We start from the raw sequence: 60948 nt of genomic DNA, 5'->3' as shown, positions 1-60948 counted from the left end.
AGTGGGTCTAGACACTGTGGGGTATGGGGAAGGATAGATGTATGCAATCTCACCCCTACATATATAGAGAGAGGCTATTGGAACCTGATCACATAGATTTCAATGAAGCAACCCAATTGTTGCGCCAAGGCCCGCCCTTCAAATACAAATACAGCGAGTGTGTGAAAAAAAAAATGTATAATGAGTGCATAGCCAAGGATTTGAAGATCTGTTAATTTTGTTGGCTAACTTCCATATTGAATATATCATGGAAGTCTGTTATGAAGTCGTAAGTAATCGATAGAAATTTGATAATGCCACCCGTACAATAGAACTTGCTGCATGCTGGGTTGCCCGATTTGAAGCAATAGCTCTGTTGAGTGTTGAGCCTCCCTGGTGAATCCGCACTCTCATTGTGGACTGCAGCTGAATGGCTTCAGTGCAAATTCCTCGATTCATGTTCTTGCTCAACCAAATTGTTTTGTTCATTCTTGTTTTACTTGGTCTTCATGTCCTGATTTTTTGGCTTCTACGTATCATTAATTAGGACTTATCACTAATTTTATTAAGGTTGAAGGAGTTCAGATTTTTTATTCACTTTTCCTATCCACTCTTTACCTGCTATCGTCCTGAATTTCAATCACACATCTCTTAATTCATAATAAAGATGTATGACTCCAATTTTCAGCAGATAGAAAATGAATGTGACTCCAATTTACCCCGGATAGAAAGTGAATAAGAAATCCAAGTGTTAAAAAAGTTCCATCAATTTAATTTGAAACACGGAGCTTCGACAAGAGTTTTAGGCCCATTGAAAATTTAACAAATGCTCAACCCAGCCCAAACAAAATAAGTTGGATTAGACCATTGATGGATTTGGAGCAAGATACACAAGATGGCCCCTCCCGAGCCCCCTTCTTTTAATAGTTGAAGCTTGGAATCTGTAAAGGAAGTACACGAATCTGTTGGCTTTCCTTGTATATGAAGTTATGAACATAAAGCAGCGTTTTCCTAGTTAATTATTGTGGTTGCAGATTTTTGGCCATCATCTTTCAACGACGTAGACCTTACACTATATTCATTAATTCGAGATTCCTTTCCCTCCTTAATATTGGGCTTAAGTTTCAACGACCAGAGGAGGTAGTTAATCAATCAATGGACTTTTCTTTCAGGTATCTTGGTTTTAAAAGTCATTACAGAATCTACGTATCGTAGGAGATTTCCAAACAACCAAAAAACTGCATGACCCATTGCTTATGGACTTGTCCATTTTATCTCTAGACTTAGACTTAGGGTCTTTGTCTTTCGTGCAGTTTTTCAATTATTTACAAGTTGTGAAAATCGATTTTTGGTCTATTTCTATTTGGTACACGGAAGATCTAGCCGTCAAAAGACAGAATATCAAAAAGATATGAGAAGTCCATTTTGGACTGATTTCGGAAAGCTCTAAATGAAGATTCTTGTGTCTTTTGTGTTTTAATCTCATGTGGAAAGACGCACGTCTGCCAAACATGCTTCGGGCTGTTCAGATCTTCATGCAAAAGTTCAATATGTCTTTTACATGTCAGAACTACCACAAGATCTTCTAAAAAAAACACACCAAACGGGCCCTTACTCTGGAACATGCATGGTAGATCTTTTAAGTTTTAACACTCCAAATCAGTAGGGTCGGTAGGGTCTCGGGAGAGGTCGCCCCTAATGCTGAGGTCCCTAGCTTGGCCAACTGAAGTAAGTCGACTCTTCTGCCGACCTAGTCCTATCAAGATTTTACGTCGTCAGGTCGGCGGAGGTAGGTCGCTAACTGAGTCTCTGTTAGATTGGCGGAGGTAGGTCGCTAGTTGGGTTTCTATCAGGTCGGTAGAGGTGTAGGTAGGTTGACCACCACGTCATGCAGGTTGCTACCTGGGCCTCAATCTGGTCGGTGAGACTTTAGTGGGAGGTCTCCCTTCATGCCGAGATCTCAAGCTTGGTCCTAAGGTGGTCATCCCAATCTTGATGAGATGTCTATAAATCAGCCATGGCGAGGTGGTGATGAAATACTCTCAAGGTGTGCCAGACACATCTAATGTGGTTCCAATAATTTTCCATCATTTTGACTAAAACAAGTCATCGTCTACATGGTATCGGAGTGTCATGCAACAATTCTGTATTCGCCACATGGGCGCGCTGTAACTAGAGGAAATAATCTGCCCTCATCACCCTTGATCATGAAACTGTAAAATAATTCAAGAGTTTGTCTTCTAACTTTATAGTATTAATTTATATTATAATATGGCGGGCGATTGAAATCACAATCCAAACTTTATAAAAGCAAATCCGTAGAATCGAGGTTGGAAGGCACTCAACACAGGAGCTCTGGCCTTCTGGGCACTGAGGTCAGTGCAGTACAAATAATTCCACTGTAACGTAATACAATCTCGCACTAACCACTAAGCTCCGTAGATCTCCACTTACAACTCAGTCCCGTTTAAAGCCATAAGCACTTTTAGAAACAATTACTTGAAAAAGGAAAGAACAAATTAATTAGACAAGAATCACCGTTTGGAAAATAAAAAAGAAGTTAGATAACGCACTGGTTTTGGTTTAGTGTATCTTGCTGGCGTGTCAACAAAACCATCTTTGCTAGCAACAAAATCAGAAAACAAAAAAGCAAAACAAAGTGAAATCCGCCTCAGCAAACCATCAAGACGGGGTCCATAGATCATATGCTGACATTTTCTGTTTCTTTTTCCGTGCTTGGAAGGACTATTTAATCTTCAGTACTGGATACCCTTTTCATTTTCTGGCAATCTGGTGGATGAAATGATCAAGGAAAAGAGGAAAAAGTAACTTGGGATAATGCCATTATGTTGTCAAGTTTATCTGTTTATGTATAACTACGCTACAAATTCAACGTACTTAAGACAAAACTAGAGTCAATTTAAGAGAAGACCGCACTCATTACGTCTATGTATATCCAGTTTTTCTATAGTTATTATACGTCGGTCTATTTTGCAAATCTTCACTGCCAATGACAAATTTGTTTCAGTTGAAGAGAAGCACCCATCTTTTTTGGAGCACTGATCGCAAATATTCTCATAAAGCAAACCACTTCTTTTTGGCTTTTTTGGGTAGATATTATGGAAAAGGTTTGTGTTGCCACCTTCATCAGAGCAAGCAACTATATACATATCACATAATGTGATCATACTCATCAACATAGCCTAATGTGTGTCTCCTCCCTCCTAACTAGGTGTAATTAAATGTATAAAGTGTCTTCCGATCAGTTAATTTAAAAGACAGACACAGACCCAGAAAAGAGTTTTCATGATGAAGGTGACAGAGATTAATTTCAGAAAATTATCGTCTTGACGCGATAGCGATAGCATGAAAGGAGGTGTCTAGCCTTTAATTTTGAATACTAGTTAAGATCTTCGTCCCCCCAAAAAAAATTTTGTTGATAACTAAGCACGTAGGTCTCTTTCTCATGGCCGGAGGTGTGGGATCCAGACGACTCAGAAAACAGTGTATTCTTCTCATAGGTAACAACTATATATATTTTATATAGTCTCTTGCTGCTAATATATATATATATATATATATATAAATATTCAGTGTCGACAACTCTGTTCGTTTTGCTGGATTGAAGAGTTGTTTTATTGATTACAGTGGTAGCTGGTTTGGAGAGGTTCGCCTTCAAGGGGGTGGCGTCAAACCTGGTAACTTACTTAACAGAAGTAGTGAAGTTGAGCAACTCGTCCGCGGCCAAGACCATTAACAGCTGGTGTGGGGTTACATCCATGCTGCCCCTCTTGGGCGCACTGCTTGCAGACTCATATTTGGATCGATATTCCACCATCCTGGTTTCTTCTTTCCTCTATGTTGTGGTGAGTTTCTTAATTATTGTACCCTTTTCATCTCTACTGATCAGTAGTACTACTTTGTAATCTCAATCCCATACTTAATTAGTACTACAAGATCGACCTCTTCTGCATCGCTAGCTCCGATTAACCATGTTTTCCCCTCCTTATTGCCTCTTCCTCATCAAGGGGCTTGTGGTTTTAACATCAACAGCACTCATTTCAGCATGGATACCCAGGAGCAAGACAAGCTCTTCTGCATCGCTCTATTGGTCTCTCTATTTGATTTCAGTTGGCCAAGGAGGATATAACCCATGCTTACAAGCCTTCGCAGCGGACCAACCGGAAAACGATGATGATGACTTGTCTTGTACAAGCGACGACGACCAGAGTTGTGACAGCAAGAAGAGCCCGTTCTTCCAATGGTGGTATTTTGGAATTTGTAGTGGCAGCCTGTTGGGTGTTTCTCTCATGTCCTACATTCAGGACACAATTGGTTGGGGGTTGGGATTCGCCATCCCTACAGTTGCAATGGTATTATCCATTGCGTGTTTCTCTACTGGAACTCGATTCTACATATATAAGCAGCAGCCAAATGGCGGAGACAAGAACAAACTTGAAACTATCATCCAATCCATCAAAGCAACTGTGTCAAAGATGGTGAATGGCAGCATCACTTTAACCAGCAAAGAATCTGATGCTGCCGAGCTTGAGTAAGTTTTAATTCTTCTATTTCTGGATCGAGGTTTTCAGTTTTCTACACCAAGTACACCTAGTTAGTAGGGGTGTGATCAATTATGGACCGGATTTGGTCCAATCCAATCCCGTCCAATATGAGTCTATTACAGATATTCTGGACCACTCCAATATGAGTCCAATCCAATCCCGTCCAATTGTCTGATCCATCTAATCTAATCTGTCAAATTGGTTTTAATTTAGATTGGTTCCAACCCACACCTACACCTGGTCGTTCTTATCTTCCATTAATGGACCGGATATTGGTTCAGTCCCATATAAATCCATCAAGGAAGGACCAGGTCCAATCCAATCTAAATAAATAAATAAATAGTTAGGACCATTGAGTCTCTACGGGTCCAATTCAATGTGTTTTATTGGTCTGTCCAACCTGTCCAAAAGGGCTTTGTATGACATGCTTGACCTATTAACGGTACAGGATGAACCCAACTAATCCACCCATTTATAATCTGCCCATTTTCTTAGCGGGTTACGTTGGAGATGGGATAGCCCATTGGATATGGTTAAATGGCTGGGTTTGGATAGGTTGTGGGTACTATTCAACCAGAATTAAACAAAACCTCATTCCTATTCAGGTGGTGAGTCAGATTCAACAGTTCAAGTCAAACGAGTCATAATATCATTAATTTAATAATATATAAAAATAGATAAAATACAGAAACTTTAGCAAAATTGTAAAAAAGGACACGTCTCTAATATTATACACTCATATGGGATGTAGCTAGGTAGGATCAATTAGGGGTGTCAATTGGACTGGATTTGGTCCAATCCGATCCAGTCCAATTTGAGTCCATTATAAATGGATTAGGTCCAATTCAATGTCTGGACCATTCAATCTGTTGGAATTCGTTTTGATTTAGATTGGTTTCAATCCAAACCTAGTCCATTGACACTTATATTCTAATGGACCAGATATTGGCTTAATCCAATCCAATCAATATAAATTTATTACGGACTAACCGGGTCTAATCCAATCTAATAAATATTTTAGACTGGATTGGTCCAATCTAATATGCGTTGTTGGCCCGTCTAATCCGTCCAAATTGATTTTGGACTGGACGGGGTCCAATCCAAAACCGGTCCACACTCTTAGGAGCAATACTGTGTATTAATTATATTAACACCATTTAACTCCTGTTTGTAGTTGTAGAGTGATAAAAAAGATTCCAAATTATAGGAGGAAGCTAATCCAACATTTGCTTGTCTTTAGGCTACAAGGGAAGCCGCTGTGCAACCAAGAGGTTGATAGCCCCGGAAGCTTTGATAAAAAAGAGGCGCATTTGATGGACGATGCAAGAGCAGTAGTGAGGCTCTTACCCATATGGGTGATGCTCCTAGCGTTTGCAGTTATATTCCAACTGCCATCCACATTCTTCACCAAACAAGGGATGACAATGAAGAGGAAAATCGGAAAAAGCTTCATAATCCCTCCTGCAACACTACAGAGCGCCATAACCATCTCTATAATTCTCCTAATGCCTTTATACGACAAGATGATCATCCCCATGATGCGGTTTGTCACTAGAGATGACAAAGGCATCACTGTGATGCAAAGGATGGGAATTGGAATGTTTCTCTCTGTCATCGCAATGGTCACAGCAGCAGTTGTCGAAGCGAAGAGGCTCGAGATTAGCAGATCGCCGGGGGTTCTTGAATCAGAAACAGTAGTAGTAGTAGTGCCATTAAGCATCTTCTGGTTGCTACCTCAGTACATACTCCTGGGCGTTTCAGACGTTTTCACGGTGGTCGGGATGCAAGAGTTCTTTTACACCCAAGTGCCTAGTAGAATCAGAACCATGGGGGTCGGTCTGTATTTTAGTGTTTTTGGAGTGGGAAGCTTCCTGAGCGCCCTTCTCATCTCCGTCATTGAGATAGTCACAAGTGCGAGAGGAGGGCATAGCTGGTTGTCAGATGACATGAGAGAAGCCCGGCTAGACAAGTACTATTGGCTTCTGGCCTCCTCTGGCACCATAAGTATGCTACTATTTACATGTTCAAGTAAATATTACGACAGTGGGAATAAGAATGATAATGCCTCTGTAAATGAAAACTGTAAATGATCAGCTCCTAGTTTTAACTTGGAGAAACCCTTTCTTTAGCTTTTGTACAAGAAATAAAAGACTCATAATTTAATGCTTGCCTCTATAAAGAGTTAAAGACCAGACACCAAACGAGGGGCAACTACTAATTAACTACATTAGGCTTATTTATCAAACAGGCCACTGAACTAATAATCCTACTAATGTAACCAGCTGGATATATATAATGCAGAGGCTCAAGTCATAGAGAAATAGATCATTCTATAGCTAATTAAGTTCACTGAATTCTTACTGCATCACTGGTTTTGTCTCCTTGAATCACACATTCAGACTCCTAGCTTGTTAATGGAGGGACCAGTCGCAGCACATAAATAAATCGGCTCGCTGTAATCAAGCACAAATTTGGTCATCTGCGCAAGTATCTCCAGATGGTATAATCATACAAAATCTGATTACGTATTAATGAATAGTTTCATGGCTTTCAGTAACTTGAAAAAATTGTATTAAAAACTTTGATCAGACTGGAAGAGTGGAACCATATCAGTCAGAACTGGCAGCCAACCAGATGCTTTCGACCCTTGACCTGGGTCAGATGTGAGCAACCGGATTGATCCAGGGAGAACAAAAGCAATCCCAAATCTTTTGGGTGGATGTCCTTATTCTTAAAGTGAGATTGGAACATAATATCCGCCTCTACCTGCTCAAATGGGGAGGGCTTTTTTTGTTTGGAAAATTAGATTAATTTTGAGATGGAGATCTGTTTTGGGATTTTACAACACATACCGGTATGGGTAGTGATGTAACCGTTTTTGGTCACGTACCATTTTTTGGGATGTGTAAAATTTTTTTGGCTAAGTACCTCGTGTTTGACCTGGTGGTGACGTGCCTTGGTGATGAGCTACTTGGTGGCGAACTTCCCGGGGGAGAATTGCCTGGTGGCGAACTGCCTGGTGATGCTCCCTGGTGGCGAACTGCCCGGTGGCGAACTGCCCGGTGGCGAACTGCCTGGTGGCGAACTGCCTGATGGCGAACTGCCTGGTGGCGTTGCCTGATGGCAAACAGCCTGGTGACGAACTGCCTGATGGCGAACTGCCTGGTGGTGAACTGCCCGGCAGTGCTCCCTAGTGGCGAACTGCCTGATGGCGAACTGCCTGGTGACGAACTGCCTGATGGCGAACTGCCTGGTGGCGAACTGCCCGGCAGTGCTCCCTGGTGGCGAACTGCTTGGTAGTGCTCCCTGATGGTGAACTCGTCACTTGACTTGCTCCTGGGCGGTCTGCAACTCTGAGGATGGTGGAGCTCCCTGGTGCAGCGCTACCCGACTACCCCCCGCGTGAGGTGATTTTCTCTCCTTTGTAGACGGCGGGAGCTGAGGGACCTGCGGGAACTGAATCAGAGGACCCGGGGGTATTTTCCCGACGGGGACTCTCCGATGCCTAAGTTAGCATTCTGATTACAGAGGGCTTGGAGAGAAATGAGAGAGCTAGAGAGCGGGGGTTACCATACTCTTTTTTCCCTCCTTTGGCTTTGGGGTTGGAGTCCTTATATAGTGGTGCCCTCGCGGGTTAGGTGGGTAAAAAGCCTTCAAATGGTAAGACGTCATATCCCGTCAGAATCGGGGTACGGTGATGAACTCCTCGAGGTTGTCAGGTCGGCGCCTGTCAGTCGACGGGTCGGTGTCCGGGCCAGGTTGCCAGGCCGGCGCCTGTCAGTCGACGGGTCGGTGTCCGGGCCAGGTTGCCAGGCCGGCGCCTGTGTCCGGGTCATGTTGTCAGGTCGGCGCCTGTGTCCGGGCCAGATTGCCAGGTCGGCGCCAGTGTTCGGGCCAGATTGCCTGGTCAGCGCCTGTGTCCGGGCAAGATTGCCAGGTCGGCGCCTGTGTCCGGGTCAGGTCATTAGGTCGACGCCTGTGTCGGGGTCATGTTGTCAGGTCGGCGCCTGTGTCCGAGCCAGATTGCCAGGTCGGCGCCTGTGTCCGGGCCAGATTGCTAGGTCGACGCCTGTGTCCGGGTCAGGTCATCAGGTCGGCGCCTGTGTCCGGGCCAGATTGCCAGGTCGGCGCCTGGGCCCGATTCGGCCAGGTCGCGCGCAATTCGCGCGGCGCCTGTGTCCGGGTCAGGTCTTCAGGTCGGCGCCTGTGTCCGGGCGAGATTGCCAGGTCGGCGCCTGGGCCCGATCCGGCCAGGTCGCACAGTTCGCGCGCAGGCCGCGCGCCGGCGCCTGTGTCCGGGCCAAATTGCCAGGTCGGTGCCTGGGCCCGATCCGGCCAGGTCGCGCAGGTCGCGAGCAGTTCGCGCGCAGGCCGCGCCAGGTTGCGCGCAGGCCGCGCCAGGTTGCGCGCAGGCCGCGCCAGGTTGCGCGCAGGCCGCGCCAGGTCACGCCAGGCCAGCTAGACCGGTGCCCGGGTGGGGGGGGGGACCAACTTGGTAAGTTGTTGCCTGGGGGCTTGCCTAGTTGTCACGAGGTGCCACGTGTCGCAATTTCACTGGAGGGCCAAATCTGCCCTCATCAGGTAGGGTATGGTACTAGGCTAAGTCGGACCCTCCCTAACCTGCATATTGTTGAAAAACATGTAAATAGGCATTGAATTTAATATTATTTTAAATTTATGCAAAGGAATCCATAGTTAATCAAATAATTGAAAATTTTGATATTTATTTCCATTACTTTACTTGTTTATTGGTTTTATATAATAGGAAATAATAGAAAATTAGATACAAATTCTAAACCCAATTCGTCTACCCTACCTGCCTCACCCTCAAATGTGGGAAGGTTTGTAGAGTCGGGGAGGGTTTTGCTTTTACATATGTGGGGAGGGTTTGAATGTTGAAAATCCAACCTGCTACATGTTTTGGAGAGAATACAAGTTGGGAGGTCTAGAGAGATGAATAAGGTCTAGAATTTACAAAAACCTCCCCAAACTCATATTTTTGCCATCCCTATGCCACCACAGATGACTCAAGGACTTTTATGTCAATACCAGGGGGAAAAAAACACAAACTTAGGCCCAACGGTCTAACTGGACTAGACTGGATTATTGAACCGGGTCCAGCCCTTTTTTATTTCAAAATATGAAACACATGGAATTGATAAAACCATTGATCTTGGTCAAACCATGGCTGAACCGCAAAAAATTTGAATCGATTACCAGGTTTCTAGAGTTCTGCAATCCTTTTTACCAGTGTCAGTTATGGTGTATGCCACAATCGAAGGCCTAGAAGTATTGGACCGAGGACTAGAAAATTGTGGGCCTTAGTAAAAGCCCGAGTTAGATAAGCCAGGCCTTTTAGGCTATGAAAGAATGCCCTCAATTACAGTTAAACCATGGTGCACAAATTCGTCGGCGGATCAACACTCCAGCATAGCGCTGGGCTTAAACCGTGAAATCATGGCCTTGGATGCATTGTTATGGTCCTTATGGATTCATCTTACGTCATTTCATCCAATTTAAGGTGGTGCGGTGGTGCCGCATCAATACATCTAGAGTCCGTGGGTTCACGGGAAGTGTGAACCCACCAACCAGAATTGATCACGTCTCCTCGTTGAATTAACAGAGATCTAACAAAATTGCTCTGTTAACTATGGTTGAACCGGCCACTAAATGACAAAAAAGCAATAAAACCCACACTTTTGGACTTCCTCTCATTTTAGCTCTCTCCTCATCATCTCTTACCATACTTGACCAGAACACCAGTGATGTTTGGCATTAAAAATCAACCAATGACCGACAACCAGCGGCGAGCGGTAAATTTATCTCTTATTCTCTTCCTCCTCCTCTCCCTATTCTTCTTCCTCTTTTCTTCTTTCTTTGTAGTATATATTTCTCCTGATTGGATCGACTTCCTGAGTTTCAGTTTCAGACATGGTCACGGGCACCAGGCAATACAGCAACTTCTAAAGAAAAACAGAGTAGACTAGAAAAGTATATTGATAGAAATCTGCCGGCAATAGCTTCGTCACAGCAGTCGACAGAAATGAGAAAATAAAAAGGGAAAATAAGAAGGAGAGGAGGAAGAGAAAAAGAAGAAAAAGAAGAAAAAGAAGAAAAAGAAGAAGAATTTGACGTCGAGATACAGATTACTTGTTCCGCTGAATGATTTTAGATGACTACTGGTTGATTTTTTTATGCTACTGGTAGATTTTACATCTGACTTCACGAACGCTGATTGATTTCTTACCGTCACCAATAGATTTTACGATTAATTTCACGAACGTCGGTTTGCAATGAGGTCGCCGATGAGCTTCTGGACTATGGCTGGGTAGAGATACAGAAGAAGAAGAAGAGTTTGACGTTAAAGATGCAGATTCATTGAAACCCGATCTGTACTTATTTTCATTATACTTTTATAAACTAATATTATACTAATTTAGTAATAATTTAATTTATATTTGTTAATAGTAAATTGATATCTATTAATAATTTAAGAAGTATATATAAGTATTTTTTTATATATGTAATAGTATCGGGCTGGGTTTATTTGAAAAAACTCAAGCTCAAGCCCACCAGCTTAAAATTTTCCAATCTTGAAAAATAACATGTCAGACCGAGCCGTTTGGGGTTCCTGTCCAATGAATAGGTCTAATTGTATATATAAACAATTGGATACATCAAAAGTATGATCGGGCTGGGCTTGGCTTAGTCTGCAACCTGGCATGGCCTAGCCCAAGGCTCAACCTAGCATGACCCAATTTACACATTTATTTGAACCCACCCAATACTGGGGATGGGGTGGGGAAATTCGAGAATTCCCCATCCTTAATGAGTGGGGTGCCTTGCCCTTGAACTCACCCGATATCGAGGAGTGGCTGCCTTGCCTTCAACCTGCTTGACACTAGGGACAGAGCAAAGATGGGGTAGAGTGCCTTGACTATGGGGCAGGGATAGAAATGGGGTGCCCCGCCCTGAACCCACCCCGTTGTCATTCATATATAATTGTTAATTCTTAGTGAAATTAATAAAAATGTTAGCTTTTGTAATTATTTTTATTTATTTAAAGTTAATCAAAATTTTATGTAAAAACAATAACAATTATTAATAAAACTAAACTTATTAAAAAATATTTGTTCATGTTAAATTAAAAATAATTATTTTTTGTAGATCAACATTAAATGAAAATACAATTATTAAAACTTTAGATATTAACAATAACTTCAAATACTCTTAGTTAATTAACAACGAATTTTGATTATTAATTTAACATTAATTAATAGTAAATAAAATTATTAAATTTTTCAGATTTTCCCGTGGATCGCATGGGTCCCCGCTAGTTTATATTTATTCTCCTTCCAAATTGAGCCCTAAATCCCAAACAAAATAAGAAATTGACATTGCCAAATACATTTCTTGTTAGGGGTGAGCAAAAAAAAACCGAAAAACTGAACCTACCGAAAAAACCGACCAAAACCTAACAAAAAAATCGGTTAACTGAACTGGTTGGTCCGGTTTTGGTTTGGTGATTTAAAAAAACCGAAGGTACCAATTCAGTTTCGGTTAACTAATTTAAAAAACTAGTGGTTAACCGAACCGACCGGTATACATGTTTTTGTATATTTATGTATATTATATATATTATATGTATTTTATATATTATCAAATAATAAATACGCATTACATATATAAATATATATATTTATAATATATTATTTATTATTTAAAATATAATATTTTATATATATTTATAAATTTTTATTATATTTATATATATTTTTATAATAAATATTATAAAGTCAAAAAACCGAAAAACTGACAAACCGAACTGGTCAACCGATTAACCGACTGGTTTCGATTTGGTTCCGGTTACCGGTTTTCCAAAAACTGGTACTACCGGTTCGGTCCAGAAAAAAGGTCCACGGTTCAGTTACCCGAACCGCGAGCACCCCTTCTTATCTAGAAGATATCTTCTGGAGTGATGCCAAACGGGGCCTAAATTAAATGGCCACGTTCACCTCCCATAAAGTTATCTAGTGTGAACACAACTATTCCAATTCCGATACCTTGAAACAATTTTTCTGATCATTCCTATTCTAAGATTTGTGGTGCAAATGTCTGAAAAGGGGAAGGTGCCAGGAAGGCCACAACTCACAAGGAAGACTCCGCGCGCATTAATTTATTACATGGAATGGAAAAGTTCTTCAACCAGATGATAACGATGCTTTGTTCACGTTCAATCAAAATGCACAAGTTTTAAGCCTCAAAGCCCAGTAACAGATCTTCTAATGAATTTGTAAGGATATCCGTCGTCCAGGTTTTAAACAGAATTCTAATAGATACATTCGTAAGATTTCCGTCCTTCAGGTTTCGTCTAACTGCGAATGGGAAGCAACTCCTGTCCTTCCCCATCCACGCCGACCGCCGGCCTCCTAATTCCCATGTTAGGCGCAACTCCGTCACCGGAGCTTCTACGTGGGTAACTCAGCCCATGGAGCCAGCTGTTATTTCAATGGCGATATCTAATTCTTTATATTTGCTCGTCATCGTTCATGAATATACCAAGAAAAAGAATTTATAAGGAGAAAACAGGGATCATCAAGTCTTCTACCAACCCATGTAACTGAACATCATTCTCTTTTTACATAAACAAAAGAATCAGTACATGAAGTGAATATATATATATCGAATCTCAACAGAAGAAGAAAGCCAACCAAAAAATAAAAAATAAAAGGAAAAGAATAGCAACCCCACAAAGAAACTAGATTACATGGGTAAGACATATTGGAGAAGAGAAGAGAGACCATCGTTTCTCCATGATTTTAATGCTTCCGGGTCCTCTTCTGGTACTTGTCTTTGATCCATTGGAAGCCTACAGAGGTCCCTTCCTTCACTTTTTTGAACCCTGTCGAAGCCACAGCTTTGCTTTTCTCGAAGCCTTCGCCCATCTTCTTCTTGCATTTTCCAACTGCATCTCCGCTCTTCTTATGTTGCTGCTGAGGAGGAACTGGGTTTGGATTGCTGTAGTCCCACTGATCCGCCCATGAAGTCCCAAACGAGTTGCTTCGTTCCATTGCAGAAATCGCACTAACAACGATATCTTTCTTCCTCGATCTGTCCCGACTCCTGATCAAAGAGTGAAGAACTCGGCTATGAATTTGTTGAACGAGTAGTCGCGACTTACGAATTTGTTGAACGAGAAGGCCTCGATCGGCCCTTGGCTATTTTATACTTGTAGAGTGGTATCGTGTATGGCGCGTGGGCGGCTCAAATATTTGAACTTTCTAATTCATTCCAAGTTATGCAAGGACCAAAATACCCTTTGAAATTAACAGAGTTTAGAGAAATCCTCTTCTAGAAAACATTGATAAACAAAAGGTAATTTTGAATCTTGTTATGAAATGCCAAAACTAACCCTGCTGTAACTGGTCGAAACCCATATTACCAAATCTACATCAGATAGCAAAAAAGATAAAAAAAAAAAAAATCAAATCTACATCTATCACTTGGTTCAGGTAAGCCTGTTAAGGCAACAGTACTTGACCCTTGATGATCCATCAGGCCCCAAATGTAAAGCCCATGTTTGGATAGAATTTGATGCAGGTCCAATGTTCTATGAGCCAGAGGCCTGAGCCCACCGGGCTAAAAGAGGAAAGTTTCAAAATTCCATATGGGGTTTTCATTTATGTTGGCCTGTGGACTGAATGCAGGCAATGAGGAATGAAGGATAGTAGAGGCTTGACCTGAGGCAGAAGTGTTAATAATAATAATAATAACGGTGTGTAGGGTTTGAGCTTGAGATAATGAGTAATTAAGAAATACTTTGAAGCTCATGCTAGTGCTTTGCTTTTTTGAGTTAGTGACTGATTTGGTAGGGCTTGTTGATATTGATACGTACAATACAATAGACAATGATGTCAAGAATGTGGAGGAAGAAGAAGAATTAGGCTTTATATAGTATTTTAATATTCAATGACGACATGGGTGATGTGTAACATTTTATAAATTGGTAATTGGTAATTTATTAGGTATATACGTTGAGTGTACATCATTTTAACAATATTTTATAAACTTATACAAAATTAAATAAGGCCGACCCAAATTTTAATTGAAAGGGTGAAGGGGAATGGCGTTTTCTGCAAAATTCTGGTCAGGGCGGTGGATACGGGTCGGTCTTAACTTATTCATCCTCCTTTCCTTCCAGTCGTCGCCAATAAAATAAAATAAATTGTGATCACGCGCCAAAAAATTTAAATAGTTAAAAGTTAAAACAAAGAGAGCAAACTAGGAAGATGAGGAGATTGGATTATCCTTTCTCTTTCTTTTGTAAGGGCGAGGGCATTATCGTAATATAAACCCTGCTCATAACTACATCTCGGTGTGGTGTTCTAGTAATTTCGGAAACATTTGACTGGACCTTGTTGACATGATGAATTGGATGAGAATGGAGAGGAGTCCATATCTGCGCTTGTGTTATTCGCTTTCTTTGTGTAATTTCGGAAACATTTGGCTTCTAGAAAGTCAACGATGGACGACGTGACATGCCTGGTTTCCAGGACATCGCCAAATGGCAAATGCCATTCTCCCTCTCTCTCTCTCTCTGCAGTTCAAGGTCAAAGATTTACCAAAGCGTCTCCTTTGCCTTTTCACATCGCACCTAGGCCTCGTGGGTTCTTAACTTTTTTGTTTTAAGGGAAAATTATTCATCAGTATCCTCTATTTTGGCTCGACAATTTGAAAATATTTAGACTTTCAAAATGTGACGATCTAGTACCTATCATTAATCAGTTTGTTGAACAGTCCTAAATTCTAGATTCTTCTAAATAATCACCAATTTTTTTGAATAAAAAAGGCTAAGATTTGAAATTCTTCAGTTTTTCTTGTCAATGTTTGGATGGTTGATAAAGAAAATTAAATGGCATTCGAAGAACATTTTTAATTTTTCAAATGTCACTTAATGGCTGATTAAGTGAATTGTCACATTTTTGAAAGTTCACGTACTGAATAATCATATTTTAAAGTTTGGGAACCAAATTATTACTCGATTCAAAGTTTGGAAATTCTCCCTTATTTTAATCAAGAGATGACTTCATCTATAAAACACAACAGAATTGGCCGTTATCATACATCATTTTCTTATTAACATTTCGTTTCAAATCTCTTCTTTTCTTGACATAGAAGAAACATGTGATGTGGATTGGTCATTTGAGAATTGAGACAGGGTATTTAATAGATACCCAATCAAAATCATCCATGGACCATCGTTCATGTGTTGTATATTAGGGGACAATGACAATCATATACCAGCTAATTCTAATTAACTAACCATTTGGCTGCAATGACTATTTTTAAAGAAACTCTACATGGGTGGGAATGGATTGTGTCTCGGAGATCACATCTCCACCCCACAGCACATCCCTGCCGTGTATTAGTAACATCTTCCGATAATGACATTATCAGTTCGATGTTCCCGATACAAGCAGGGATGTGCTGTGGGGCGGCCCCTTATGGGGCAGAGGTGTGAACTCCTCTGGGGTGGACCCCCCCATAACTCATAACTGGTTAACTGCCGTTGTCTCTTCAACTAGGATTAGGAGGGAAGGATATAGCTAGCTGTGCACATGTGCACCACCAATAGCGTTGCACTTGCAAGCATCTTCACGTTACATGTACAGATGTAAAAGCAAATGAGGCGGGTTGTCTTGGATTTTTTTTTTATCCATTTAAATCGCATTTTGTTGTCAATGGACCCATTAATATGTACAGATGTGGATGCGGATTGATCATTTATGAAATATACCATCTTTAACTACTTTCTTTCTGGGGTCTGGTTTTTTAATTATTTTCTTGACCTGAACTTCTTGGGTTCGAATTATAAATCCGAAATTCAAAACTTAAAAATCTTAATTACCTACCCTTAACTCTTCCATATTGTTTCTCCCCCTGCCCCAGTTATCAACTATAAATCCCAAACTCTTCTTCAACTCCACTTAATTAACCTCTCAAGATTGCCCTTGGTCCTCCTATATTTCTCCCTAGTCCACCACTATATTTTAAAGTTTAAGCAATACATCAAATGAACAATGCCAAAGGATCATTCCAGTTCGTTGGTCCTTAACATATCCATCCAAATTAAGACTGGTTCACTTAACCAGGGAGCTGGGTTTTATAAGCACATTTAGAACAATAATGAACATCAAGAAAATAGTATATATCAAAGAGTATTATTTTGGGATGACTACTCTCTGCATCACCTCAAGACTAATTTCTAGCAGTCATCCCAATTATTCTCTAGAAAGGATTTGTAAATCTGCATCTCATTCAGAATAGAAGATCTGGCTGATGATCCTAAGTAGAGTAACCAAGTCATTCACCATGATTTATTTTGTGGTATTTGTCAGGGCTTGTTGTATAGCCACCGGGAGATGTTGAGAGCATCACCTGAACAAGTCACTGGAAATATGTACTGGGTGTTAATGCCAACCATATGTGAGCTTTATCCATTCTTCGAACTTTACTGTAAATATCTGAAATATATAACAGCACATGGACAATAAGTCTTCTAAAACACCACTCCAATACTTGTTCCCTAGTTTTCAGAGAGAGAGAGAGAGGGAGAGAGAGAATGTGTTCCTTGTTCCTTGTCACAGGGTGCCAAATGAGAAGATACAGATACACTAAAAAACTGACCTGTAAAGAATGTTAAAACTATTGCTCATATAGTCACAAAGTAAGCTAGCTTCTTACTCTGTGTTGTTGAACCAAATTGTTATTTGAGTTCTTGATTCCATTCAAATTATAGAATATAATTGCATCATTTTCATTGAGGATTGATGTTAAATATACCAACTGCTAGATGGTTCGAAACGGGAGCAATATGATGCCTGTTTTCCCTATTCCAGATGTTGTGCTAGTTGCTTTGCACTTTGTAACCAAGGACCTAGAAGATTTCCTCTTATGTCGACCGAAGAGTATGTCCATATCCTTCACAAGATAAAGTGCGTGCTGGCTGTAGAAAATAACTCCTTGGACATCTTTCAATTTATAGGCTTTGATGATATCCAAGAAACATGGTTTGCATATTTTGCCAAAGCTTGCTGTGTGAGGTCAACAAGGTCATACCTATATACATAAAATTCAGCGTCATAAAGTCATTCACAAAATAGCAAGGTAAATTCTAACAGAAACCCAGAAACACCTTGACTTGGTCCCAAATTGATCTTAATGGAAATGCTTGATGAATGATATAATATAATGCCATGAACCATGATGAGGATAAAATATAAAGAGGACGCATGTTACTACACTTCTAATGAGCTACAAAGAATAGAATCACAAATTCCAGGTTATAATCCTACTATTTGGATTTTTGCCTCAGTTTTCTATGCCCAAAAAAGTTTCCAAAAGTCATGATTTTGACATCTCTAAAAGGAATTTCAATAATTAGTCCAACAGGATCAAGATCACAAGTTTTGCATGTGGTTCAAGAAAGCGATGGCCAGCTTGGTTAGTGACCAGAATTTGCTTGAGTCTGACCTTGATCAAGGTAGACCTGGTATCAAGCAATGAGAAATTACACAGAACCAGTACCAACCTAGACTCTATGGGGTCTCAGTGTAATACACCCAGAAACAACTCCTTTATTAATAGGGCTTATTGGGTCCAACCTAATGAGACTTATTCTGTCACCCACACTCTCATTCTTCCATCTTTGTTCATCTCCTGTTAGGGTGTAGGCGTGTAGCTATGACCAAATGAATGTTGGTCAAATTGGAAGGAGGAGAAACCTCAGTTGCCCCTGTTTCTATTCAGTTGCAGCCAAAATTTTTATATTCAAGAAGTTTTGCCTCTTCCCACACAAACATACCATGGACTACTGTCAACTGTTCAATCTACGCTTGGTCTTTAGATTGGAAGGATGACTGGTTTAAATGGTAGATACGAGGGGGTATGGAAAAAGCCAGTGGGATCCAATGGTCCATGTCCCTTTCTAACATATGCTCACCTCAATTCAGCATTGTCCCAACTAATATGAGGTTGGCTACATGAATTCTGTTCCATCATTCTACTCTGTTTAGAGCCATAGTCATTGTTAAATTATGGTTAACTTCTCTTTTTAACATAAAAAAAAATGATGATGGTGGGGGAGGAGTCCTTTTCTGCAAAATGAAAAAGATGAGGGTGGTTACTGGCACCATGGAAGACCTGGTAGGACCCAATTATTTTATCTGCTAATTATATATATATATATACATTGTACATGAAATTATTACAAGTGAACCATGAGAAACACATAACAAAGTGGAAGGTGAGTGGCATGTCTATACTAGTTTTCCTGACCCTATTATGATCAGGACCAAAATGCAGACCCAGTCACCCAGATCATATGTAATAGGGTTGGATAAGTTCAAGTCTGTTGGGTCAATTTGACTCAGTGACAGCTCTAACTTATTTGTTATAGGTCAATTTGACTCAGTGACAGCTCTAACTTATTTGTTATATCAAAGTGATGTGTCAAGAATAATATTTTCTTATAGATAAGCATTATCAGAGCATTGTAAGGAACTTATTATTGAAAGAAACTTTGCATTTTGCCTTTTAGTTCCTCAGAGAACTCTTGGGATAGGGTTATCAGAGCAATGTCACAGTTTTTTTTTTTTTTTGATAAATAGCAATGTCACTGGGTTAGCACCCTATATAGAAGGTTTTCTTTGGTTTTTCTCTAATAAATCTAGATTTTTATGGTGATCAAAGTAATTTTAGGTCAACTTTAAGTTTTACAGAAGAAGATGAATGTTCCCATCATCTTAACCAGCAACAACTTCTAATTTAAGCCTATGAATTTTGTGGAAAATGGAAGGTCTTAACAACAGTGTTTTCAACCTGCTGTTGACCCAGCCAGTTGAACCGCTTGAACCATCACCTGGTCAAGATTCCGGGTCCGGTTTGAGTAAAATCCGAAGAAGGTAAAAAAACCACTGACTTGGTCAAAACCGTCTGACCCGGATGGTTGGACCATTGACCCGTTCGACCCGGTGATCGGGTCGTGGGTTGCATATTAACTGTGTATGCAAACTTCAAGTGGCCATAACTCTGCACTCTGATGTCCAATTGAGGTGATTTTTTTTTATTTGGGAAACTTTTCGAGATCTATGCGTCCCAAGGAACCGTAGATGCCTTGCCCCATTATTATTTTTTTCAAAAAACCATTTTTTGGCCTCAAATTGCAATTTTTTATATTTTTTACAAATAAAAAAATTAAAACTGAATTAAAAACATAAATTAAATATAAAATATTTCATATATTACATGTAAAACACAATTATATGCTATTTATTAATAAAATACATGTTTATACATACCTATATATACATACATGTATATACATATATACTTATATTTGAATTTTCATATGGCTGATGTGGCACGGTTGAACCGGTGACCTGCAACCCGGAGGCAAAAACGGTTCAGCCTCTGGGTTGCTTTTTAAAACACTGCTTAACAATGCAATCAACAACGATGTAAACAAGAATTGCATTTTTTAAGAGAAATTAATTGATCTTAAGAAGACAATGGAAGGAAACAAAGTTTTAAGATAACCACCTGTTATTGGAAATACTGTTGAAATCATTTATCATGATGAAATTATCAGAATATAGCTCCTATAGGTTATTGTCAAATTTTCTAGGGAAGCCTGTAGTTGGAACTTGGAAGAGCCATCCACTGCTTGAGAAGCACTTTTATGTTTCTCTAAAAGAATGGATAAAAGATTATTCTAGCAGAAATGATTCAAAATCTAACAATAGAGGCTATCATAGGAAAGAACCATAATGTTTAAGAAAGCTATTACTCCTAATAAGGTGGTTCCGTGGTTGAAGTATGCACCCCAACTCCATACATAGAATCAAATATACCCTTTGGATTTTAGTTATTTCAAGAACTCTTGGGGATTGGCTAGCCCCTTGTGGGAGGTTTCAATTAGTTTCCCTCCAAGAAACCAGGGCTTCACTGGTGGTCAAAGTAATTGTGCTTCAACTCTAAGTTTCATAGCAGAGGTTAGAATTTTTTTCCACTGCAGCAAGCCCTTATAACTAGAGACCAAAAACTCTATGCAAGAGAAAACTTGTGGCATGCAAGAGGCTCATCATGTTTTCACTGTGTACAAAAACCATAATGGTTCATAAAAGAATAAACCTTTATCATATTTCTGCTAAGGTGAACCACCAATTGGTGGAGTAACAAGCTGTAGAATATAAGCAAAGGAGAGATGATGCTTTGATTTTGTGCAAGGACCCCTTGTAATGTGATATTGATTGATGAAGGGGAACCCAAGAATCCTAGGGGAGATAATGAAGCATCTGTGCTGGTTTTGACACACACAGAACAGATCAATTGCGTGGGGTACATAATCTTCCACCATAAAAGGAAAATCACAAGAGGCATATGTAATCAGTTTATTTATGTAGATTATGTTAACATTTACTTGTTATAATAGACATAGCGAGGAGAATAAAGAAATTGCATAGAGCTTAATAAAAATATTCATAAGATGAAGAAAAAGCAGATGATGATGACCTGTAAGTATTGCATACCACAGATACGGTTGATCAAAAGTATTAGTCCTTTCCCTCAGTGATGCTTTTCAAGACACTTGTTCACTGAGGCATTGACATCTTCCCTTGGAAGAAATTTCCAGCATTGAAATGAAAGATGGATCGGCATCTGAGAATGCAACAATTACATCACCATTTTTGCCCTGTTTCCAGATCATAGACCAAAGGTTCAAAAGAGAAATGTTTATCAAACTGTTACTTATGCCTTTGGGGTTCAGAAAGGAACAAAGGACTCAACAAGGATAAAAGGCATCGAGTTATTAGTCATTGATTAATTGCTACTTACATACAATTCATATATCTATGCTATCTTCTACAGTAATATTGTGCAAGGTATAGCCTCTAGTTTTACTTTGTCAGCTTTGTTCTTGCAACTGTAATTTAATACTCATCAAATTATCAATTCCTTATTAACTAATAAGAAGTGTTTGACAAAGGAGAATGATTGGTCACCTATAATTTCTCAAGTAACCTAGTTACTGTTCCTCAATTTGAAGCTAGACCTTTCACTAAAGTCATCATAGTACTGCATGATTCCTTTCCATACACTAAGCCAACGAGAGGTAACCAAGTCTCACCCATTACTGCAATCATTGTACTTTGTGATGAATGACTCTTCTTGACATGTGCCTACTACTCAGCTTAAACAATAAAATGGCCTTTATACGCTGAAGCATTTACTTTTATAATATGAGAGAACAAATTTATATAAGAAAGTACTTTTTGCATACGAGAGGCAAAAAACTTTTGAGCACACAATACCCACTGACAGAAAAACAATAGACATGCCATAAACAAGTAATCTTCAATACCCACTGAAGCAAAGGACTAAATAAGAAAGTTAACACCCTCCATATACTCTCACAGTTATATTTTTACAAAATTTTCTAGTACTAAACTGTTCATAGTCATTAATAAAAGGGATAGGCAACCTTGGTAATCATACATGCATATGCATGGGGGGCAATAGTACCTAAATTGTACTTTGCAAATTGTATGCGTGCACTGCCAAAACTGGAGTCAGCTGAGATCTTTTATTTTTTTTTTCCTAATGTGATTGTTTATTTTCTATCCATCATCAATTATGAGGATAGCTTGATGGGCAGCAGGTAATTTTTTATCTAATATGTTCTAGAAATGCACAAAATAATTCACAGGTCCAAATTGGTCATAACTGGTGCTACATAGGGCCAATAGGAAAGAAACCAGGGAGCTCTCTAAGCCCCTTGAAGGCTGCTTTAGAAAACAAAACAAAATTGCATGCAGGTATCTAGCAATAAATGTTAGGGTTGGAAAGGTACCTAAATTGAAGAATTTATACAGCATCAGGCCTGGGCCCTTTGGCTGAATCTGAAAGCCTTCCAATGTTAACAACTACTCAAAGCAGGCCTGCCCAATAATCACTGCACACCAAAATTTTGCACTTATTTCTTTCCAAAGATTGTACTATTTTACAAATTTGTACCGTTCAGTGTATTCCTTTGATGATGTTGTTCCCTTCACCCCAATAGCCTTGGGATTAATTTCTCAAGTCTGCTCTTTTAAACACTGTCAGGACTAGATTTCTTTTGCCCTGCTCACAGTGCAATTTTGGACTCAATTTCTCAAGAATATTCACTTTCCAGATTCTTCTTAGAATATTGTACTTTAAAGTAATTAAATTGGACAAATCTGTACAATGATCTTTACAAAGCAACTTGCTGGGAATCCAAGAGTTGGATTAGTCAACATTTGCAGAAAATCCGGATTATAATTAGGGAGGGTTTCATTATCTTCAAGAAGTATTATCCCACCTACCAATATTGATTCTTAAAATTAATGAAAAAAATACTTAAAAGAGCAAATTACTTCCCATTTCGATTAGGAACAACTTGTTCTGTTACTGTGAAAAGATATTGAACTTATATGTCAACTTCTTTTTCTTGCTTGGTGTGATGGTAAAATCATGGGTCAGCATGAGAATACGAGTCTAAGAGTAGCCACTTCATACTAAGATGCCAGACATTAGGTCCATACCCAGTCAATCCCTCCCAAGACCCCAGATAGGCAGGACCAGCATTAGGTAAAGGCCTTTTTCATTCTTTCTTTCATTTCTTTTATTCATCTTGATATGTTCGTGTGTGTGTGTGTATGTGTTTCAGTGTCTACAATAATATGCTGCACCTGCATATACAAGTAAGACATCTTGTTTGTATATCTTCATTTGTTTGGCAGCATTATATGTAAAGCTTGAATGTATTCAGGCTTTAAACACAGCCCCTAGATTTTGTAAATTCATAAACTATAGTATATGATAGTAAAAGGTTACTGTAGAGAGCATCACCAAACAGATTGCTCTAGTGATTTTCACAGTGGAGATCACTAACACTAAAAATAAAATTGAAAGCAGCTGGTGCAAGTTTTTGGGTTAAAAAAAGTGATCTCACTTGCTGGGCGGATGCCTTATAAAGTAGGGCAATCATAACTCAAAACAAAAGTAGAAGAGTACCCCCATGGCTCAAAACAAAAGTACAATAGTACCCTGTAAAAAAATCAGTAAAATAACTCAGTTTTATCAAACTAATAACCTGTAATAACTAATTCAAAGACTCTCTAGCAGAAATAAATCAACTATAAATCTAAGAAAAATAGAGATGGCAATGGGGTGGGTTCTGGAAGGGTTATGTAAATTCTAGAGCCTACCCGCCTCCCTAACCCTCCCAACCCGTACCTGCCCTAAAACCCGTAGTGGGTTGGATTTTGAAGATCCAAACCCCTCCCCACACATGAAAATGCAAAACACTCCCCAACCCTACTCTCCCCACAATCAAGGCTAGGGCGGGGTGGGTTTAGAACCCACACCTAATTTCCTATTATTTCTTGTTATATATAAATAATACATAAGTAAAAAAACATAAATAAACAGCAAAATTTCCAATTATTTGACTATGACATGTAAAAAACACATAAACTATCAATTATCTTTCACATAAAATTCAAAATATCATTAAATTCAACACCTAATACATAAAACTATATGCTTTCCAACAATATGCAGATCAGGGAGGGTGGGGTTTAACCTAATACTGTACCTGTACAGGTTGTAGAATCCCAAAACCCATCCCCACCCCAAAATCCGTCCTTCAAGAAAAAAAAAAAAACTGCCCGATCGGTCAGGGTAGAAATTAACATCCCTAAAGAAAAGTATCTAGAAACAAATCAAGAATCATTAAACAGAAGCAACTAACAGAATCTAGGGACAAAACTGCTTTCTTTTCTTTTTCTTTCCTTTACATAAAAGGTTGACAGAATTTCTGCTTCATGATCAGAGAATCAATGATTAATTAGAAAATAAAACGCCATTTGGAATTTATTGTTTACAGATAAAGAGCAACCTTCTGGTACTAATTCCAGGGAATGTACCTCTTATTCTCATTCTCTCAATCAACACACCAACATCTTGGAAATGGGAAAGGAAACTTGACTTTTTTTGCAGACAAGGAAGCCTGACTTAGGCACTGAAGATAAATAGCATGCCACCACCCATTTTGTCCTAGGATACATGTGCCCTGCAGCATACTTCAAGAACCAGTGTATGCCAGCAGAAAGCTCTGCCGAGATCACTCCCCCAACTCTAATTAGAAGATCAACGCAGTACATGAATAGGATTGTGTTGATAAAACAAATGGATAAAATTCTATAGATAAACACTGTAGCAAAATTTTGGCAAAAAAAAATGCTTGCAATAGGATATATTAATCACAAGAAGTTTCAACTCTCAAGTATGTTAGCATGAATTATGTTTATTTTCTAAAGGAAAAAAAAAAACAGAACACATGGGTAAATTATCCGTAATGATGAGCATAGAGAATGACATTTACCAAAAGAAGGCCGCTGGAGTTGGTTTCAGCGTAAGCCATTCTTATCATATAGTCCGAAAGACGTCGATGGACACAGTCAGCCCTCTTCTCCTTCGTTTGACCATGTATGAAGTATGAACCTGTCTAAAATAATCCTTGGTTCCTTCTCCCACCTTTTTTCTTATTGTAGAACTTCAACCTTATTACCTGAGCGGATGTTGTTTAGTTCCACAAGAAACGTTAAAGGAATATGGATGCCCTGGCAACTCAAAATTCTTTTATTAAAATTTAAAACCTTGTTTTTACAAAGACAAACATAAACCCTAACGTAAACCCCAGTTGAAAATACCTTTTCCATAGTAGATATCAACATCAAAAAAGAAAAACCCAAATGATTGACTATTTGACTCAGACGTCTCAACCGCTCTAAGTTGCCGGCTACGTCTCCAATTTCCCATAGTTCATACTTAGGCCGGCGGCTTCTACGAAAGCGGTTATTATTTCGTTAAAATCAAACTCCCTTCCTTCTTATTAGTAATTTGACATTCATACAAACATTGCCTTCTCTTTCTATCCTTCCCCCGATTCATTCAACTCCCACCCACCCCGAAGTCCAAAACAAGAACGACATTGGAAAGGCTACATAGAAGGAGGAAAATGAAACACACGGAATGTCATCTCTTCGCAGCAGCGATTCTTCTGTCTCTGTTATCGACGTCCGTCTCCGGCTTCCCGTTCTTCTTCCCTAACGCCTCCTCCGTACCGCCGTGGTTTACTCCGAACACCACACCCCCAGCATGGCAGTCCTTCCATAAATTCGCCGGATGTCGCAACGGAGAACAAGTCGACGGCTTGGGCAAACTGAAGGAGTACTTCCATCATTTCGGTTACATCCCCGACTCACCCTCCAACTTCACCGACGACTTCGACGACACCATGGAATCCGCCCTCAAAAAATATCAACAGAATTTCAATCTTAATGCCACGGGAGTCCTCGATAATAGTACGATACAGCAGCTAATCCGACCCAGATGCGGTGTCGCAGACATAATCAACGGCACAAATACGATGAGCTCGGGGAAGTCGGCCGCCTCCACTCATAGCTTGCACACCGTTGGCCACTACACATTCTTCCCTCACCAGCCCACTTGGCCCTCTTCAAGGCTCGACCTCACATATGGTTTCTTACCTGATAACCAGTTATCAGATACTGTTAAAGCTGTGTTTGCCAAGGCATTCGCCCGGTGGGCCGCTGTGACACCGTTAACCTTCACGATGACCGATAGTTACTCGATGGCAGATATAAAAATCGCATTCTATACAGGGGATCACAGCGACGGCGAGCCTTTTGACGGGGTCCTAGGAACGTTGGCTCATGCGTTTTCGCCAACAGACGGACGGTTCCATTTAGACGGAGCTGAGAATTGGGTAGTGGATGACGCCAGTAAGTCATCCATATCATCGGCGGTGGACCTAGAATCGGTTGCTGTGCACGAGATAGGGCACCTGCTGGGACTGGGACACTCTTCCTACGGAGATGCAATCATGTACCCGACGATCTCATCGGGGACGAAGAAGGTCGAGCTCTGGAGCGATGATATTGAGGGAATCCAGCTGCTGTACGGGACGAATCCCAACACCAACATTACTTCATCAACGGCGTCCAGTCGGGAAACGGGGTCGGGGTCCAGCAATGGTGGGGTCCATGGAGTGGGCCGCTGTTGGGGCCTCGTGATTATCATGGCCCTATTTTCTCTTCTGTTGACATTGTAAATACTAAATACAGTATTATTTTTTTTATTATTTATTTGTATTTTACATTTTGTTCATCTGATATACTGATCTACTACATATATTAGGATGCCATTAGATTTCGTTGTATTTTATATATTGATTTTTTTATGTACATTACATATGCCTTTCTATTTGTGGTGGTCTTTTTCTTCTTCTTTCTTCTTGAAGCTCGTATTCTAAATATGCCACTTGTCAAGTTCGGGCCCAACCAAGTCCAAGGTCCAAGAGTAATCCAAAATTGTTGAGTGATAAATTGATAGCAGAAGTAGTTTCAAAAGGGCTATTTGGATCCCGATCTTTCATGCCAACAATTTTATATGCCACGTGGCCAGTTTATTGGCCATGTTGGACAATTGATAATACATATATTTTGGACGCTTTCATTTTCATTTGACTAAAAGGAGGCAGATGCTTTAGTGGACATGGATTTGGAAAAAAATATTATCTCAACATATAAGAGAATAAGAGACCAGATCATTTTCTTCATAACACGTGGCTAGCCTCTCACTCATAAAACGTAAATGACTATATGTTCTTCAAAGACGTATTAATATTAAACACGTGGCTAGCCTCTCACTCATAAAACGTAAATGACCGTCTGTTCTTGAAAGAAGTACTAAAAAAATGTCCTCAAAGACGTGTAGTAGTTACCAAATTAATTTATTTCCATGATCCAACAGAAAAAAAAAAAAAAAACAAGTTTTCTACAGTGAATGGACAAAAACTTAAATAAATGAAGATATATATGGATAAGAGAGATCAGAGATGGAGAAGAATTTATTAAGGTGCTTGGTTTTGCTGATGTAAGAGTAAGACTTATTTTTGCTTTTAAAATTAAACAAAACCATGCATATGAAGACCCCCTAAAACGATAATATCCTCTTGTCACAAAGAGAGCCCAAACAAAATAACCATCAACAAAATTATAAAATTTTCAGTTGGGGAATAGAGTATGTTTGATTTACGATTAAATAATCAATTTTATTTTAAAAGAATGAGACCTAACACCAATACAATGCGTTGAATTAAAGCCATTGCAGTATTTTTTTCTAACTTATTTATATTTATTTGAATCAGCCAATTAGGAGAAGGCTAGTATCCGTTTTGTATAGTATTTGTAAATTGTAATTAAGTCGAGTCGATTCAAGTTGAATTTTGAGTGGCTTGAGCTTAAGCTTGATTCAAAAACTTAGACCTCAAAACTCGGCTCGATACTCATCATGAGCTATTTGAGCTCAACTCGCCTCGAGCCAATTATAAATAAATTTATATTAATTTAAAATATTATAAATAAAAATATATTAAAAGTTTTGATTATAAATATATTTATTTATATTATAAATAATAATATATTAAATCTCTACCCAACGAAACAACCATAAATTTTCCTTTGACCACCTATTATTCATACAATGATTCTTAAGGCTATGTTGGATTTGAAGGAAAAGATAGAAAAAGTATGAAAAAGACAGAAAATTTATACAAGGTTTATAAAGGTTTTCTTACCTTTTCTAAATATTGAGTTATTAAAATGACAGTGTAATATAACAAAACTATAGGTAAAATGTTTATATTTAAAATTGACTTTTAGAAAGGAAGATTAGCCAAAGGTACCTATCTGTTCTAAAGATTTTTAGGCTCAATCTGGGAAGAGTATAAATACAAATATGGGCAGTCCATAAACATGTTTAACAATACAAAATACAAGATTTTGCACTTCACATATTTATATTTGCAGTTTAGGCTCCATTTGGAAGGATTACAAATACAATATGTAGAGTGCAAAACCTTTTATTTTGTATGAAATTATACTGTGCATATTTGTATTTGTACAACTTAGTTTGGAAAAAGTACAAATACAAATATGCACAGTACAATTACATACAAAATAACACAAAATACAAGGTTTTGCACTCTCAAATTTGTATTTGTACTCCTTTCAAATTGAACCTTAGGCTGCGTTTGATTGCAATGCAAATGCAAATATGTACACTACATATTTATCCATTTTTCGGTTCATGAATGAAAATATGGTTCACATTTTAAACCGTTTTTGCATTCACCCTGTTTGTTTGAAATCAGTGCAAAGGTGTGGGCCCATCATTAACTGCTCCAACTATCTTATGCTCCAATGCCTCAACTTTGGCCAAAATGTTAATTATCAAATGAATACAAATTTGTATCCAAAAATTTGGTACAGTAATGCTTTCTTTTTAGAGTACAAAAGTGTCAGAAAATGCAATTTTACTTTGATAATCATTACTTTTTTACGTTTTAAATAAACACGAACCGGAGTGCTTAAATACCCCGGTTCGGCATTTGTATCTCAAACAAACGCAACCTTAGGCTTAATTTGGAAGAAATATGAATACAAACATGTAGAGTGCAAAACCTTGTATTTTGTATGTAGTTGTACTATACATATTTGTATTTGTATTTTTCCAAACTGAGCCTTAGAAATTTCTTATACAAAGGTTTTGCATTAAACATATTTGTATTTTCCATGGTTTTTAAAAACGAACCGGTCAAGGGTCCGGTTACTAGTTCGAACGGTCCGATCGTTTGACCTGAATGGTCGGCCCATTCTAACAAAAAAAATTAAAAAATTAGAAAACTGTCAAAACCGTTTGAATGATTAACCAACTGGTTCAACGATTTGCTGATCAAAACCAACAGTTTTGGGGGAAAAACGGTTTTAGGAGAAAACAGGTGACCAATTCCCGATTTTTCCGATCCGACCGTCCGGCCCTGTCCGGTTTTGAAAACTATGGTATTTGCACTCTTCCAAACTAAGCCTTGAAGTTGGGAAAGACACAAAAGCTGACTATTAGTATTTGGTAAAGATATCCCATCTTTATCTTTTATCTTTGAGTATTTGAGTTTGAAGTTTATGACCCATTTTTCAAACTTAATTTCAAGCTTTCATTCACAAAAGAAGGGATGACCTTCTAGAAATAAACATTACATATTTACATTTTCCGAAGAGAAAAGCCATCAAAAGGGTTTGAAACAGGATCCAGTATGGGGACAATTTGTTGGCACCTGTAGGGCGGTACTATTGGTTATGTAGCCCATAACACAGCCTTCAAGTGCAACCAATTTGGACCCAATTCATTCATTCAAGGCTCAAACAATTAGGCATATTTTAATAATTTATTAACGAAAGAAAACAAATAATTAAATAAATTTGTTGTAATATCAGAAAAAACGCCACCAAGTTTTTCAAGCCATATTTGGTCAATAATAACAACATGATGGCTGTTCTTGAATTGGCGGTAAAACACGCAACCGATCTAATAATGCTAACAAACCAAACATAAATAGTAGGATAAGACATAAACGTGGGGAATCATACAAATTCATGAAGATATTTTAATAGAAAATTGAAAAATTATGTACAATTAACTCCAAATTTCATGTGCATTAAGCCTTTTCTTTCCACAAGGTGATGATGCTAGTATTCAGTCATCATTTTTTTTTTTTTTTTTATCCAAGAAGTGATGGAAAAGAAATACTTCTGCCATGTAATCTGGGTTCCATCGGGATGGGCCCTACCAGTATTTGGATCTATAACCCATAACAACCTAATGGCAAGCCAACTCCGATCAACATTATTTGGGATGACTCCCCAGTCTCTATCATCTAAGTTCCACATATTAAAATGCTTCTCACAGAGAAAGGATTAGTTGAATTAAATATATTTTTTTCTTTATATGCGCTGTGAGACCAATCATTTTATTCCACATCAGCCATAAATGCAAGTGATAGATTGAGTTAGCGATCGTGGGCCATATGTATTTTATGGCCGATATAGGACATAATGATTGGTCCTACGGCCCATAAAACAGACAAGCCCGAATTGGTCCTACGGCCCATAATGATTCCACATCTGGTGACTGCGGGATTGAATCCTAGGTCTCGACTACAACTAGAAAACTTACCGAATTTGGGTTAAGAAATGCCAACCCAATATAAATTTTAATTGGTTGGGATTGATGTCTTAGACAATTTGACCTAATCCAATCATGACGCATTATACTTGGAATTATATATCTTGTACATTTTATATCATACATGATTAAAAGTGAAAGAGAGGATGAGGAAAGATGGTTTATTGTAGAACATTAGATGTTTATATATCATTTTTATATGTAATATGTGTTTCTCATGTATATTATATAGTTATGAATGTTTAATGTTTTGATAGATTTGGTAGGTAGGGTTCCAATCCAAACCAAGTACCCATCCTCTTCAACCAAGTCACCAGACTGGATTAAATTAGGGTTAGGATCGAGGTTTTAAGACACTGAGGTGGGTTAAGGTTGACCTCAACCAGCCAACTTGGCCCAAGTTGCAACCCCACTTCCATTGGACATCTTAATGGTGTTTATGTGCTTTAAGTTTGGAAAATAAGGATCTGTTTGGTTTAATTTAATTCTCTCTAAAGAATCATAATTTCAACTGTCAAAAAATGGTTAATTTTTCTACGCTAAAATTTTCAGCTCCAAGTAATTTTCATATATCCAAATTTAAAAATGATTCTTAATTGGATGCATGACATACACATCTTAATTAGAGAATCTTCATTGGATGCTCTTAAATTTATGATTACCTGGTTTTTTTGATAATCGATTACCTGGCAAATTGAAACCTTCCATATTGATTTTTTTTTATTTCCATTTTTTTTCAAGGCATATTTCATATTGAAGTTGATATTTTAACGGGAAAGTATAGACAAGCCTAATGCAGATTTCTGATTCTCATTATAAAGTTATAAATATTCAAAAGTTTCAAAAACCACACTCTATGCACCTATACCCGTCCGTGAATTGGCATTAATTCCGAGCTGGCACTTACCCCAAATGTACTTTGAGCCTACAAATTCTGACCCTGGGGTTATTGGTCATTCTCCCATATTTTAAATAGGCCAAAATTCTTATGAACACGTGCTAAAGATTTCTGATCCTTCCCCATATATCACATCAGCGTCCCACACAGAGTGTTCCACGTGTACATCTCAATGTGCATTTGAAACATCTCTAGTATTTGTCATTGAGAGATGGTCTTAATAAACGGTTGGGATGTGCTGTGAGATACTGTAAGGTGCCAATGTGAACTCATTTATCCATGTTTGGCCAAACGTCCCAATCCACCTCGTGCCTATTCCTTTAAAGATATTCTTAATACACTGTGGGATGTGATTACGAAGTTGGTGTGAAAAACGCTTTGTGAAGAATAGATTCCAATTCATTCCCAATTTTCGAGAACGGGATCTGGTCCTCACACAGGGGCGCCTTCAGGCACATCCACTGTGCATTAGAAATATCTCACGGGAATAATAACTTATAAGTATGAAAAATGTTTCCAATACTAGGATATGCGTGTGAGGTCGGTTTGAGGCGCCCTGTGTGAGGAGAGCAGATCCGGACGTTTTCGGAATTGGCATTTTAATGGACCCGCTTCTGTTTTGTGATAAGCCCACGGCTCGACCACATAGGGGGTGTCTGTGGCTCTGCTCTCTTCCAAAGACCGAAGTCCGAATCCTAACTCCCTACTCAGTTGTTCTCAGTTCTCACTTGTTTACTTTTTCTGAAGGCTCAGTTTGTGTTTTGTATTATTTTATATATTTATACTATACATATTTCATATTTGACCAAACTGAGCCTTAAGAAAGTAAAGAAGTGAGAACAACTGAACAAGAATCGAGAATCAAGATCCCTCAATCCCCGGCGAAGGCCGGATTCGATCCCAAGTTTCTCATATGAAACTAGCTGGCAACTTTCGAGCTGGACCCATCACCCACTTATGGCTCATGATAGGAAGTTAGGAACGTGTGCAAATGTGAACTCGACTTAAAAGGGCTGTTCAATCGTTCCCATCCATCCCTCCATTCTCTCAATTCTTCCCAGAGACTTTCCTGCTTCTCTAGATTCGTTGCAGTACGCTTTCCTTCCTTCCTTGTTCAGAGTCGTTGAAGAGAACAGAGTTTCTTTCTTTTCTCAGTAACTTTAGTTTTTTCGTCGATGTTTGATTCTTGGGGTAATTTGAGTTCAGTTCAGCTCAGCTCAGCTCAGAATTGTTCGGGTCAGTGTCAGGGGTGGGCGAAGGATTCCCAGTTCACGGGGGAGGGGGTGGGGTGGTCGTAAATACATTGGGGAAACTAATAACACAATTCTGGGGTGGACTGAACTCTAAAAAGGCCTTGATTGTTTTTTCTCCAACCAGATATGTTCTTACATGTGAATTTCCATGTTTCTTCTCAGGTTTTGGGCATATAACAAAAGGGAAACTTCTTTCTTTTTTTTATTCTCTTGTCAAGGGTCAAGACTTCCAACACCAAAGGGTTCATGTCTGATCTTGACGTCCAGATTCCTACTGCTTTCGGTACGTTTGCTTCGTTTTCTATCTCTTTTTTTAGGACGTTAATGATGAAATTGGCCTGAACGTTTTTCCCTAATAACCAGAAATAATGAAAGATACATTTACGTTCCTTTGGGATTCTGTGTTCACTTGCTGTGGGCAGATCCTTTTGCTGAGGCAAATGCTGAGGACTCCGGTGCTGGATCAAAGGAGTATGTGCATGTGCGCATACAGCAACGGAATGGTAGGAAGAGCCTGACGACCGTGCAGGGGTTGACGAAGGAGTTCAGTTATACAAAAATCTTGAAGGATCTAAAGGAGTTATGTTGCAATGGTACTGTTGTCCAGGACCCCGAGCTGGGCCAGGTACACACACCATATCACTATTTTCCTTGGTGTCCCATGTGCTTTGATGTACCTCATATATGTTGTTACTTATTAGACATGAATGTGTGTTTTGATGGTGCAGGTTGTTCAGCTACAGGGCGATCAGCGGAAGAATGTGTCCACTTTCCTTGTTCAGGTACAGAATTTTCTAATCTTGGTGGTTAACTGGTTTCATCTTTCATGTTCTGTTTAGGTATAGCTTTTTAGTTATGCATTTTTCCATTTTTTCAGGCTGGCATTGTGAAGAAGGAACACATTAAAATTCATGGTTTTTGAGGTAATCTCATATTGTATTTGCACGTGGAACAAGAATAATTGATAAGACTCTGGATTTCCAGATATGGTTTATTGGATGAATGTGGAGATCTCGGTTTGTTTATCTATTTTCATGTTTGGTGTCAATGTAAGAGGGTCTATTTTGATGGTTTGTTTTCTGGTGGAGATGGATGAAGTCAAACTTTTGTTAAGAAGCGTGGTTGTGATAGCCTCCTTTCTTGATTTCATTATTTTCTTTCTGGTACTTACTACTACTGCTACAACAACAACAACAACTACTACTACTACTACTAAATAGCTTTGCTGATTCTTATACATATCTCTGTCTTACTATCAATGCCTCTAATTCAAGGCTTTGAGTAATGAAGGGCCCTCTTATATTTTATAAAACATGTTATTCAAGCAGCTGTTGTCTGAAAGGGCAATTTAATATCATGTTCATTAAACTGAACTTCTTAGACTTAGTCATGGGATGTTCTAGCCCTTCAGTTTTGATTTACTTGTATCCACAAAAGAGAACTGAAGAGTTGAGTTGCACATTAGTATATGCGAACTTGTGTGTTTTCTCGTCCTGAAGACAAACTAGTTGCTTTGGGGTCTACCTTAACTATGACCTTATATGCCCTTCACTTCTTAGCAATTTGCATTCCATTGCAGAGGTTCCATAGTATGTTTTTCTAATGAGATTCCAACAATGCAAAATAATGTATATGAATTTGTAGATCTTCAGGTCCTGGAGACAAACTAATTGCTCTGAGTTCTACCTAATCAACGACCTTATAGATCCTCGGTTCCTGGAAATTTGCATTCCATTACACAGATTCCATATTATGGTATCTTGAGTAGAACTTATCTTCACATGATGCACTTCTTTCCAACAAAACAGGGGTGTCCTTGTGGGTCTCATAAGTACAAGTAATACCTTATTTGCTTCCTATTTGCTTTTTTTTTGCTGATGTGAGCAATGTGGTGGGAAAAGGTATAATTTGGTAGAACTGTAACAAAGCTCTGATGCTACACTACATCAGTGTTCAGTGTTTCTCTGATAGAACTGGTCCCTGGAGGCATGGTTGAAGTAGGTTTTCCATCAGAGATTTATGCTTAAGATTTAAAAGTCCAAGAAGAATATGGATATGGAGCTTGGAGAGAACAGTGGCAAGGGGTTGCCTGCACTAAAATTTAAGCAACATAGTAAAGGGAATTATAAAAGCTGAATTGGATGGTGGTGTTGCTCCAGAAAAAAGGGTAGACATTTGGTATAGGGAAGTAGTATGGAATGGAGAAGTTTGTATATAGCTTGGTTTTGGGAAAGGGTAAGAGATCTGGTCAAATGGGATATGGCAAAGGATTGGCTAATGCTATTGGCTCCTTGATGTACGAGCTATTGTGCAGGATTTGACCTCATCCCCAATCAGGGTTGACTATCACTGTTGCTCAAGAACCAGGTTCCTTGGAAATTGGAGTTTAGTACAAGGGTGAGAGGATCTTGGTTTAATGAGGGACTATTGGGCATTGGTGGTCTTATTAGAGTTGAGTTGTCTTATGATCAAGTTGAGGTGGTAAATTCCCAATGGATCCAGGCATTATAAGGTGCACATATGATGGTCAGATGGTCCTTGGTGCTTGGTTTACATCAGAGAAGCTAAAGTCTTAGCTCTTCTGGAGTGGACATTTCATTCAAATGGAATCACTATTTTTTATCAGTTCCAAGATCTGCTATTTCAGTGTATGGCAGTCTCACTAGAGACAGAGAGGGGAAGTTGAGCTCTCTCTCTCCATTTCCAAATGGAGGCTAAGAAGATATATGTTTTCTTGGTTGCATCTTCAAGATTTAATGTTTACCAATTAAGTGATGGGAAGAAACTAGAAGCGCGACTGATTACCCAAATCTTATCTGGCTGATAGGAAGGTTGCCAGATTTTACGGTATATGGATAAGAGGATCTAGCATTCATGGTTGCATAATTAGTCCATAAATTTGCAGAAACTGAGAGTGAACTGTATGTCCAATAATGGCATCATATGAACAGAATTTTACTTGGGGGAATAGATTGCATTCCTTTCCAAGGGAAGGCGAAATTAACACAAATTTCACAAACGAATTACTTTCAGATTTTCCTTTTTCAATACTGAAGTAATGTTTCTGTTAGGAGGGTTTAGCTTTTATTGGTTTTACTACATTCTAGATTTTGTTGTAATATGCTTTAGGGGCTGAGTCAATGATAGGGAGATACATTTTAGGGCTCGAGTGAAGTCCATAGGCACTTTTAAAACCTCAGGTGCTTCCTTATGGTTTGATGAATAAGATAATCAATTGGACCCCATCTACCTTGTAAAATGTCATGGCCAATTTGGCATATAAAGCAAAAAAGAACAGCATTTGGCTGAAATATCTTGAAAGGTGGTTCAGAAAATCAGATTAGATACAGTGTTTTCTTTGGATGCAGAAGCATCAGAATTCATTAAGAGGATGCAGAAACATCAGAATTCATTAAGAACAGAAGAAAATTGTTGGGGTCTCTTAAATGCCACTATGGTTTTAATTGATGTATACAGCTTTGAACAGAAGTACGCCATATGATGCATACGGCATACCCATTAAGTACCTGAGATTTTTTTTTTTTTTTCACTTTAATACCTCCTTTTCTCTAAAATACACCACTAGAGAAAAGGAAAGGGGGAAGAAAGAAATTTCTTGCCTACAAGAGTTGGCATATCCATGTCAAGTTGGATAAACATGATACATTACTTTTCACTACCACCACCACCACCACCAAATCAAGGGCATACCAATGAGATGTTCACAAGATATTCCTTTTTACTAAAGAAAATTATACTGAAAAGTTTTATGATAACCATCTAATATGTCATAAATTAAATTGAAGGTATGAAGTTTTAGTTAAGAAAATAAAATAACAACAAAAAAAGTTATGGAGTAGTTACAGCTAACCATCTATGACGAGAATGAGAAAATAACAGGGGCCAAGTAGATATCAAACTTATTTACTCATTTTGGGAAAATGAATGCTTGTTTTGATAAGTTTCCCAAACTAACACCAAAGATTAAAATGAAAACTCAAAAAGTGAATAAGGAAAGAATCAACAAATTTCTGAAAAATATAAATATGAATCTCTATTTCTTTCATTTTCATTCAGGTGTTTGCAGGGGGGAACAGAATGGATCACTATTCTTTTTGGAGTTTCAATTACCTATAGGGTGAAGCTAGTGGAGCCAAGGGCCAGTGACTAGTTTGTATGATTTATCATTACCCTCATCAACTTGGTAGGAGACCTCTATCTATGCAGCATGTCATTACCAATGGGAGAGAGCCCTCAACTGCTTTTTTTTTTTGATAAATAGAACCCTCGACTCCTTTGGTACTGCAACATAGATGTTAAATCGGTCTACTGAAAGTTTTGGAGTAGTTTTACAAACACTACAACCAAGAATGTTTATGAAGAAAACCCAGACAGTACCAATATAAGCCATAAAAATGGAGTAAAGAGATAAACATTTCCAATAATCTGAGGGGCATCCGCAACATCTACAGCTGCTCCCTGGCAATTCTTCTCTAAAAATTTAAAATTCAATGATAAAACCAATCTCCAAAATAAAACTTCCAATATCTTAATAAGTTTGGGACTGAGTCAGGTCTAAATAGCTTCCTATTTGTATTGGCCAAACTAATTATATAGTAGACAAGGAATATCAACCACCAAACGAAATTACAAAGTATTAACCTAAAAAACCTATACATATTTGTCTTAATTTTAGATTGGATTAAGCTGCATCTCATTGATTAAAAAAAAGTTGCATCCTTTTCTATTTCTTCTGAACACCCAATTCTATGCTCACTTTGTTTCTCTATCCTTTTCATTTTAAACAAACAGTTGATTATCTGAGAATTAAAGAAACTAACAACATTGTATCTTTAGCCACTTAAATTGAGATGTATCAAAACAAGCACCAAACTCAGATCAATGAAATGGTTTGTTGTATTCGTTTTATCACACGGAAATCTTTGTATAGATGGGAACTAAGAAAACAAAACTTGGAACTTCAATTGGTTTATACAAAGCAAACTTTTCTAAAGCAGACATGACAAAAATATTTGGAACCTCTCTGCAAATAAATGCAGGTAGGTTACCTCATTTATGAGAATCAATGCTATTGACCCCTGGTTCAGAAACACCAACAAGAGACTTCTGCTTCACCACACTCTCCTTGGTTTCATCACCATTATCATCATCGTCATCAGAATTTAATGTAAACTGCAAGTTCTGTAATTCTGCACCGAGCCGCCTGTAATTCGTGTAATTACTGCCAGTGCCCCCGTACTTCTGGCCGATAACTGAGTATACGCCCACAACCAAAACCACAAGAAAAGCAAGATGGCAGTTGAATTGAATCGTTGCGATTGCTCTACCTCTATGATACTCGGAATGCCCTTTGCACTTCACTGTATAATTCCCTCTGCTCTTTTCATGTAGAGAACACCCGTGAGCAATCAAATTGGTGTAGAAAGAGAAACCCATCTGAACAAACCATGTTCCCTGAAGAATCAAACCAACCCCACGAGATAATCTTGGGAAATTGGATTTGGACGAAACCAATTCGAGAACGGTGGAGAAAATACAAACCGCAATTGGAACAAGCAAAAGATCGAAGTAACGGTTCTCAATTCCAGATGGGTCTTTGCTCTGAAGGTAAAAGAGAAGGAATTCTTGCCCGAACGCGAAAAGAACAATTAAACCGAGGAATGAAGAAGGCAAGGGTATCAAATCGGTGAAACTGACCAACAGACCGGCAACCGAGTAGAGAAGAAACAGAGAAGCAAGTACTGTAATCTCTAATTGGAGAGAGACACCGACTCGATCGTTGGTCCGAAGAGCATCGAATAAGGAGAATAGAGAGTTGAGGAAGAAGAAGAAAGAGAGAACAGAAACAACAATGAAGCTAACAGAGGAGGACGACGGATTCGTTCTTCTTCGGGTTGCTCTTGTTGTTGTTGATGACGCTGCTGCTGCAGGCATGGCTTGGTCCGGAGGAGAAAGAAGAGAGAAGGGGTTTAAGTGTGCATGGAAAGAGACAAGAGCCTCCCAGGCGCCTATAAGCATGAACCCACCTCCTGCTAAGCAGTAGCTGAAGAATCCCATTCTCTGTTTTTGGTCTCTCAATGTATTACGATATCTCAACGGAAGTGATCAGAGGAAGATTTGAAATGGGGGTTTATTCTTCGATGGTCTGCTCCTAGTTCAACCAGTTCACAGCGAACATCGTGGCAGCAGATGTGAACTTCTTGCCAAGAGGCAAGAGCACTTGACGCCAAACTAACTCATTGGCATAAAATAAGAGCTCTCGACTGTCTGATCTGTTTGAGATGGGGTTTGGTGTTGATGTTGATGGGCTCCACTGACAGTACCCGAAGGTGGGTAAAACAAAGGAAGAGTTTCTGCCTTTCAGGCGTTTCAGTGAGTTTGGACCTGCTACCTACAATACAGCTTCCAACATAATCACACTAGTGTTTAATTTGCATCAGCGATCCAAAGAGCATGCTCCACGCGTGCCCCACAACCCATCCCAGTTGTGTATCGGGAATATCTCATATGACAAGTATGAGAGATGTTGTTGATGCACGCTGAGATGTAAATGTGGGATACCTGTCCAGCGCCAATCTAATCTCACAAGTGTGCCAAACCTGGGCAAATAATTAATTGAGTGAACACGCTGAGGGCCCGCATTACTCAATGATTGATTAATTAGCCAGGTTCTCGAATTTGTGTTTGTGGTAGATGTATACACAGCTACACATTAAATATAATTGCCCTCCCAAAAGTATTCAGTACCAAACATGTTTGTGGCATGTAGCTATAAAGAGTCCAATTGCTACGAAAAAGACGCTACCCACCGCCGAATATTCAGCACCAAACATGATTGCTATATCAATCATAGTGTTGGAAGCTATGTGGGTAGTATAGTAGATCAGCAGTACATCATATTGGAAGCTGTGTGCATACCAGATCAGGTCTCATAGAACTTCCTGAGGAACTGACTCATCATCTATTTCTTCGTCATGAATTTCCTACTACCAGGGATTTGTTTTTCCAGTTCGATGCCCTATTTTCCTCACTAATCAGGTGAAGAACATTTATGATGACTTGCCAAGCTCCCCACTTTTGTTTTTACCAATATTGCATTTTGTTCTACTTTAGAATCCTTGATATCTCAGGGATTGGTAGAGATCAACAGGAGATCTAAGCATTTAATTGGGGCTTAAGTATATCCAGTGAACCACACTATTCCCTACTTCATATCTTCTCTACTTCTATACTTCTATGCCATATTCATCTTTAAACCAGAAAGAAGGTAGTTTCTAATCCTTCCAAGCTAAGGCTTGATGAACGGGTCTAGCAAACTCGATATCACCCTTGAAGAAATTTAGAGTGTTGTCTTTTAAAGAAGGGTAGATGGGGGTTCAGAGCATTGGAATCAGTTTGGACCTATCACAACAATAAGGTGAATAAATTGTATATAGAGGTAGGGATGGTAATGGGGTGGGTTTATGGAGGGTTTTATGAATTCTGGGATCTAACTAACTCTTTAAATCTCTTAATGTTAGTGTATGCCCTTAACTCCAATCAGATTGAAATGCATAAATAATTATAAGAAAGCAAATAAAGTACATCATTGTTTCATATTCTTACCATTATGTTTGTTGTGAATTACTCTTTAAACTGAACACTTTTAGTTTAGCATGTTTTTAGCCATTTGATAGACTTTGGGAGCTTATCCTACCATCCCCAAGTCTGACGCTGGTGTGCTGCCAAATTGGTGGAGCAGTTTGCCTCAACTACTAAGATTAGACCTTAAACACAACTAGTGGGTGTTTAGAAGAAACACTGAATGTAGACCAATTTCTAGTTACACCCTGGACCTTGGAGATAGATGGACAAAAATTGGAAAGTTGCACTTAACTTCTAACTTAATTATGATATTGCACTAAGTATTGGACTGAGCTATCTTTGATGTGCCAACTAGTAAGATCTATCAAGAGTCAAATACTTGGACATGTTGGGGTAGTTTAGTAAATTACCTAAATGGGTGATCATAGTGATATTATCGACCCCTTTGTCAGACAAAGTGAATATCAAGCTTTACGCTCTCTGTGATGAAAACCTAAACTGTCGCCATTGGATTTCAACTATATTTGAAATATGATTTGCAAAATGTATCTATATGTTATATTATTATTTTATAAAAAAAGGTTTGTATAAGGTTTTAATCCCGGGATCCATCCAAACAAAGAGTGTGACACAACATTTTGTAGTTATGGAAGAGGTCATTCCCTGTGGGCAGTGTTCTAATGATTATGTGCCAAGAGGTTAGGTGTAAGAGATTATTACAGGATTGATTACCTAGTGAACTTTATCTTACATAAAGTCCATTATCCTTGGGTCTTCATAGGGTGGCTAAATTTAATGATCATTTAAGTGTAAATGTTAGGGCCCAAACTAAGTCTAAGTTGATTGGGTCAGGGGTTCATTGCCCTGAGCAATGAATTCAACCTAACCTGTTCCAAAGGTAGGGCCAAACTTTTATGGACTTGTGTGAGACATTTGTGGGTTCCACACTATACAATGTTCAGGCCCAAAGTGGACATGCAACATCTTGGGACATAAACCACTAGAAAAATGGGCCTAAGGCCCATTATTAATATAATTAGTTAAGTGATCATATGACAACTTACTTGGGTTGAAAATGGGCATGGATTTAGGTATGAAGCACCTATCCTCTTAAAAAGATAATGCTTATCAATTAAAGATAAACTCCTGATCCAAATTGATTTGTATTAATACCTAATTAGATTGGGAGAGTGCTTTATATAAAGGAAAAAGAGGGGAGAGTCCAATTCAACAAATTCTCTCCACTCTCTTGTTCTCTTCTCTTCTCCCATGCCTCCCAGAAACCCTAATTCGACCTAGCTTTGATAGGTGCTGATTTTTATCAATCCTCTATTGTGTTTTTGCAAAAAAAAAAAAAAATCAGAGCATATCAGGTTCACATACTCACTTCAATCCAAACAAGTTAAAGACTGTTTTTTGTTGAAATGGTGTTGCTAAATCGGCTTACATACACATTGTGCCATCTTTAGTTGGAGGCTGATTTTGGGATTGATATTGTGCGTGAACTACCACTCTGTGAGTTGCATTTTTGTAGTCTCCATATTAGGTCAGTTTTAATTTGGGTTTCAAATCTAGTTTGTTTTAGTGCAAGATCGATCCCGAAATTTTAGATTCAAAATCACCGAAAAATTGGTTCCCATGTTAGATTATAAAATTTTTGAAATTTTGGCCAACCACCAAGCTTGATTCAGCCATGTCAAATCTAATTTCTAACCCTTCCAACACTTAACTCATAGCTAACTCATACCTTTCCCAATATCAATAATGAGTTGGATTTTTAGAGCAAAATCCACCTTGACCCTATCCCCCTACATTTGGGAGTGAGGCAGGTTGGATCTAAAACCCGCATCTAATTTCTTATTACATATAAGTAATAAACAAGTAACATAACATGAACAAATATCAGAATTTCCAATTATTTGATTAAAACATGTATAAAACACATAAACTATCAATTGTTCTTCATAAAAATCCAAATTATTGTTAAAATCAACAACCAATACATAAGTTTATATGCTTTCAAATACTATGTGGGTCAGGGAGAGTCAAATTTAGTCTAATACCACACCGTACTGATACTCATACATGTTGTAAAATCCAAACACTTGTCCCAGTTGCCTCAAAATCCTTTTCTTACACAAACACACACAAGGCATGAAAAGGGGAGTTTATATACCGCCTGGTTCGAATGTCACTTTGTAATTAATTCATTCTTTCTTTCCAAATCAATAAAGTTCAAAGGAAAAAAGGGATCCTCTGGCTCAAGTCTATTTTCCTAGTGCAAGGAGAAGGAAAAAAACAACTTGCAATTAAGGTGACTATTAGGGCTGGCAATCTGGACTCCAGTCCATTTGAACAACCCAACCCACCCACATTGGAATCCACCCATATCCACCCATTCTATTGGCGGGTCAATATGGGTTGAATAACCCATTAGGGTCAGTGGAAAATGGTCAAAGTGGGTTGGGTTGAGGGTACCCATTAGGGTCAAGATGGGTTGGGTCAAAGTTAAGCTTTATCTATATGTGCCAAATCTCAAAAAAACAGTAATTAACGCGACTAGAACTCAATACTCTTAGTGAGTCTACGTCTCATTACAAATCAAAACCACCATGCCACATTTCATTTTGTGATTAAAAGTGAAACAAAATAGATTTTATTAACTTTTGTGTTCACATGCAATTTTACACGTAAGCACTTTTACAAAAGCAATTTTATAAAATAATTTTATGAAAACTACTTTACAAAAGCACTTTATGAAAGTACTTTTATGAAAACACTTTTATGAAAGCATGAAAAAACTTTTATAAAAGTACTTTTACACAAAAGCACTTTTACAAAAGTACTTTTACACAAAAGCACTTTTATAAAAGTACTTTTATGAAAGTATTTTTATGAAAGTGCTTTTATGAAAGTATTTTTATGAAAGCACTTTTGTAAACGTTATGCATTTTTTGCAAATTTTCTGCTATTTTCTACATTTTTTGAAAATTTCTAGTATTTTCTAAAATTTTTGAAAATTTTTGGTATTTTTCTGCATTTTCTACAATTTTTGGTACTTTTTTTGCATAGTTTCTGCATTTTTCTGATGTTTTCATGCATTTCATGCAATTTGCTGATATTTTTTTGCATTTCTTATGATTTTCCTACAAATGTTCTTCATTTTTTGTAAATTTCTGGTATTTTTTCTGTATTTTTCTGAAATTTCTACAAACTTTTTGTATTTTTTTTTGCATTTTCTACAAATTTTCTACTATTGTTTGCATTTATCTACATTTTTTTGCATTTTCGGGTATACGGGTTGACTTGACCTGTTTTTGTTACATGGTAGTCTTGAGAGAGATGATTCTCTCGAAAATGTTTTTTTTTTTTTTTCCGGATATACGGGTTAACCCAACCCGTTTTTGTCACTTGGCAGCCTTAAGAGAGATGATTTTCTCAAAAAATATTTTTTTTTAGTATACGTGTCAAGCCGACTCGGTTCTTTCATGTGGCATCCTTGAGAAAGATTTTTCTCTCAAAAATTGTTTTTTCTTTTTTTTTTCGGGAATACGGGTTGCCTTGACCCATTTCTGCCACATGGCAGTCTTGAGAGATGCTCCTCTAAAAAATGTTATTTTTGGGTATATGGGTCGACCCGACCTGTTTTCTGCCATTGTGACAACCTTCAGAGAGAGAGAGAGATGTTCCTCTTAAAAATTAGTATTTCGGGTATACGAGCCGTCCTGACCAACTTTTGTATTTATAGGTGATGATAGGTGGGTTAGTATGGGTGAGGTTGGTTAAGTGTCAATATGGATGAATCAAGAACGTCAGGGTTAGGGTGAGTTATGACACTTTAACAAGAATTGACGATGGGTCATGGTGGATGAATATGGGTGGGTTGGTATTCAACCCTTATCCAACCCAACCCAACCCAACCCACCCATTTGTCACCACTAGTGGCTATCTGACTAGGAGTGCAACTTAGATGACTTGTGTTGAACTTTTATCAGAATTTGAATGGATTCGGCCCAAAGCCCTATATTCCAAAGTAGCGTAAATGTTAATTTGGGCCAATCCAAGTTGCACCCTACATCCAACCCCCTGAAGTAGGAATTTCCATATAGTTATATCATATAAGGGCCATTACCCAACCATTGTCAAATCACATTGATATTCTCAGTCAAATCAGCTGGTTAGGATGGCGATTCACGTTGATTTTGTTTTCGTTTTAGTGAGTGTTTCAAAATTTAGGTTGTATTTGTTTGTGTGGTGTAAAACGTCATAGGTGTAAAATATTTGAGGCTTACATCGTAAATCGATGCAAAACATCACTTATATTGAGGTTTTACATTCATAATCACCTTTTTCGATGCTTACTTTTTCAACGATTAAAAAATTTCAAATGTAAACAAATATAACTCAGCGATGAGTGATAGGTTATATTTTACAAGTCACTCTTTTTGTTACAAAGTGTAAGTTAGTGATGAAAGACACGAATTAAGTAGTAAGAAAATATTTAAGGGCTTATAATTTGACAATGAATTCTAGCATTAATTACAACAGAATGATCAATATAAATCAGTAATGAAATTATCATTGCAAGTATTGATTCAATATTTGCCTATTAGCTGATGACAATAGGTCCAGTCATTCTTTGACCTAGAATTAGGGACTACAAATGTTTCAATGATAAAAGATAATATAAATAGGAACTACGTGACAATATCTTGGGAGCTAGCAATGGATCTTGTCTTTTGGTAATTAGGGATGGCAATTTTTCTCATAAAATCAGGGCCCTGCCTTGCCCTGTTCTTAAACAAGGATGAGGCGGAGATGGGGAAAACAATTTTTCTTTGAATCGGGTATGGGGCAGGAATGGATTTTTATATATAATTCTCTGAATCCACCCCAAATCCGAAGGTAAATTAGTAAAATATCTCTAATTTTAATATTGATATTTAAAATATTTCTAAGTTTTTCCTAAATTCTTAAGATTCTAGGATTCCATAATTTTATTTTTGAATTATCCCTAAAGTATTATAATTCAATTCTAAAATACCCCCAAATTCCTATATCTTATATATAAATTGTCTATACAATAGATAATTTTTAAGTAATTACCTTGGAGTGGAAAAAACTCGGGGATTCTCCGTCCCCGACAAGGAATGAATGCCCCACCCCAAACCCGAGGACGGGGCAGGTACGGAGCAAAGTATATTAACTTTGGGGCGAGAACGAAGAAGAGATGCCTTCCTCCGAAACCGCCCTGTTGCTATTCCTACTGGTAATAGGTTACCAGGACATCGCATTGCGAAAAAGGGGGATCATCCAAATCAAAAGCACTTATAATTCCATGCATATTTTGGATCTGGCATGGGCTTGACACGAGCCCTGTGGGCTGTGGTAAGCTCCGGCTCGGTTCACTGAAATGCAGTACATAACGGGCTTCGAAGTTATTGGGCCTGGACAGAATGTTCAAATTTAAAACCCCTTTTTTATGATGCGGATGCCACCATGCCGATTGATTGGGTACAAGTTTTTCCGATATCATAGTGGAACCTTAATCCCACTCTTTCCCATTGTGGCAATCTCTATATATAAAAAGGGATGATGGCAGTCTAACTCTGCTCAGACTCAGCTCGAACCTCTAGGATAAGGGGTGACGTTTGGGCGGGCTGAATTCGGGTTTAACTTACGAATGTGCAGAGCTGTCTGGAATGGATCTAACTCTGCTGAAATGACCAAAGTTCACAAATGTGCTCACTTAGAACCTTGTTTTATTCCAATTTGGAATGAATATAACTGAAATTCGCCACAGGTCGGTCCGTTCACGTCTTAAAAAAGCAATGATTTTGATAGGGGTGTCAATGGATTATTAAAACCCACCCTAATAATCATTTAGGCATCTGTATCTTGAAATTTATATTAGAGTGAGGAAAGAAAAATGTTTATTTTTAATTGTATAAAAGAAAAAAAATACAGAGAAGTATGGATTTGTCCAATATAGATTTCTGGTTTTTACTGCAGAGTTATAAGCATTTAAAAGATCAACAATCCACACTCTATGTATCAATGCCTACCTCAATTCTGAGCTAATACTTACCGCGACAGTACTTTGAGCCTATAAATTCTGACCCTGGACTGTCAGTCATTCTCACAAAAATATATTTTATTAAGCTCTTACAAATTTGTACGTGTCCAATTCCTTACCATGACATTGTGCTTGAAATTCGTAGAAAATTATGGTGCCCCATTTGGGAGGGCTTTCATTCAGTGGGTTATAGCTTTGTAAAGTTTGCCCCACACAGAAAGCCTAGAAATTATGCTTGGCAAAAAACACTGAAAGCCCAATATGCTTTTTTCTTCAGTCAAGTCATGAAATCGACTTTTCAGGTTAAGCTAATTTTAATGGTTTCTTCAAAGTAGCTCAGTGAAAACAGCACTCCTCAATCAAAGCTGAAGCCCGCCTAAACTCTTAATCTCAAGGCATAGTTTGGGTGACTTAAGATCTTGGATCCTACGGCTTGCATTGAATCAGGGCATCACAGAATTAGTTTTAGAATTCTTATTCTTCTTTCAATCATCATCATCATCATCATCATCACAAGAACATGCATATTTCACCATTTCGTTCTATTCAGTGCCATAACCATCATCAAATTATAATATGTGATCGATTTATTCTATAAGTTATGTTCTGAGTCCTGAATGAGTGTATTGGTTTTGAGTCCTTTCCGAGAGGTTGACAGTGAAGATGAACATGCACATCAATGAAATTTCTAGGAGACCAATCTGATGAACATCCATCTCCAAACAGCACATGTTCTACATGCATATCCAGCATCCTTGACGCTGCATTATAAAATCCACTGGGCCATTTGATGGAGGCCGGTGGGTTCCATTCTTCTTTCACATATATAGACATGTGAGAGCTAATATATATATATATATAAGGACCGAAAATTGCTAATCGTGTAACTGTCCAAAGTTCCATAGATGAATATATGATGAATCGTCACGATCTTGCTGATAGACCGATTTCCGTTGTGGAATCACATCGTTCTTAGTTATATTGTATCTTGTTGATATTTCTTCTTTATTTAGGCTCAGTTTGAATGAAATATAAATATAATTATGTATAGTGCAAATTCTTGTATTTTGTATTATTTTATATGTATTTATATTATATATATTTGTATTTATATTCTTCCGAAAAAGCATAATTCATCTATAAATTTTGACCCAAATGTTTGAACTACTTACCCACCACCTAGATGGAAAATATGATTTCATTTCTAGGTTTATTTTAAAAATATAAAAATTTCATTCTATTAATAATTAGGGTTAATTACTTTTGAGAAACTACTTATATATACCCTAAATTTTTTAAAACAACTTATATATACCTTGTTGCCTTTTCCAGGGTTAGGTTTAATAGATTAAATGTAAAAAGATGCAAGTATCCCTAATCATTCATTAAATTTTCAAAATATGTCATTTTCATTCTTCTTCTTCTTCTTCTTCTTCTTCTTCTTCTTCTTCTCTCTCTCTCTCTCTCCCCCCTCCGTTTTCTTCTTCTTCTTCAACGTTGCAAACACCACTGTTGAACTAAATTGAGTAAACAAAGAAAAAATAGATTATTTCTAGGTTTTCATTGTAGTGACTTGATAAGCCAAACCAATCTGCACTTTGTTTTATGCTTCTTTAGTGCCTTATTTTCTTGATGTACTATGTCACTTGAAACTTGGAACCGTTGAAATATTACAAAAAAGTGGAATCTTAGTAGGAACATTTCCTATAGAACTCTTTTTCTTTTGGGGATTTTAACAATGAATAGATGGTTCGCCCACTTGTCAATAAGGGTCTAATGCACCCAAACAATTTTGATTGTATGTCTTTATGAGGGAACAAAATGATACACCATCAACTCTCACTACACTCCATCTTTCAATTAACTAATAAAACTGATTCTATTATTGTTATCTGTTATAACTGGTTTGGGTTGGAGAAGGTGTTTATTAAAGGCAAAAGGAGTTTATTAATCGGTACAAATGTTAGAATAGTCGTAATTCCTGGGAAGTGTTAAGAAAATAATAAAGCAATGGGATTTGATCATATCTAACATCTTTGACACTTTTTTTTTTTAATAAATGGCTTATTTGTGTTATGTGGGGCCATATTGTAAGGTATATATAATAGGTTTTGAAAGTTTAGGGTACACTTAAGTAGTTCCCTAAATATAGAAGGTATATGTAAATAATTAACCCTAATAATTATGGTGTATGAATTTATTAGTGGAATTTAATGATGATAAATAAAAGTATAAAATGTTAGATTCAACGAGAGAATATGATTTATTATTAAATGTAAAACTTAACTAGAGGTACTTAAATGTATTTAATATTATTATTTTACTTATATTTTTGCCCTCTCAATGGAAATGAACCAAATTCAAGAGGAAGGATAATTTAGCGAAGAAAAATTCCAGAAGCCCATTACCTCATTTGCACTTTTGGTACAGTTTGAAAGGAGTACAAATATAAATATGTACAATGCAAATAAATACAAAATAATACAAAATATAAAGTTTTGCACTGTATAAATTTGTATTTGTGCTCTTTCCAATCTTTACCTTTATAAATAGTATAGATACAGATTAACGTATGTAGAGGGCCCTGCAAATTGCAAAGTCAACAATATTCCCCTTAGAAACTGGAGTGCTCAACCCTGTTCTCCATGCTCATTTAATGGAAATAAATACAAAAAAAAAATGAAAAAAAAAGCTTTATAGCCAACACTTTACCTAACTTTTTTTTTTTTTGCTGGCTTTATTTTGCAACCCTACGGCCTGGAAGACTTGAAAAAGACAAGTTGTTTATGTTTGTTGATGGTAATGGACCCCATAAACCCCCAACCCCAAGACAGTAGTAGTTGCGTTTGTACTTTGGGCCTAGAAAATTCTGATCTGGGCTGATTGGTACTTCTCCCTATAGTTATTTGGAAATAGTTTTAAGAAAGAAAAAGGCTACTGTGTGAAAATACTTTTCATTTTATATAATGTGAGTTGAACTGTGACCATCTCTTTTGATTTATAAGACTTAAATTATCTCCCATACACTGTTCGTTTTACAGTCTGGAATCATGGGTTTGAAAATCGGACTGGACTAGATAGTTGGACCGTCCAAACAATCGGTTCCGATTCACCCTAAAACCGTTCTTGCGCGGAATTGATTTTTGGAGTGGAAAAATTCAGCTTCAAAAATTCGCTATCTTTGAGAGTTGGGATATACACTTTTGGCATTGATCGTCAACAAACGGCTTGTTGGTGAAAAGAAAAAAAAAAAAAACCTTTAAAAAGTGGATAAGGATGCCGTGGACGAGAGCACCATAGCAAGATATATCAACAATTAGCTGCACCATCAGTACGAAACATTAAGGTTGCCTAGATTGCATTTGTCAATTCTGCAAATCTCTGGATTCTATTATTTCGGCATGTCTTGAGCATGGCAGAAGTCTGTGGAGCCTGATAATTTGAAATCATTCCCTAGAACAAACACAGCCAGATTTAGAGAAAAGCAAGTTATCTCAGTACATAAATTTTCTTTTTGGCAAGTTTTTTTTTTTTTCTTTTTTTGAGTAGATCTTTTGAATTTTGATAGCCCAGTAGATCAAAAGACGTACCAATTTAAGATCATGACTCTTTGGTCAGTATCTTGCCTGGTCTACCGTCATCTATCAGACTGTTAAATGAAAAATTTTAGGTGTGTAACGATGGCTTAATTTTCTGCCATTCTAGGCTTCTGAGAGGTTTTGGGACACAGTTTCTGACTTTTTGTATTTCATTATCATAGGGTGATAGGGAAAAGGAAAACCAAAGTTTGGACCTTGAAACTTTAAAAAGCCCATAAGACTAAGAAGGATTTTGCTCCTTTTTTTCGGTTTAATTTACTTGTATCTAGATTCTGCAGTTTGACTCTAAAAATGGGGCGGCGAAAGGTGATGTGTTTTTATCCACACTCATTTTAGAAGCAGCCCAGAAGTAGAAATCAACACAAAGCTTGAGATTTCACAAACCTTCCCATAGTTTTTTGCTGAAATATCTGTATTAATTTTAAGTATCTACAAATATTCTATATTATCTTCTGGTGCTTTTGTTATAATATCATCCATTTTAAGTTTTCACCTTTTAGAAATTTGTCACTTCAATGACAAAAAACAGCTTCTATACTTTTTTTTGGTTGGTAGGGCTGCAAAATCGAACCGGATATGAAAAAGCTTTCTTGTCCTTGGAGAACAAACCATTCAATTCATTATTCATGGTGGATGATATGGCCACGCTTCAACGTTTTTATTTGGATAAAATGGCTCTAACATCATCAGCCATGAATAGGACCAATCCATCTTTAACGAAGTAAAGTCAATTCATTAGGTATAAGTATACTTGGTTTCGAATTGAATCTTATATCCATGGATTGTAATTGGATATTGAGTAGTATTAATTATTAAAAATAATCAAAAATTATTTTGATATCGCATATCATGGACAAAATGCTTCAATGGCCTTTTTAGTAAAAATACAACACATTCAAATCAACTTTTGCGGGTTAATAGAACTTAAATTTTAAGTATAAATAATTAAGTATGTACTTAGTATAGTTTATGTTTATTAAATAAACGTTTGTACTTGATTTATCTTAAAAAGAAAACTTGATAAACTATTTATGGACAAATAGGCGTCGTATCAGTGAAATAGTGAATAAATGCTTAATCGTTCATGGAAGCGTTAAAGTGAAGCTTCCCCCAATGGTTGGTGTGTACATAAATCAAAACTCACTTTTGTGAATATCAATGCGTACCAATGAATATGATGGAAAAAATACTAATTTGACGATGACATGACAATGTTTTGATAAACACCTATTATGAAATACTCACGAAACAAAACACATGCTAAATCAAATTAGATTATACCACATCGGATAGGAGTGACCAATTAAGAGAGCATTGTACTATGGTGTTTTAAGTCAAGCGCAAGTGTTAGTGTCGTGTAGGTAGGGATGTGTGAAGTAGGGTGGTGTTGGGTTGGAATCAATTTGAATGGATCAATAAGATACATTGAATTAGACTAGTCCATACATAATGGTCCAAAGTATTTATTGGAGTGGATTGGACCTGGTCCATCTGTAATGGATTGAGTTAGATTGAACCCATATCTGGTCCGTTGATAGAAGATAAGAATAATGGACAAGGTTTGGATTGGAACTTGGAACCAATCTAAAATAATTAAAACCAATTTGAACAGAATAGACTAAACATCAAAATGGGTTGATCCAAAATGAACCAAGATGTTCATCAAATTGGATTGGACCTGGTCCATCTATAATGGACTTATATCGGACCAGTTTGGATTGGATTGTATCAAATCCGATCCAATTGACACCCCTATATTATAAAGAATTTGTGTGTAAGACATATGAGTTCCATATCTGATGAGTATATATATATTCTACGTTCTAATTGCAAAAGAATACTGGAGCACTTTAAATGCCCAAACAGGGCATATATTTATCGAAAACGTTCCTAGCATAAACCGGCAAAAACGTTGCGTAATGGAGCAGATAGATATCAGAGCGCAATTTAATGATACAACTGTTGTTTTATGAACAAATTTTCAAAAGTGACGCTGACATTAGAACCTCTTGACAATTAAGTACGCGCTGACCCTACTACATGGTTGATACCTGCTTAATTAATTATTAGGACAGAGGTGGCTCTCATTATGCCTCTTAGCTAAGCATCCCTCGTGAAAACAAAGGTTCAAAGTATGTTGCCTATCCTCAGATTCAATTTCAAGAATTGAATTGAGCCAGGACATCTATAAGAAGAGGGTATTATTTTTCAAAAGTGGAGGTTCCACATGCCTTAAATATAGTCATTTTCAATCCAGAAATTCCTGCTTTGTTGCAAAATGAAAGTCTGTTCTTTTGGCCTTTTATATAAGGCCTGGATTACTTTGCATCAATTACAGAGGGTCCCATGTCTATTCATCCACATGCATGTCCCCTGCCTCTCATTACTAATAGAAAGATTGAATAATTGTGATGCAACTTTTTAACTAAGAGAACACTAGTTCCTCACCTTAAAGTAAAAAAAGGAAGTAGAAGCACCTTGATTGTCATTTTCCTGTTTTCTTTTAAATAGTTCCACATACAAAACATCTGGTTAATCCATTTATAAGAAGAAGCCTTTCCAAACAAGGTTCAAAATTTTGTCATATATCATGGCGTATCCTATTGTATTGGTCTCGTCCTAATATGTAAAAATTTAAATATTTTATGTTTTTAATATTTTCAGGGGTGGCCATTGCTAAGATGGGCCCATGTAAAATTTCGAAAAAAAAAGAAAGAAATGTATGGGTTAAACCCCTGGGGTGTATCGATACTTCGAACCTTGTTTTAAATTAAGAAAGTCTAAACAGTTTGTAAAAATTTGAGACTGGACAAGGGCTTTTATCTTCTATATTTTTCATCAAAATCTTCTTAGTCTTGGATAGTTTAATGTGTTTTTGCTCTTTTCTTAATTGCTTTTCGACTGATAAGGCATTTAATAAACTTTTTTTTGGTTAAAATATCAATCCATTTATGATAAAGCCAACAACCCATATCAATTTGCTATGATATTCAAAATTAGGGTGCTAACTGAGTATTTGACCCAAACTGTTTAATTTGGAGTACCCTATATTAGAAGCATAAAAAAAAAGTGTACCCTATATTAGAAAAATTCTACCAGAAAAATAGTTGCAAGAAAAAAGTGCAGCAGATCCCAACCCTTGTTTTCAGGGTTTTTCAATCAGAAAAGTGGCTGCAATCAGACTCTAAAATTTGCTTCCTTTAGTGTGTTTTAATTTGCTTTTTGTTTTCTTTTTCTCCCTTTTCTAGCTTTTATTCTTGGAAGTTGGAGCCGAAACGGCACATGAACTAATCCCTTACGCTGTGTTTGGAAGTGAAAGATAATGAAATATTTACAAACCAAACATAACCTTGCTGAACTATCCTCCACATCCTGAGACGTGTGGATGTGTGTTCAAGTGCAAGAGAGTGGACCCTTGCGCCCACTTTGGTGGGCCCCTGCTTAACATCTTGAATCTGGACGACGTCACTCTCGTGGGTTTGTGGATAAAATCCTCTAGACCATGAACCTTAAGAGGTCCACTCCTCAAGCCCATGATGAAAACAAGCACTAGTCACTAGTCAGGCATAGTTGGGCAACCCGACACAAGTCGAACTCAGATGCTATTCTTTGCCTCTGAAGTATGCCCAATTGGAATAATGGAGCCCAACCTGCTAAGTTTCACACTTTCACGCATGAAAGGAATGATGAAAGATCCATGGCGAAGTGGCCCAAAAAGGTTTCGGCTCTTGGCCTGTTACATAAGCTTATATAGCCTTCAAATAAATTTCAAAGGGTAACTTTCCTTGGATTAACACTTACAGAGAGATTAATGGTCTTTGGCTGGACATGAAAACCTGCAAACCAACCATTAAACGTGTAAGGCCTCCAACTCCTGCATACATCACTAGTATGGTCCCAACTCCCAGGCCAAAAGGAGTGGTCCTAAAGAGACTGACTATGTGAGGTTCGGAAGGATAGCCAACTAGCCAAGGTTTACAATGCATCAGATGTTCTTCATTCTGACGTTTTCCACTTTCTGCCAAGGAGAAATACTGATACACACATACAGTTTGGACCAAGTTTAAGAAAACGGACAAGACACAAAAAGAGAGAGAGAGAGACAAGGTGGATGGTTTTGCTTTTTGTATAGTCCGTTCTCTGGAACTGGAAGAAGAAGCAAATCAGTAGTGAACCTTTTCTGTAGGAGCATCAGCCTATCTGTATCTGGCCTGGCAGATGCTTTAGCCTTTTACGGGCTAGTCTTCCCACAAATGGTTATCACGCACTAGCTATTTTATTCCACATCGTTATTAGGCTTTCACCTCTGCCTTTGTTCATTTCTTACATTTTTCTTTCTCCTTTACTTTTCCTCTGGTCTTTTCTCTTTCATCATTTCCGGAAGAGTTGTCAACAAAGAGAACCAATTATCTTGTTCTTTGAAATTAATGCACCACCAAAATATCCCAAGTTTCACAGTCGATCATCTTCCATGTGAAAGCTTAGCTTAAATGGGCTCTTCATGTCCCTGCCAGATTTCTTCATCATTCAAATGTTTTTAGCCATCTATATCTCTATTAGTTCTAATCAAACTACCAAAGAAATCTAGCTATAAGCTCTATCAGGGGTTCTTCTGCAAACCCAAATGAATGCAGTAAGTTAAACATATATAGTGATGATTTCTTAAACATGCTCATGTCATCAACATTCTCTGCACACGTAGAGATGAAGACAATTCAACGGTGGGTCCTTGGGTTCTCTTCATCGTAGGTATAGAATGCAATTCACGGTCTCCACCACCGACCATCCATTGTTTTGCTGCCAAAATATAGGTAGTCAGAACTGTCCATGTGGCAAGTACTCTCTGTCTGTGACTTTGTGGGTCTTTGTTTCTCTCGCCGATTCTTTCCACGTGTTTACAAGGAAGAGAAATTGAATCAAAACTGTACGACAGTCTCCCAATATTAGAATTAGCAGGGGAATTTGAACGGAGGAGTGACCCGCCAGATCAGTGTCTTCTATTTTCGTTGTTTTCCAAATTCAGAGGATGTTCCAATCCATGTATTTCAGATCAACTTGCCAAAACGTACGCAACGCGCAAAGCCACAAACACAAAAGAAACGAAGGTCTGGCTACGTTGTCGATCCCCTCCTCTGTTTGTTGATTCTATGATCCCAGGGGTCCTTTTCTCCGTACAGGAAGAGGAAGGTCTCTTATCCAGACTCATCTTTAATAGTTTCCAACTCTTTAATTTCCATCGTCTCGTCACACCATTCGCTTCGCGCCCCATATCTCGTGATACACCGATAGTGCATGCACGCTGCTGCCTCGAAGTTCGACAATGACATAAAGGTTGTTTATTTTGAGCTTTTGCGGCCAAACCCAGAAAAAAAAAAAAAAAAAAAAAGTTGTCCATGTAGTTAATTAGCTCAGACGAGGTTAGCTAATTGAGTAGTTTTTCAACAAAATATAGTGGATTTGCTTAGATTGATTGAGTGCAAGATGAGAATTAGAAGTTTCATTGAGAGATCCATCAACAACTTTTAGGAGATTTTTATAAACACTACTTTTTGAAACATTTTAATTGGGCTTTCTATGAAACCTATATACGGGCTAGAAAGTAGATCTAAAGTATTTATTAGATTGGATTAGACCTGCTCTATTCTTAATGGATTTATATAATATATATATATATATATATATTTGATTAGGCCAGATTAAATCAATATCCAATCTATCGATATATAGAAGATAAACATACATGGATTAATAGATCAGGTTTGAGTTGGAATCAATCTAAATTAAAACCAATTTGAACAGATTTGACGATCCAAGTATTAGTCCAAAATATTCATTGAATTGAATTGGACCTAGTTCATCCATAATACATTCATATTGGGCCATTGGACCAAATCCGATCCAATTGACACCCCTCGCCCAGGCAACTAACTTTAATTCTTTTTAATTCCTTATATATAATCCTCAGGTACAAACAATTATTATGTAGGAGGAAGATAAGCTCTCCATTTCTTTCCCAGTTCAGTTGATCTGGTGGGTCCACACCTATGATAATTTTGATGGAATTATCATTATAACCATCCAAATTCCAATATCCAGACTCTTTCTGCAACCGTCCAATTAAGAATGGAATATAAATTGGAAAATTAATTAATACTCAAAATATCACTTTTTGGGGTAAGTCTTAATGGACAAGTCCTTCACATAATTTGACCAGATGGACGTAATTACCCAGGATATTTTATCTTCTATATCTTCTCTGATCTATGCATGAAAAGAGCCGTTGAGCCTTGGGAACTTGAATGTGAAAGATGCAGAAAATGTTGAAAGAAAAGAATGGAATATGATAATGGCGGGTTCCAAAGATTATTTGTGTGTGGCTAATGGCTTGCTGTGGTTCAACAGTCCACCAGAGAATCGAAATAAAGTTCCTGACGATCACCATGAAGTTTGAAATTTATGGATGTGGGGAGTTTTCTCTTTATCAAAGTTCCTTTGGAAAAACAATAGGTGGGATATTGATAGCACGACGTTGAGAATTCCACATTTGCGAAAGGAAACGAAACATCCGTTTTTTCTTCTGAAAAGTTCACAAATTGGTGGAAAGTTCTTTGATTGTTGAAGTCAACTAATATACATCTGCCAAATATTGAGACCGAAAACAGCATTACAATAGTTATTGATGAGGGGTGATTTGTCCCGACCTAGCGGATACGACCTGATGATTGGACATGAGTCAGTACTTCCAGCCACTTTAGTAGGACAGGTCACTTCGGGTATCTCGGTCACCTTGGCCAAGACCGAGGTCCGAACAGCTTGAGGTGCCCCAAATTACCTAGGTGACACGTAGTCAACATCTAGTAGCTAGCCAATTGATTCCGAGCTTTATGGGATCACGTCGCACGCCTTTAGGTCTTATCCTCATCCTGCCTAGATTGGACGGACTCGATAAGCTTTATCGATTAGCACGATATCTATTTCTCGAGGCGGAACGGACTCCTAACGGCGCGTGCCAAGGATCTCGGAGGTGTTTCGTGAGATCTATAGAAGATCACCTATATAAGGGTGTCTACTCCAGTTGTACAAGGTATGCGCGGTTTACTGCTTACTAGCTATTACTCTCAAAAACTTATAGCTCGTATACATTAGCTATTAATTTAAGCATCGGAATGACCACACCGGGTTAGCCACCCCGAGTTCTCTGATCTTACTTGTCTTACAGTTCTATCGGCCACCTAAGCAACTGACATCCGAGCTTCCATCTAATTAGGAGCAATCAGATTGCACACCATCAGTTATGTTTATGTTGCATGTGTGTGTGTGTGTGTGTGTGTGCACTTGTGAGGGAGATAGAATTATTCATATGGACACATTAAGGCCGCGTTTTGCAAGTCTTCCCGCGTGGGCTTCGGGCTGTTTAGAAGCCCGAAACCCTGAATTATGGGTTTTTCCTATTTGACAATGAAAAGATCTATTGGAAAAAAGCTCCAGCCCATAAAAGACGCTAGCAGCCCGTATTTGGGTTTTTTCAAGAAGCTTCAAATGAAGCTTTTACAATCTTTTAGTGCCCCGTCTTTTTCAAACGTGTGGCATGATGCACACGATTGGGAGAAAATAGGTTCTTTCCATAAAAAACTATTTGAATGTATAAGTGGGACCTACCAATGGTATGTGGGGCCCAACTTGAAAAAATGTATGTGGACCCACATACATGTCCACACATGCATGTCCACCAATAGCATGTGGGGCCCAAGTTGTAAAATGTATGTGGGCCCCACATGCATATCCACCAATGGTATGTCGGGCCCACCCTGTAAAATGTACATGGGCCCCACATGCATGTCCACACATGGACCCCACATGCATGTCCACCAATGGTATGTCGGGCCCACCTTGAAAAATGTATGTGGGCCCTACATACATATCCACACATGAACCCCACATGCATGTCCACCAATGGTATGTCGGGCCCACCTTGTAAAATGTATGTGGGCCCCACGTACATGTCCACACATGGACCCCATATACATGTCCACACATGGACCCTACATGCATGTCCACCAATGGTATGTTGGGCCCACTTTGTAAAATGTACGTGAGACCCACATACATGTCCACCAAAGAAAAGTGGGCCCACCTTGAAAAATGTAGGGATTATAGCAAATAAGGGCAACTTTTGGGACCTAATATCAATAAAAGTAATATTTTTAAAAAGTTTCAAAAATAGGTCAACTTTTTAAAAATAATATCAATTTAGGGCAAAAACATTGTTCATCTTCTTCCTCTTGCAATCTATTCATCAGCGCCTCCGTCTGCCGCCGCCTGCCTTCGACAACGCCTCCGCATATCTTCACCCACCTCCACCTCCACCTCTGGCAACATTGTCGGAGGTGGGCGGAGGCAGAGGCGGCGGTGCTGGTGGTCATTCCTCTGCCTAATGCCACCACCTCCGCCTCCGGCAACATTGCTGGAGGTGGGTGGAGGCAGAGGTGGTGGCGGCGGCACTAGTGGTCATTCCTCTGGTCAACGCTGCCACCTCTGCCTCCGCCTCCGGCAACGTTGCTGGAGGTGGGCAGAGGCATAGGTGGTGGTGGCGGCGTTGGTGGGCGGAGGTGACGGCATTAGGCAGAGGAATGACCACCAGTGCCGTCGGAGGCAGAGGCAAAGGTGGGCGGAGATAGGCGGAGACACTGCCAGAGGCAACGACGACACTGATGAATAGATTGCAAGAGGAAGAAGATGAACAGTGTTTTTGCCCTTAATTATTTTTAAAAAGTTAACCTATTTTTGAAAGTATTTCTTTTATTGATATTAGGGCCCTAAAGTTGCCCTTATTTGTTATAATCCCAAAAATGTATGTGGGCCCCACATACATATCCACACATGGACCCCACATGCATGCCCACCAATGGTATGTCAAGCCCACCATGTAAAATGTATGTGGGCCCCACATACATGTCTACCAATGGTATGTAAGCCCAAGTTGTGGGTCCCACATGTTAAGTGAAAGGTTTATTGGCCCATACACAAGGCATTCATATATACATAACACATGTTTTCATCACATTACCAAACGGTCTTCTAGCTTTTGTAGTCTTTATTGAGATATATGAAAAATATTTCAACCAAACAATCTTTGATCTTCCAAGATTGATTTGCAAAAGCTCACCCTGTCTTTTAACTATCAGATCTTGTAATAGATCTTCTCAAAAAGACTTGCCAAACAGGCACTAAGTTTTCCCTTATAATTAGAGAATGTGGATAGGCTGCAGACCAAATCAAATTGGATATAGGTAGATACAAATTTGATTTGCTTATATTCAAATTCGAATAGTATCTTATGTATCGGATGTCTCAATTTTGAATCGAATTTGGAATGCAATCGAATATGAAACAGTGTAAATAAATTAGACTAAAAATAATCAAAATGTTATGTATTATTAATAAAATGAATTATATGGAACTTAAACCTATGACAATTTAGTAAAAACATAACATATAACATTCAAAGACCAACTCTACTTATAGATACAACATAAATTTTAAATATTTAAATCAAACCGAATCGAATAGGGATGGGATCAGATTTGATCCAATTATAAATGGATCGAATTCGGATCACCCTTAATAGGATTAAATTGAAATACCACTTGCAAATTGCACCCCTAAATGAGGACCAGAATCTTTGAAAACAATCCTGGGAGAAAAAAATTTCAAATGGAAGTGTCTACTGGGCAATTTTGTTTATTCAATTTCTGTCCAGCTACTTCCAAAACTTAAGAAATAAGAAAAATTAGTGCAAAGAGTTAATGACATTTTATTGTCCGGCATTTTGTCAATTAGGTTATGTTTATAAAGGTTTTTCTACCTTTCTCTTTTTTTTCTCTACTTTTTCTATCAAACCAAACATAGCCGAGACTTGAAAAGAAACTGTAGTGGGTGAAGTAAGGCCTCCTGTTGTATCATTTCAATGAATAAATAGAAAATAATATTCATGTATATCCTCAAAAGCAAACCCTTTTCATGGGAATGCCCATCTAGATGGAGCCCTCTCATGGCAGCCACCAGTTTCCTCCTCAGTCCTCTCTGCTCTGCAAAGTGCAAACATAAGCCTAGCGACTATTTAATTTCCCTCGTTGATGTGAAGCAAAAACTTTCCAGCCCAGAAAAAGAAAGCCCACATAATAAATAACTGAATAATTTCTCTGAGTTCTGTATAAGCGAATTAGTGTACTCAGGAATCAGGATACTCGTCTTTATCTTACTGTTCTAGATTTCCAACTGGTCCCTGGGAATAATAGAACCATAGATAGAAAGAGAGAGAGAGAGACTCTCTCACCAAATTGACTAGTCTACTCTACTCTACTCTGACTACTCCTACACCATTTTTTGCCTAAATACGCTACTCTCCTAGCTAATCCACTTGTTTTGCTAAAATGCGCCCACCTCCTATGACTCTCCTCAGAATTCCTCTTCTTCTCTCCCTTTTAAATATCTTACCCAATTTCTTCTTCCCATCCTCTCGCTGGCTTGAACCCTTGAGAATATGGGAATTGTGTCATGTCCTTTTGCCTGCAATTCGTATAACGAATCACAATCTCCGTCTAATCACCTTCATTCAGATTCCATCTCTCTCTCTTCTCAGCCCAGCTTACCGTCCGTCCCTTCCCTCACCTCACAATTATCCTTCCACCATCACCACCGCCTACAACATCATCAGCAGCAGGAACTATCTTCAACTACCCACTGTCAATGCATCTCCACCCTCAAAGGCCATTCCTCT

General features: G+C 38.1%; 5 protein-coding genes and 1 long non-coding RNA gene across 10 annotated transcripts in view; 4 read left to right on the top strand and 2 right to left on the bottom strand.

Annotated features, from left to right (window-relative positions):
* The first annotated feature begins 2947 nt into the window (after window positions 1–2947).
* On the top strand, window positions 2948–6723 carry LOC104607973 (protein NRT1/ PTR FAMILY 5.9-like). Its single transcript, XM_010273774.2, has 4 exons — window positions 2948–3500; window positions 3628–3845; window positions 4008–4531; window positions 5785–6723. Exons 1-4 carry the CDS (start codon window positions 3446–3448, stop codon window positions 6632–6634), a joined length of 1647 nt encoding a protein of 548 aa, XP_010272076.1. The 5' UTR covers window positions 2948–3445; the 3' UTR covers window positions 6635–6723.
* Window positions 6724–15485: 8762 nt separating this feature from the next.
* Window positions 15486–25007, bottom strand: LOC148792030 (uncharacterized). 2 transcript variants are annotated; one of them, XR_016068560.1, is made up of 4 exons: window positions 24557–25007; window positions 22456–23675; window positions 21117–21297; window positions 15486–17663 (listed from the first exon to the last, which is right to left on the bottom strand). It is a non-coding gene; the product is annotated as an uncharacterized LOC148792030 (long non-coding RNA). The 2 variants fall into 2 exon arrangements; XR_016068561.1 differs by lacking the exons at window positions 22456–23675; window positions 24557–25007 and adding an exon at window positions 21441–22448 and having other exon boundaries at window positions 16038–17663.
* Window positions 25008–25046: 39 nt separating this feature from the next.
* Window positions 25047–26920, top strand: MMP (matrix metalloproteinase). Its single transcript, XM_010273771.3, has one exon. The coding sequence runs from the start codon at window positions 25651–25653 to the stop codon at window positions 26764–26766; it is 1116 nt and encodes a 371-aa protein (XP_010272073.1). The 5' UTR covers window positions 25047–25650; the 3' UTR covers window positions 26767–26920.
* A 5396-nt stretch (window positions 26921–32316) lies between these two features.
* LOC104607969 (protein translation factor SUI1 homolog) lies at window positions 32317–34058 on the top strand. Of its 4 annotated transcripts, none has more exons than XM_010273770.3 (5): window positions 32317–32772; window positions 33051–33171; window positions 33311–33513; window positions 33617–33670; window positions 33766–34058. In XM_010273770.3, the coding sequence occupies exons 2-5, from the start codon at window positions 33135–33137 to the stop codon at window positions 33808–33810; spliced, it is 339 nt and encodes a 112-aa protein (XP_010272072.1). In that variant the 5' UTR covers window positions 32317–32772; window positions 33051–33134; the 3' UTR covers window positions 33811–34058. The 4 variants fall into 4 exon arrangements, with proteins under 4 accessions (XP_010272072.1, XP_088758543.1, XP_088758542.1 ...); XM_088902417.1 differs by having other exon boundaries at window positions 32317–32789; XM_088902416.1 differs by having other exon boundaries at window positions 32317–32871.
* A 3729-nt stretch (window positions 34059–37787) lies between these two features.
* On the bottom strand, window positions 37788–39175 carry LOC104608067 (uncharacterized). Its single transcript, XM_010273930.2, has one exon. The coding sequence runs from the start codon at window positions 38964–38966 to the stop codon at window positions 37959–37961; it is 1008 nt and encodes a 335-aa protein (XP_010272232.1). The 5' UTR covers window positions 38967–39175; the 3' UTR covers window positions 37788–37958.
* Window positions 39176–60219: 21044 nt separating this feature from the next.
* Window positions 60220–60948, top strand: part of LOC104607968 (protein JINGUBANG-like) — a 1949-nt gene continuing 1220 nt past the window's right edge. Inside the window, exon 1 of the mRNA XM_010273767.3 lies at window positions 60220–60948. This exon is cut by the window's right edge and continues 1220 nt beyond it. Within this exon, the coding sequence (XP_010272069.1) occupies window positions 60712–60948 (237 nt within the window). The 5' untranslated portion in view covers window positions 60220–60711.

The sequence above is a fragment of the Nelumbo nucifera genome, chromosome 4, assembly GCF_055504915.1.
Source record: "Nelumbo nucifera cultivar China Antique chromosome 4, China Antique-T2T, whole genome shotgun sequence".
In the NCBI taxonomy this organism is placed as follows: Eukaryota; Viridiplantae; Streptophyta; class Magnoliopsida; order Proteales; family Nelumbonaceae; genus Nelumbo; species Nelumbo nucifera.
The sequence above is the reverse complement of the archived record's forward strand: the minus strand, read 5'-3'. Positions and strand labels throughout refer to the sequence as shown.

Excerpts from the sequence above, each read along its gene's own strand:
- LOC104607973 (XM_010273774.2), top strand. The coding sequence starts at position 3,446 with ATGGCCGGAGGTGTGGGATCCAGACGACTCAGAAAACAGTGTATTCTT. Across the intron at positions 3,501-3,627 it reads ACAGTGTATTCTTCTCATAG|TGGTAGCTGGTTTGGAGAGG; the intron begins GTAACAACTATA and ends TATTGATTACAG. Across the intron at positions 4,532-5,784 it reads TCTGATGCTGCCGAGCTTGA|GCTACAAGGGAAGCCGCTGT; the intron begins GTAAGTTTTAAT and ends GCTTGTCTTTAG.
- MMP (XM_010273771.3), top strand. The coding sequence starts at position 25,651 with ATGAAACACACGGAATGTCATCTCTTCGCAGCAGCGATTCTTCTGTCT.
- LOC104607969 (XM_010273770.3), top strand. The coding sequence starts at position 33,135 with ATGTCTGATCTTGACGTCCAGATTCCTACTGCTTTCG. Across the intron at positions 33,514-33,616 it reads AGGACCCCGAGCTGGGCCAG|GTTGTTCAGCTACAGGGCGA; the intron begins GTACACACACCA and ends TTGATGGTGCAG. Across the intron at positions 33,671-33,765 it reads TGTCCACTTTCCTTGTTCAG|GCTGGCATTGTGAAGAAGGA; the intron begins GTACAGAATTTT and ends CCATTTTTTCAG.
- LOC104608067 (XM_010273930.2), bottom strand. The coding sequence starts at position 38,966 with ATGGGATTCTTCAGCTACTGCTTAGCAGGAGGTGGGTTCATGCTTATA.